This window comes from Lithobates pipiens, unplaced genomic scaffold (genome assembly GCF_037356315.1).
Source record: "Lithobates pipiens isolate NorthernLeopardFrog02 unplaced genomic scaffold, aLitPip1_a1.2 Scaffold_16, whole genome shotgun sequence".
Taxonomy (NCBI): domain Eukaryota; kingdom Metazoa; phylum Chordata; class Amphibia; order Anura; family Ranidae; genus Lithobates; species Lithobates pipiens.
In genome coordinates this window covers 347,585,293-347,657,381 of record NW_027507748.1, presented here as the reverse complement: position 1 = coordinate 347,657,381, position 72,089 = coordinate 347,585,293, and the positions used below count along the sequence as shown (strand labels likewise).

The 72,089-nt window shown below is 41.6% G+C and overlaps 1 protein-coding gene across 1 annotated transcript; it reads right to left on the bottom strand.

The window, feature by feature from the left end:
- Nucleotides 1–44,576: 44,576 nt before the first annotated feature.
- On the bottom strand, nt 44,577–65,406 carry GRHL3 (grainyhead like transcription factor 3). Its single transcript, XM_077481847.1, has 16 exons — nt 65,192–65,406; nt 58,253–58,439; nt 57,857–57,918; nt 57,417–57,750; nt 57,247–57,326; nt 56,815–56,968; nt 55,615–55,726; nt 55,361–55,455; nt 53,765–53,923; nt 53,358–53,433; nt 52,737–52,870; nt 52,171–52,199; nt 50,607–50,686; nt 48,302–48,387; nt 47,812–47,876; nt 44,577–45,937 (listed from the first exon to the last, which is right to left on the bottom strand). The coding sequence occupies exons 1-16, from the start codon at nt 65,206–65,208 to the stop codon at nt 45,823–45,825; spliced, it is 1,785 nt and encodes a 594-aa protein (XP_077337973.1). The 5' UTR covers nt 65,209–65,406; the 3' UTR covers nt 44,577–45,822.
- Between the last annotated feature and the right edge of the window lie 6,683 nt (nt 65,407–72,089).

Sequence of the window (72,089 nt, the reverse complement as noted above, 5' to 3'; positions counted from 1 at the left end):
CTTTAAACATTGCTGGGTTGCAAGTCTACTTCATCAAACAACATATAATTGCAGCCCATATCCGTAAGACACAATACAAGACACAACAAATGCTGTTAGTCCAACCTCTTTCATGTTGCAATGCTGTTATCATAAACACCCTTATGAGTGTCGTGAAACATACTTTCTGTAATTTAAAAGCACCTGTGCTATACTTTCAACAGTCACAAGTTAATTCTGTAATGAGTAAACACGAAAGGCCACTATGTCGGTTATATTACTCATATAAGGAAGCTCCCTTATATCCCTTTTACTCACAGTGTACATCATAATGGCAACACCCCCACCATTTATGTTTCGGCTACTCAACTGCCTGTTATCACTTTTTCTTGGGTTGAGCATAGAATTGTGATTTTTAAAGTGTTTCACTTTACAATTATTTTACATAACTCTAGTAACATACTGGTGAAATACTGAGTGATTATCTCTTTGCAATGTTTTAAGCAGAGATATCTCTGTAGAAGATTAATACAAGAGTGTTTAGGCTACTTTCACACTGAGGTGCTTTACAGGCGATATAAAGCAAAAAATAGCGCCTGCAAAGGGCTTTCACACTGGAGCGGTGTGCTGGCAGGAAGGTAAAAAAAGTCCTGCAAGCCACATCTTTGCAGCGCTGTAAGAGCAGTGTATAAAACACTCCTAAAGCTCGGTACAAAAGGTAAACCGCGCTACTCAAACAACAAAAGAAAGCAACCTATAAGCAGCAACCCTAATCGTAATACTCCGATATCAAACTAAATAGGTGAACAAAATGAGCTGCGCTAAAAACAATGAAACTAGAAAATAATCAAACACCAAAAAACCTAATCAACCTATACCAATAGACGTAAAAACAATATTAAATTGACAGAAAAATGTGATTAGTGAATAGTATACATGAATACTAACGTATCGTCATATAGTGAATAAAATGTATACTAGACCTAAAATGACATTAATGTGAATATTACAAAGAAAACCCCCACAATAATTAATGTAGATTGACACAAAAAAAGGGTTATAATGTGTGCTGGATTTAAACGAATAGTATTAACTAAAATAATATTCAAAAAACCATAAAAAGTTCATATGTGATGAAAAAAATATTTTTATATAGTCCCAAGATTAATATTGGTTCTTCAAACTTGACATAAAGGTGCAAAAATATCCACAAATGCGTGTATATAAAAACAAAAAATTTTTCAAAACAATCCTCCACCAGTGAGAAGAGGGGCCGCTTACCAGAGCTTTAGATCCCAGTGTTAGTGAGATCAGTAAGGCAACAGCACAGAGGTTTCTGGGTGAACCGTCACAGGCATCCCACCATCTCCATCTCCAATATGAAGCCTCCAATCAAGAAACGAAGGTGTCGTAGATTGCTGACACCACGCTGTCTCTATCTCCAATACGAAGCCTCCAGTCCGGGAACGAAGGTATCGTGGATCATATAAAAAATCAAAGACACTCGCATAGCGTAAAACCACTTGGTTTAATAAAGTAAAGTTTAAACGATTTACACTCACAAGCTCCCCTGCCCATTGAAATCAATTTTCAGCGCCGCTGAACTTCAGGCAAAACGCAGCTGAAGCAGTACTTTGTGGGCGGTTTTAACCCTTTTTCGGCCGCTTGCGGGGGTTAAAAGCGCCCCACTATCGGCCGAAAACCTCTGCAAAAACGAGAATAAAGAATATTGACAGAGCAAAGGAATGATTTCCTATTCTTGATGTCACAGAGAAATGCTGCCCAATTTTTGGTGTTGTTGGGAAAAATATTCCCAATCATTGGTGTCAGTGGGACTAGAAAAAAAAAACCCTCCCCCAACATTCATGATCAGGGGTTACTTAAAGTCTTTATTACCACAACATTTTATATTCCTGATATATGCTTGTTGTACTATGTATTTGTGTAAAAAAGTATCCTGTTCTCTTTGCATTGCTTCCTTTATGTGAAATACCTGGTGATCCTGACAGTCTTTCTGCTTTGCTATTTTAAACTGACCACGCCAGGCATGGAAACTCACCCATCCCAGTGTGGTCAGTTTTCTGGCTGTGCTCTGACTAACATAAGACTTACAACATGAAATGGACCTGAAGTGTGCCCATGTCTGATGGACGGTATGCCAAAATAACGGGGCAAAAACATTCAGTTAGGGGTGTCGTTTTATTCGTTTTAGCTTTATTTATTGAGCAAGTTTGGTGAATGCTTGTGCCATTTCCCCATGGGGAGACTGCTTAGTCTCTTAATGATGGGATCTGGGATCCCCTGTTGGGATGCTGCCGAGGTTGCTCCAATACAGAAAAAGTGACTGGAGCACTGACTGGGGTCAAGGTGTAGGCTGCGTAGAAGAACCCCACGTGTTTGACGAACTGGCAGGCACTCAAGGGTTTTATCGGAAAAGGTAGTGGGGGACTAGAGTTTGAGTGTTCCAATAGGAGTGACAGTAGGCGGTCAAGTATGGTTACTGGACCTCAGACGTTGTTTGTTTTATAGAGATGGATGTCTACCCCGAAGCCTGATTGCTGGGTTTTAGACACTGCAAGGTGGAGGATGAAATGGTCTTGACAGCGAGCCAAGTGACATCTATGCAGAACTTGACCTGCGGGGTTGCTGTAGGTTAGGTGAACTTGCTAGGCCGCCAAAACCCTTAGTAGGCTAAGTAAATGGCTGCTTGTATGAGCAGGCTGGTGCGAAGGCCAAATCGCGAACTAGCAAGGATAGTAGACATGTTCTGGAAGAGGGCATTTGTTATAGGCAAACGTTTGGCATTGATCATGGGTTGTCATATTTAGATGCCACGTAGGACAGCTAGAATCGCATGGGATGCAAATAAAGATGTTTTTGGGGGATCTCGCAAGGCCAGAAAGTGCTGGACACTGGCTAAGTACAGTAGGATAGTGTTATGGGATAGGGCCAACTGAATATGGCAATATGAGATAAGCCAGTATGTGCTTGGTGTCTGTTGCTGTTTCCACGGAGCAGGATGTTAGGAATTTGCTGTACAAGTTCCAAGCTGTGTGGTAGGCTTTGAGCGTGTTGTGGGACAGAGACTGGTTGATGAGCTGGGTCGCTCCTTGCAGGTGCTGTACTAATCCAGAGTCAGATGAAACCAAGGAGGGATAAGGGCTGGTACTAGGTCGGCTCTGGGTTTCTGGTAAAAGGGAAGTGTAATTTAAGCGTGACAGTGCATCTGCTGCAAGGTTGTACTAGCCCGGAATGAACCTACAGTTGACATTAACTGGCACTGAAGAGATAATTGTACGAGCCTGCGTAGGAACTACATATTTGAGAGTGACTTGGACCTGCCTTTATTAACAAGATCAGCTGTGGCCTGCTTGTCCGTGGTCTGCTTGTCTGTGGTTTGTCCTGTCCAGATATGACCCCAGAGTTGAGCAGCTGCTACGATCGGGTATAGATCGAAGAGGGAGGAAGTCCAGGTAAACCCAGGGTTTCAGAGTATCTCTGGAGGCCATGTTTCTGTAAACCAATGGTGGCCAAAAATTGCAGCGAAGCATATGGAGGCTATGGCATCTGTCACTACCTGGGATGATAGGGGCAATATTGATGGTATAAACATTGTTATACTGTTCCCTAGGCCGCAGAAAACCATAGAGGGCCAGGTAGATGGCCGCTTGGATGGCTAGACTGGGGAACGTGCAAGGATTTTAGACATGTCCCAAAAGATGGCACTTCTGATGGGCAAGTGTTTGCCATTGGCTATGGGCTGATGCTTCCTGATGGCACATAGAAGGGATCTTACTGTATGGCCCGTGAACACAGACGGCCCTGTAAATGACAAAACGATACCTGGTGCAGGATGGAACCTGAACTCAACTGACCTAAGGTAGATATGACTGACAGAAAATGGTGAGTGGCTCATATTAAAATGCCACTGAAGACAAGTGGCCAATTAAGTGTCACTGAAAAGGATGTGTGGCTGATTGTGTGCCACTGGGAATGTGCTTGCAACGATTGTAAGAAGTTATGCTAAAATGCATGCCTTGCAACGATTGCAAGAGAAAATGTGTGATTGCTACGATTGCAAGGGAGTTTTCCACTGGAGATGTGCTTGTAGTGACTGTGAGAATTGCGTATTCCTGCATGTGCTTGTAATGATTGCAAGATGTTTGTTCTGTTGGAGGCGTGCTTGCAACGATTGCAAGAAAGTAACCTACTGATAGGTGAAAACAAGGATAGCAGAAAATTGAATGTGTAGGAATCAACTGTGACTCTGACCGGTTGTACCCACGCTCGAGAGTGTAATGCCACGTACACACTGTCGGAACTTCGGCCAGCAAAAGACCGATGAGAGCTTTTCATCAGAAAATACGACCGTGTGTAGGCTCCATCAGACTTTTGCTGGCGGAATTTCGGCCAGCAAAAGATTGAGAGCATGTTCTCAATTTTTCAGACGGAAAAAGTTTCTATCGGTTTCTAAACGTCTGTGGCAATTCCGACGCGCAACATTCCTACGCATGCTCGGAAACAATTTGGCGCATGCTCGGAAGCATTGAACTTAATTTTCTCAGCTTGTCATAGTGTTGTATGTCACCGCATTCTTGACTGTCGGAATTTGGTGTGACCGTGTGTAGGCAACAAAAGCTTGTGAGGAATTCCGTCGGAAAAAGCATCCAATGCTTTTCCGATGAGATTTTCCGATCGTGTGTAAATAAAAAAGAAAGTAAATGTAAAGAAAATAAATCCGGCATGAATCATTGTGCCACCGGCATGACTGGACTCGAATCGGACTGTGATGGATATGAAATGGACCCGACACGAATCGTTGTAGAGTGTATGAAATGAATCCGATATGAATCGGTTGTAAAGCATATGAAAAGAATTTGATACAAATTGGTTGTATAAAATGAATCTGATACAAACTGGTTGTGGAGTGTATGAAATCAATCCAATATGAAATCGGACTGTGGAGAGTATGAAATGGATCCGCTATGAATCGTTGTGCCACCGATGCTACTAAATTCGAATTGAGCTGTAGTGTGTATGAAATGAAACCGATACGAATCATTTGTAAATTGTATGCAATGAATCCTGATATGAATCGGTTGTAAAAGTGTATGAAATGAAACCAACATGAATCGGATTGTGTGACTATAATGGGAAGTAGCTGTGAGGCAAAGGTTCTAATGAATTAATCGAGACCATGACTGAACTTCGAAGGAAGACTGGGGGGGGGGGGGGGGGTTTGTGTCGTAGAGGCTTCAGAGGTCAATCATCTATGGAAAATAGAGAATGCAGGAAGGACTGAATATGAAATGACTGCAGGACCTGGGTGGAATGACAGGCAACATGCGAACGATACCTGTAAGGCTGAAATGATGGGTGCGAATCAACGCGTTGTTGGTTTGAGTGGATTCGACTCGAAGTGACAGGTGCATGAAATAAAATGAGTGAAATGTTTATGCCATGATAGAGGCACAAATCGGTGTGCCGCCACTGCGACAAGCAACGAGTTGAACTGTGGAGCACAGAATGAAATCAGGCCAAGCCAACTGGGGCACACCGGGACGAATCACTGTCATGACAAAGGCACGAATTGATCATGCCTTGACTGCGACTGACAACGAACCGGACTATGGAGCATGTACTGAAATTATTCCAAAAAACAACTGTGGCACGCCGGAACGAATCGTTGCATCACAGATTCGACTGCATTAGAATCGAAGCGCAGTACATGACAGTGAAAAGAATGAAATGATTTGCCATGACAGAGGCACGAATCGGTCGTGCCGCGACTGTGACTGACAACGAATTGGACTCTGGAGCATGTACTGAAATGAGGCCAAAAACAACTGGGGCACGCCGTAACGAATCGGTGCATCGCAAATGCGACTGGATTTGAATTGGAGCATGGTACGTGACAGTGAAATTAATGAAATGATTTGCCATGACAGAGGCAAACAGAGTCGCAAACTGCAACTGACAATGAAGCGGACTCTGAAGCATGTACTGAAATGAGGCTGAAAAATACCTGAGGCCCGCCGGAACGAATCGGTGCATCATGGATGCGACTGGATTAGAATCGGAACGTGATATGTGACAGTGAAATGAGTGAAATTATTTATCATGACAGAGGCACGAATCGGGTGCACCGCGACTGCGACTGACATCGACTGGACTCTGGAGCATGTATTGAAATGAGGCCAAGAAACAACTGGGGCACACAGCATGCGACTAGATTTGAATTGAAGCGCGATATGTGACAGTGAATTGAGTGGAATTGCTGAAATGATTAGCTATGACAGAGGCACAAATCGGTGTGCCGCGATTGTGACTGACAACGAACCATGGTATGGACATGAGGCAAAAAACAACTGAGACATGCCTGAATGAGCTGGTGCGATGCGGACTGGATTAGAATCAAAGTGAGGTATGTAAAATTAATGAAATATTTAGGCATGATAGAGGCATGTATCGGTGGCTAAATACTACAGCTACGTGCAGGGTTTCTTTAGCGAATGACTCGTAAGTTCCGTGTCCGGGTTTGGGCGACACCAGATGTCTAGCAAATGAGGATGTATGCAATGAAATGTTTATACAAAATAAATAAAAGAAAAAATCGTGCTACAAATTGAATTATAGAAATTTACACATCCAATACTGCTGCAGTTCTGCTATATACCAAAAGTTATATACATATAAACGTGACCCAAAAAATATATAAAATATGGGAGGCACACACCCTAAGATTAATTCTTAGGACAGCGCGGTTCTTTTTTGGGTCATGTTTATACAAAACCCTACCTGCGACAGCCGAGCCAGTCATACAAAAAACGATGAAAGTAATCGAAAGCCTCAGAAAGTTTCAAACACGCAACTCACAACGCCAACGAGTTGGAAGAGTCGGCCTAGTGATGTAACGTATCGTGCAGGAAACCGACAAAGACCACAGGTGAGCGGGCTGGTTAAATACTCCCATACATTCAGGCCACCATACTGCCCTTCTTACATACACACACACATACACATATATTTATATTGCATTTTTATTTTAAACTGAATAGATATTTTTACAATGTGAAGGTTCATATACACTTTACCTTTCAAAATGCAACATGTCCTGGACTGTTGGTTGACTGGCTGGAAGACCTCATTCCATTCCCAGGTGCTGGAACTCTCTGCTTTACAGCTTTTAGCACTCACTGGCACGGTTCATTTAGGGGTTTCCTTCGGTGTGCAATGAAAAGCTCTGGGCACATTCTTGATTGTAAAGCATGTACAATCTTTGGATGTTTTTCCTTTTTTTTCTGATACCAGATTATTGCAGATTGTATGTGTACAGCTTATACCTTTTTTCACAGAGATCTAATAGTTCTCATTGGTGTTCTATGAAACTATGAGGGAAGCTTAGCCTTAACTGCTCCTGATGCACCTAAACTGAGAAATATAGGCATTTATACTTTCCTGTGATTGCCTCTGGCTTACATTCTGGCCATAACACAGCATGTGAATTACCCCTTAGGCTTATTTTCTGTCACCATGATACAGTTAAGTAACAGTAGAATACTAGAATTCTTGGCTGAAAATCAGAAATATGTTTCATGGTAAATTCAGCCTTTTCTTTGTAATCCTCTTTTCATTAATTCAGACATGTGAAAGACCTCACTGAATTTTTTTTATTCTTTGTTCTTCTGAATTATCAAACTACCATGGCCAAGTCCTGTATGAATTGCTGTATGTTGTGAATGTTTTGAAGTTACTCAGGTATAAAAAGAGATTGTTTGTAGCAATTTAAAGCTGAGGTCCAGATAGATATAGCCACCAATTAAGAAAACTCTGTCACTGGTCATTCAGGGCCACCATCTTTGCATTGATTCTTCATCTTTCTTATCTATGATGCAGCCATAGCCTAAAAAATGCCCTGGGATGACCTCTGCCCAAGATGCAGTATTTAGGCCTAGCAGACAATCAGCAATCCTGTGAAGGTGAGTATAAGTAAACAGATGCTACCTGTTAGGGATAGTCTGCCATGTGGGGAACTGTCCTTCCAGCTCAGGGTATCTCAACTAGAGTTCCGCAAGAGGTCTCCTACTGGTTTCACTGCAGTTGCAGGAGGTAAGAAGGCACAGGCAGGCCTGGTAGGTGAGAAAGGTAAGAGGGGGTAGAGAGGCCTCTTGGGAAATTTAAGGAGTCTTGGGCAAGTGATGCCTCTGGCCTGCAGCCCCATGCTTATCTATTACAAACCAATGAAGTTTTTCTTTAAACACCAATGCAAAGTTAAAGCTTTTCCAAATCAATGTTTTGGTGCACTGAGCACCAATGCCGGGTGAGCTTTGTAATGAGCACAAATTAAAAGTTAGTATTACCACTGTACACTAATGGAAATTCAGTACTTTCTTAAAGCCTGTCAGTCAGGCATTTAGACTGCATTATTGTATATATACAGTATATTTATTGCTATATTTACAACTCATTGATCGCACTAATGTAACACGAGTAGGGATGAGCCGAACACCCCCCTGTTCGGTTCGCACCAGAACCTGCGAACAGACCTAAACTTCGTGTGAACTTTAGAACCCTATTAAAGTCTATGGGACTCGAACGTTCACAATCTAAAGTGCTCATTTTAAAGGGTAATATGCAGGTTACTGTCCTAAAAAGTGTTTTGGGACCTGGGTCCTGCCCCAGGGGACATGGATCAATGCAAAAAAAAGTTTTAAAAACTGCCGTTTTTTCAGGAGCAGTGATTTTAATAATGATTAAAGTGAAACAATAAAAGTGTAATATTCCTTTAAATTTCGTAGCTGGGGGGTATCTATAGTATGCCTGTGAAGGGGCGCATGTTTCTGGTGCTTAGAACTGTCCCTGCACAAAGTGTCATTTGTGCAGGAAAAAAAGTCTTTTAAAATCACTTGCGGCTAAATTGTCGGGTCTCCGTAATACAGAGAACACTCAATGAGTGTTCTCTGTATTAGCCGACAATTCATTCATTCATTGATTAAAAAAAAAAAAAAAAAAAAGCGTGGGGGTTCCCCTAAATTCAATTACCAGGCCCTTCAGGTCTGACATGGATATTAAGGGGAACCCCGTGTCAAATTTTAAAAAAAAATTGACGTGGGGGTCCCCCCAAATATCCATACCAGACCCTTCAGGTCTGATATGGATATTAAGGGAAACCCCGCATCAAATTAAAAAAAAAAATTGACGTGGGGGTCCCCCTAAAAATCCATATCAGACCCTTTATCCGAGCACGCAACCTGGCAGGCCGCAGGAAAAGAGGGGGGGACGAGAGAGCGCCCCCCCCTCCCTCCTGAACCGTACCAGGCCACATACCCTCAACATTGGGAGGATGCTTTGGGGGTCTGTGACCCCTCAAAGCACCTTGTCCCCATGTTGATAAGGACAAGGGCCTCATCCTCACAACCCTGGCCGTTGGTTGTGAGGGTCTGCGGGCGGGGGGCTTATCAGAATCTGGAAGCCCCCTTGAACAAGGGGACCCCCAGATCCCGGCCCCCCCCCCTGTTTGAAATGGTAAGGGGGTACAAAAGTACCCCTACCATTTCACAAAGAAAGTGTCAAAATGGTTAAATAAGACAAACACACTTTTGAAAAATTCCTTTATTAAAAATGAAAAAAATAAAAAAAAGATTCCAGCGGTGCTAATCCACTCTTGCTATCCAGCGACAGGTCTCCGGGGTCCAGCGATGGATGATCATATCCAGCGACGGGGGATCTCTCAGTCCAGCGCTGTCCATACATCCTTCTTCTGTCTCCACTCCGGAGACAATGCAGAGAGCCCAGCGCTGACGTTTCTTATATTAGGAGGGCGGGGCCACCCGTCACCTGACCCCGCCCCTCTGACGCTGGAGAGGGAAGCCAGGGGTTCCCCAGTGACGTGTGGGTGACCCCGCCCCCTCTGATGTAACGCAGGTTTCCGTTACATCAGAGGGGGCGGGGTCACCCACACGTCACTGGGGAACCCCTGGCTCCCTTCACCAGCGTCAGAGGGGGCGGGGTCAGGTGACGGGTGGCCCCGCCCTCCTAATATAAGAAACGTCAGCGCTGGGCTCTCTGCAGTGCCTCCGGAGTGGAGACAGAAGAAAGATGTATGGACAGCGCTGGACTGAGAGATCCCCCGTCGCTGGATATGATCATCCATCGCTGGACCCCGGAGATCCGTCGCTGTATAGCAAGAGTGGATTAGCACCGCTGGAATCTTTTTTTTATTTTTTTCATTTTTAATAAAGGAATTTTTCAAAAGTGTGTTTGTCTTATTTAACCATTTTGACACTTTCTTTGTGAAATGGTAGGGGTACTTTTGTACCCCCTTACCATTTCAAACAGGGGGGGGGGCGGGATCTGGGGGTCCCCTTGTTCAAGGGGGCTTCCAGATTCTGATAAGCCCCCCGCCCGCAGACCCTCATAACCAACGGCCAGGGTTGTGAGGATGAGGCCCTTGTCCTTATCAACATGGGGACAAGGTGCTTTGAGGGGTCACAGACCCCCAAAGCATCCTCCCAATGTTGAGGGTATGTGGCCTGGTACGGTTCAGGAGGGAGGGGGGGCCGCTCTCTCGTCCCCCCCTCTTTTCCTGCGGCCTGCCAGGTTGTGTGCTCGGATAAAGGGTCTGATATGGATTTTTAGGGGGACCCCCACGTCAATTTTTTAAAAAAATTTGATGCAGGGTTCCCCTTAATATCCATATCAGACCTGAAGGGTCTGGTATGGATATTTGGGGGGACCCCCACGTCAATTTTTTTTTTAATTTGACACGGGGTTCCCCTTAATATCCATGTCAGACCTGAAGGGCCTGGTAATTGAATTTAGGGGAACCCCCACGCTTTTTTTTTTTTTTTTTTAATCAATGAATGAATGAATTGAGTGTTCTCTGTATTACGGAGACCCGACAATTTAGCCGCAAGTGATTTTAAAAGACTTTTTTTCCTGCACAAATGACACTTTGTGCAGGGACAGTTCTAAGCACCAGAAACATGCGCCCCTTCACAGGCATACTATAGATACCCCCCAGCTACGAAATTTAAAGGAATATTACACTTTTATTGTTTCACTTTAATCATTATTAAAATCACTGCTCCTGAAAAAACGGCAGTTTTTAAAACTTTTTTTTGCATTGATCCATGTCCCCTGGGGCAGGACCCAGGTCCCCTAACACTTTTTAAGACAGTAACCTGCATATTACCCTTTAAAATGAGCACTTTAGATTTCTCCCTTAGACTTGTATAGGGTGTTCCGGCTTTTCGAATTTGCTGCGAACAGCCCAAATTGTTCACTGTTCGCTGAACAGGCGAACAGGCAATGTTCGAGTCGAACATGAGTTCGACTCGAACTCGAAGCTCATCCCTAAACACGAGCTGTAGATAAGAATTTTTTTTTAGGGGCTCCCCAAGATCAGATCTTGGCATTTTATGGCCCCTGCGCCACAACTGTCCCTTTTGGCTGTCCCTGCCTGGCCCACATAAGGTCAATTGGAAAGTAGAATTTAAAAGTAAATAAGTGTATGCCATGCACGCAATACACATGCATCACTTTTATTTTGAAGGTGACTGCTATTTTTTACAGTTCACATATGTGTGTGCATGTTTACAAACCTTCATAATATGTTGAAGAACAGGTGTCTACAGTGGATGGCGGTGACTGATCTTCAGTGTGACACTGCTCCATGACACTGGGAGAGGAGTGTGGGTTCCCTGGATCAAGTCAGGCCAATCAACAATATGGTGGGGACTGTGCTTTCACCCTCATTGGTCTATTGGTTGCCAAGATGGTGGTGCTCACACTTCTGCGCTTTCCAAGTGACATTTTGTAAGTGGGGAGGACCATGGGAGGTAGACAACAAGGATATGATACTTGTGAGGGCATGTGGGAGATGTTGCTGGGTCCCACTCTCCATCCCACATGTAAAGGGCAGAGCCTAGATCCCGATTGGTCAGCATTAACTTTCGTCCTGCTGCGGAACTAATGTTACATACTGGGGTGTTTATAAGACTAGACCCCTGCCCAAGATCCTAAAATGTTTTAAAAGGTTCCTCAAGAATAAAATTGTTGCTGAGCTAGAGGGAGTTTGCCATAGACAGCAATAAAAGGACCATGTCATGCTTCCCATTCAGAGAATAGTTACATGGGGGTCGATTTAGAAAAGGCAGAAAGACTGTGCAACTGTGCAGTTGCTCCAGAGCTTAGTAAATGAGCAGAACCTCTGCTGACTTCCATCATCCAATCATGTGCAAGCAAAAATGCTGTTTTTTTTAAATATTTCCTTACAAGTGATGGGTATTCTTTGCAAAGTGAAGCCTTGCCTCATTTACTAAGCCCTGGAGCAACTACACTTGCAGAGGGAAACTGCAGTCTGTTTGCCTTTTGTAAATCAATCCCATAATCATTTTAATTTTGTTATATAGCATATAGCAGTCTGTCTCTAAAAGGACAGTTTCCCACTATCCCTGACAGGCAGCATCCAACATTAGGCAGTGTGTATTTTACAGGACAGAATCCCTTAAAAACACTGAAACTCTCTCTAATGCCACGTACACACGTAGCCGACTATCCGACGGACTTAGTCTGGCGGGCTTCCCGCCAGACTGTCCGTTGGACTTTCCGAACGGGCTACTTGCCCACACACGGCACTTTATTAGCGGACTAATACGGCGTACTAAGTCCGCCGTACTATCCGCCCTACTTTTGAAATGAACGGACTCGCCCACACACGCGGAGGAAAGTCCGCTCATTTCGAGCGCGTCTCCAGGTAGGCGGGCCCGCGAAGGAGACGTCGCTGGCCCCGCCACCTGGTATGGACTTAAAGGGGAACCCCAACGTCGAAAAAAATCGGCGTGGGGGTCCCCCCAGGTCCACATCAGACCCTTGTCCGAGCACACTACCCGGCTGGCCAGGAAAGGGGGGACGAGCGAGCGCCCCCCCTCTGAGCCATACCAGGCCGCGTGCCTTCAACATGGGGGTGCCTTGGGGAAGGGGGGCCGCGCGGCCCCCCCACCCCAAAGCACCTTGTCCCTATGTTGATGAGGACAAGGGCCTCTTCCCGACAACCCTGGCCGTTGATTGTCGGGGTCTGCGGGCGGGGGGCTTATCGGAATCCGGGAGCCCCCTTTAATAAGGGGGGCCCGGATACTGGCCCCCCACCCTATGTGAATGAGTATGGGGTACAATGTACCCCTACCCATTCAGCTGTAAAAAAAAGTACAAAAAAACACAACACAGGGTAAAAATAGTTTATTGCACAGCTCCGGGGGTCTTCCGTCTTCGGGGGTCTTCTCACCGGACTCCTCCGCTATCTTCTTCTAGCTCTTTTGCTAACGGAGGAGCCCGGCTTTCTTCCTCGCCGCCGGCCTCTTCTTCCAACTTCGGGGGTCTTGTCCCCCTCTTCGGTTCTTCTGCCGGGCCACTGCGCCTTCTTATAGCTCTTTTACAGGCGGTGGCCCGGTCTTCTGTCACCGCTGCCGCTGCCTTTTGTTCTTCTTCTTCTTCTCCTGGAGATGTTGACTCGACGCTCTCTCTGGCCGCAATGCCAGGGACGCGCTGCGCGGCGACTTATATAGGGACAAGGGGCGGGGTCATCGGTTGATGTCACATGGGTTGATGTCACATGGGTTGATGTCACATGGTGACAGTCCCAGCATCCTCCGGGACTGTGACATCGTCACCATGTGACATCAACCCATGTGACATCAACCGATGACCCCGCCCCTTGTCCCTATATAATTCGCCACGCAGCGCATCCCTGGCATTGCGGCCGGAGAGAGCGTCGAGTCAACATCTCCAGGAGAAGAAGGAGGAGGAGAAGAAGAAGAACGGAAGGTGGTGGCGGCGGCGGCGACAGAAGACCGGGCCACCGCCTGTAAAAGAGCTATAAGAAGGCGCGGTGGCCCGGCAGAAGAACCGAAGAGGGGGACAAGACCCCCAAAGTCGGAAGAAGAGGCCGGCGGCGAGGAAGAAAGCCGGGCTCCTCCGCTAGCAAAAGAGCTAGAAGAAAATAGCGGAGGAGTCCGGCGAGAAGACCCCCGAAGACGGAAGACCCCCGGAGCTGTGCAATAAACTATTTTTATCCTGTGTTGTGTTTTTCTTTGTACTTTTTTCACAGGTGAATGGGTAGGGGTACATTATACCCCATACTCATTCACATAGGGTGGGGGGCCGGTTTCCAGGGGCCCCCTTATTAAAGGGGGCTCCCGGATTCCGATAAGCCCCCCGCCCGCAGACCCTGACAACCAACGGCCAGGGTTGTCGGGAAGAGGCCCTTGTCCTCATCAACATGGGGACAAGGTGCTTTAGGGTGGGGGGGCCGCGCGCCCCCCCCTTCCCCAAGGCACCCCCCATGTTGAGGGCACGTGGCCTGGTACGACTCGGAGGGGGGGGGCGCTCACTCGTCCCCCCTTTCCTGGCCGGCCCGGGTAGCGTGCTCGGACTAGGGTCTGATGTGGACCTGGGGAGACCCCCACGCCGATTTTTTTCGGCGTTGGGGTTCCCCTTTAAGTCCATACCAGGTGGCGGGGCCAGCAACACCTCCTTCACGGGCCCCGCCTACCTGGAGACCCGCTCGAATGAGCGGACTTTTCTCCGGGGCGGGAAAAGTCCATTCATTTCAAAAGTACGGCGGACTGGCACACACACGGCCGGATTGTCCGCCGAAATGCGAGTCCGGCGGGAAGATTGGAGTGCAAAACTACTTTCTAAGTCCGCCGTACTTTCGGGTCAAAAAAGTATGCCGGAGGCTACACACGGGGGGATTATCCGGCGGACTTGAGTTTGCCGGAGTTTTCCACCGGATTGTTTGATCGTGTGTACGCGGCATAACATGACATCAAGACAAGACAGTCTCTTTATAAAAAAAAGGCAACCTTACTAACATGCCAATCTTATCAAACCTGATGAAAGTGGACTATAAATCTTTTAACGGTAACTTAATTTAACTTAGCATCCTAAAAGTTTGCTGTACAGACAATATGGTACCTTCATTCCTTGGTGCTCACACCTCAGAATAGAAAATTCAGTATGCAGGTAATAGGGGTTCAGCAAGAATCTAAAAACGCCATCTTGCTGGAAAACCATAACCCCTCTTATCACAATTGTTTCAGTACGAGAGCTTCTTAAAAGTGTGATGTTATGGCTTGTGCACCCTACGTACACTGTAACTGATGTCTAGTCACAGGAGCTGGCACTAACCAAAAACTGACTAAATGAGCACTGATTGACAAACCATCAATGCCTGCCTCATGTCTCATTATACCTGTTTGCAAGTATTCAGGTATTTCATTCTCTTTTCAGAAAGAAGGACAGCTCTAGGGGTAGCTCTTGGCACTGGAAGCTGCGTGAACCAATGAATAAAGTAACTATGTTTCACATGATAGAAATACTGTGTTTATAAACTTTTGTCAAGACATTTTAATGGTGCAGTTGATAGAAGCCCCAACTAGAAAGGATGCTCTGCTGGACCTGGTAATCGTAAACTATGCAGAGCTTATTATTAATGTTCATAAAAAAGAACATCTAGGTAGCAGAGCATAACAGGATTTCATTTAATGTTAGCTGTAAGCAACAAGCACATACTAGAAAGATAAAAACACTTAACTTTCAGAGAGCAAATTTTCCAAGGCTGAGGACTGCTCTCCAAGACTTATACTGGGAGGGAATTTTGTGATTGAAGAACACAGAACAGAAATGGAGATGCTTCAAAATGACTGTATGTGAACACACTGCAAACTATATTGCCATTGGCAGTGCGTTTAAAAGGCTAAACATAAAACCTATGTGGCTCATAGCCAAAGTTAAAAAGCAATAAAGAATTAAATAAGAGCATTTAAATATATAAACATGAATAAACACCACCCTAATTTCAAAGTTACAAAGAATATAGCAGAATAGGTAAAAAGGAAATCAAGGCTACAAAAATTTAAAATGAATGACAGGTTGAAAAAGAGAATAAAACCAACCCCCCACATTTCTTTAAATATATTAACAGTAAAAAGGCCAGGTCTGAGTATGTAGGCCCTTTACTAGACAATTTAGAGTTGGTGACTGGGACAAATGTATTAAATACTTTCTTTAGCTATGTGTATACAAAGAAACATGAGAGAACTCAAGTCCATAATGGGGATGGTATTAACATAGCCCTATATGAACCAGTAAGCTCAAAATTGATATGGTCCAGAAATATTTAGACAGAATACAGGTGAATAACCCACCTGGACCAGATGGCTTACACCCATATGTCCTAAAAGAGTTGAGCACTTTGTTTCTAATTTTTAGGAAATCTTTAGACACTGGCATAGTACCACTGTATTGGCATAATGTGGTGCTTATGTTTAACCACTTGCCTACTGGCCAGTTAAACAACCCTCCAGACCAATTTTCAGCTTTCGGTGCTCTCACACTTTGAATGACAATTACTCAGTCATGCAACACTGTACCCAAATTGATTTTTTGTCCTTTTTTTCCCAAAAATAGAGCTTTCTTTTGGTGGTATTTGATCACCTCTGGGTTTTTTATTTTTTGTGCAATAAATGATAAAAGACCGAAAATTGTGAAAAAAAAACAAATTTTTCTTTGTTTCTGTGATAACATTTTGAAAATTATTAATTTTTCTTCATAAATTTTGGCCACAATTTATACTGCTACATATCTTTGGTAAAAATAATCCAAATTAGTGGATATTATTTAGTCTTTGTGAAAGTTAGAGAGTCTACAAGCTGTGGTGCAAATCACACAAAATTGATCACATCTGATGTACTGGTGGCCGATCTAATTTCTTGCCACCCGAACAAGCCAGGAAAGTACAAATACCCCCCAAATTACCCCTTTTTTGAAAGTAGACATTCCAAGATATTTAGTAAGAGGAATGGCGAGCTTTTTGATGTTGTCATTTTTTCCCACAATTCTATGCCAAATGAAGATTTATTTTATTTTAATTTTTTCCACAAAATTGTCATTGTAATAGGTTATTTCTCTCACGTGGCATGTGTATACCACAAATAATGCCCCAAAAATAAATTCTGCTACTCCTCCTGAGTATTACGATACCACATGTGTGGGACTTTTCCACAGACTGGCCACATAAAGAGGCCCAACATGCAGGGAGCGCCGTCACGTGTTCTAGGAGCATAAATTACACATCTAACTTGTTGATTACCTATTACACTTTTGAAGGCCCTGGAGCACCAGGACAGTGACACGTGACACCAACATGGCACTGATACGTGGCACTGATGACAGATGCCACTAATACGTGGCACCAATGACACGTGACACTGACAGATGACACTAATATGTGTCACTGATGACAGATGGCACTTATACATGGCATTGATAACACGTGACACTGATGACATATGGCACTAATAGGTGGAACTGATGACAGATGGCACTAATACGTGGCACTGATGACACGTGACACTGATGACAGATGGCACTAATACGTGGCACTGTTGAAACCTGGCATTGATGGCACGTGACACTGATACCTGGCATTGATGGCACGTGACACTGACAGGTGGCACTGATGACAGATGGCACTGATACGTGGCACTGATGACAGACAGCACTAATATGTGGCACTGATGACACGTGACACTGATATGGCACTGATGACAGGTGGCACTATGTGGCACTGATGACATGTGGCACTGATGTGGCACTGATGGCAGATGGCATGATGTGGCACTGATGACACGGGGCACTGATGACATGTGGCACTGATGACAGATGGCACTTATATGTGGTACTGGGGACAGATGGCACTGAGGACAGGTGGCACTGGGGACAGATGGCACTGATGACAGATGGCACTGGGGACAGATGGCACTGATGACAGGTGGCACTGGGGACAGATGGCACTGATAACAGGTGGCAGTGGGGGCAGATGGCACTGACAGGTGGCAGTGGGGGCAGATGGCAGTGGGGACAGGTGGCAAGGGGGACAGATGGGCACTTTATTTCCGTTTTATTTATTTTTACACTAACCGCTGCATCTCTGCAGCAGTTCATCTCTCCCTCCTCACACGCTGTCTGTGTGAGGAGGGAGAGCCGGCGATGAGAGATGATCTCATATGTTTACATATGAGATCATCTCTCATTGGGCACGCTAATCGCGCTGTAAACGGCCGCTGTGATTGGCCGTTTACAGCGATCTGTGACTGGCTGTGTCCGGGGGACACGGCCAGCACAGAACTTCCCCGATGCACGCCCACGGCGGCACGCAGAGGGGAAGTTAAAGGGAGGATGTCCAGGGACGCCCTCCCGGCAGATAGCGTCCACGCTGTAGCTGTCTTTTGGCTATAGTGCGGGCGTGAAGTTGTTAAAAAGGGATTAAAGTCTTTACCAAGTAACTACAGACTGGTTAGTTTAACGTCTATAGTTGGAAAGATACTGACGAGTTTAATAAAAGAAAAAATAAATATTTTAAGCAATAGACAGCATAGATGTACAAAGAAAAGAAGTTGTCAAACAAATGTAATTTCTTCTTATGAGGATGTAAGCAAAAACATTTGACACATTTCCCCGCAGGTGTAAGGTGAAGTTCACAGGCTTGGAAAAATCACTTTGTAAATGGATAGAAAACTGGCTAATAGACTGTATTCAGAGATTAGTGATTAATGATTCATACACTATGTCTAAGGTAGTTGATAAGAGGCATGAGAAGAGGAGATTAAGGGGGGATATGATTAACATGTATAAATACAAATATGGTTCATACAGTAAACTTGGTGTAGTTATTCACGTTCAGGTCATCAAAAGGAGAACTCTTTACTTTGGGAGGAAACCTCCAAATATGAAATGGTTTCTTCACAGTAAAAGTTGTGAAAATGTCGAATAGACTCCCTCAAAAACTAGTTCTGACCAGCTCAGTCGATTTAAAAAAAAAAAACGCCTGGATTCTTTCCTAAATATACAAAATATAACTGGCAGCAGCCTCCATAAAAGACAACTTTTTTGCTTCATAGTACCCTATAAAATAGGTGGTCACCCTTCTTGTGGGGGTCCCCCATCGTATTTACTGTATGTGATCGACCCAAAAACTAGTTATGGCACTCCCAGTGCCTTGACTACAAATATATGTTCACTCTCTGAGCTTGCTTTTCTTCTGAATGTCTACGTCAGTGATTCTCAAGCAGGGTTCCGTGGAACCCTAGGGTTCCTCCAGAGGTTGCTAGGGGTTCCTTCAGCATTGGGCAATTTCTGCCTCTCAGATAAGTTCCCACTCATGCCATTAATCATTTTAGCTATCTGTAAGGAGGTAATTCTTCCCAATGACGACAAGTGTAAGGGCCATTCCTCTCACTGACCATCACACTAATGTATCATGAGTTGTAGAGTTCTAATTTTTAGCAGGGCTTCCTCGAGACCGGAGAACTATTTCAAGGGTTCCTCTGTGTTGAACAGGTTGAATAAGGCCAGTCTACGTGTATGCACACCACTGTTGTAGACTTTTATTTATCTTATTTATTTTCAAACAAAAATGCGGTTGTATGTTTTGGCTCACAAAATGTATGTGTTTGTACATGTAGCAACACTGGGATAATGACAAATTTGTAACAGGTGACATCATTTTATATTAACCTAAATCTGTGATGGACACACTAGACACACAAGTACAATCAAAAATAAAAAGACAACCACAATTTCTGGTGGGTCCCAGACTTTGCCCTGCCCAAATTAATTTAAACCAAATAAGATGTTTTTGGAAATTTTTAAGATCTCACTTATCTCTAGGGAATCACTTGTTCACTGGTTAAGTCTCGATCACTAGCGGTTGGAACAATACCTCCCTGGATCAGATAGAATAGAAGAGATTCTTAGTGGACCCGATGGTGGTGATTGTCACCAACTTCCAAACTGCCTGTGTGACATCATTATTCATTTATTCAAAAGACATAAGGGTTGTGAAAATTGGAGAGTGCTGAATCTGGTGCAGCCCTGCATAGAAATTAAACAGTTTCCAGGTTTTTTTTTTTTGTTAAAGCTTAATTGAACAAGCTAAAGTTTAGAAGCACAACTGCACCAGATTTTGCACTTTCCAGTTTTAATAAATCCATGCCATAATATTTTTACAACACAGGACAATTCTTTTTGTCTTACTCTCTTTTAAACAGTTGTTTTTACATATATAAAACTACAGACAAAAATCAATACATCCCCATCAAGCTATATACCAATGTATTAATATTATCTTCATGACCCTCAAAACTTCACAACTCACTGCCTGGCTATTCCGACTGTGTGTGGTCTCCATCGGACTGTTTCCGTCGGAGTATCTGACGGACCAAGTTTTCCAACTTGTTGGTAAAATTTTCTGACAAAATACTCCGATTGGACATACTCGGATCATGTGTAGAGAATTCCGATCGGACAAAGTGCCATGCATGCTCAGATCAAATTCCTACATCAAAGCTATTGGCTACTAGCCTGAACGTAGTCCCGTCTTAACGAAATAACATCATCACGTTCTGAACGATCGGATTTTCCGACAACTTTGTCCGACCGTGTGTATGCAACAGTTTCAGACAAAATCCGTTGGACAAAATCCGACGGACAAAATCCGACGGATTTGGTTGTCGGAATGTCCGACCGTGTGTACAAGGGGTAAGAATCAATTGAATTTTAATAAGTGTACTTTTCAGATTTTTTAAATCAATTCATGCAGTGGGATGAGGATAATTAAACCTCTATGTGTTTCCCAGATTTTAAATCTGTTTCATCAAGAGATCAGTCCAGTAAAATGCAAAGAAATCCAAAGACTAGGGCCCATACTCACAATTTAGAAATGTATCACCCAGGTTAAGGATCTTTTTCTTGATATATTTCTGTAGATGCACTAGCATCTGTTTGTACTAATAAACTTTGGTCCAGCAGTGAGCAGGCTGGAACCAGGGGAGGATCCGGGGGGGGGGGGGGCAATGGGGCAATTGCCCCCCCATAGAAATTAGATGCAGGTGAGAGAACAGGCGGGTCAGAGAGCGGGCAGCCCGGTGTTGTGCCGAGATCAGTTTCCTCAACAAGATCTGTTTCCCTTGGCTCTCGGCCTTGGCTGAGAATGGAACTCCGCCCCTCCAGCCCTCTGCACCACTGCTCCTCCTACTCTCCCCGAATGCTAATCATCCTTCTACTGCCCCCCGCCCCTGTGCATCCGGCGGAGAGTAGGAGGAGCAGCGGTGCAGAGGGCTGGAGGGGTGAAGTTCCAATTTCAGCCAAGAGCCAGGGGAAACAGATTTTGTAGGGGAAACAGACATCATCTCTCACCGCCTGCCCTCACTGTGCAGGCAGCTGTGGGCAGCAGAGAGATTACATCCTCTCTCTGCTGCCTGACACAGCAAAAGACAATCCCCACCTTAGCAGCAAGTGACAGGCCGCAACATGTTGCAAGTGACAGTCCGCAACGTGTGGCAGGCGACGGTGGTAAGTGACAATCTGCATCTGGTCGCAGACAAGTGACAACCAGCAACTTGTGGCAGGTGACGTGGCAAGTGACAATCTGCAACCTGTGGCTGGTGACGTGGAAAGTGGCAATGCGCAATATGTGGCAGGCGACGGTTGCAAGTGACAATCTGCATCTGGCAGCAGGCAAGTGACAACCAGCAATGTGTGACAGATGACCTGGCAAGTGACAATCTGCAACCTGTGGTAGGTGAGTGGCAAGTGACAATCCTCAACATGTGACAGGTGACGTGGCAAGTGACAATCTGCATCTGGCGGCAGGCAAGTGACAACCAGCAATGTGCGGCAGGTGACGTGGCAAGTGACAATCCGCAACATGTGGCAAGTTACAATCCGCATCTGATGGCAGGCGATGGTGGCCAGTGACACGCTCAGGGCTCCCACTGATTCTGCATTATGGTGAGTTGAACTATTTCATTTTATATAACAATGTAATAATAAAATAATGCGCTTCAATCACACTGACACCATATCAACCATGGTGCCGGGATCAATGGAGCACCAACACCAGCCATTTCCCTGATAAACTGCCCACAAAAAAATATATTTTTCTGGCAGTGCCCCTCCTGAGACTACTCTGGACCCACCCCTGGGAAAACCTTCTTTTGGATTTCTTTACACAGGTACATGACTTTAAAATGCTTCAGATGGAACTTTTGTGTTCATTCTCTTAATAAAAAAGGTATATTTTGTATCGATAATATAATTGGTGTGTGCATTAGAAGCAGTTTTACTAAAGTTATTATTTTTGGTTTAATACAGTTCACACTAACCTATGCTCAAAAAGCAATCCACGAGGGATCACTTAACAGAGTGCAGCTATGCAGCCACTGTCAGGTGTTTGGGAGGCAATTCTGCCACCTTCTGAATTCCTGTTTATTTTTTTTGCCAAACTGTAATTTATAATCACTTGGGTTGCAGTGCAGCCCCAAATTGCTGAAATGGCCACGTTTTTAATATGGCACAGAAACATTTAGACCGAATAAAGGAGAATAAAGAACTTGGACCAGATGGCTTACATCCACATGTCCTCAAAAAATTGAGCTCTGTCATTTCAAAGCCATTGTTTCTAATTTTAAGGGACTCTTTAATGACTGGCATAGTACCACTGGATACAAAGCAAAGCTGTGACATGTGAACAGTCTTATCCGGCTGCATTTTACACTATTAGGTTAGGGCTTCTTTCACACTGGCTTTAAATCAGGTCCTCCGGGCCTAAACATAACAGATTGGAGGTAGCCTGATGTAAATGGACACAAGTGTGTTTACATCTGTCCACCTATAGACCCATCATTGGTTCACCCTAATCTGCTGTCAAAATGTTGACAAAAACTGAATAAGCACAGATGTCACAAAAGTGACATAGGTCCTGTTCTGCTATGATTCAGTGGAGATCTGCCCATAGTTCCCCTGCTGAACAGAGCAGAGCAGAGCGCCACCACGTGAAATAACCCTAAAGAAGTATATGTATAAAGCAGTAAATTCACTGCAAGTGAATCAGTAACTGATATTTAAACATATGTAACTAGGAAGATGCACCTCCAGTGAATGTTCAGTGTATGTCACATTCTCTGAATATAGGAGAATAGGAGAATATACCCCTAAGATTTATTTATTGAACGGAGGAAACATAGACAAACAGAAGGCAAAACTAAAACAAAAAAAATTGAGGTTAAAGCCTCAAGACATCTTCTACCCTGAAAAGATTTTTTTGATTTTTCAATAAACTGTAAATTCTCTGTGCTATAATAAACAGATCCAGCTGCCTGAAGCAGTCATTATCTTAAGCTGCAGATGATAAATGGCCCAATAATTGCTAGTAATTCTTAAAGATAAACTCTAGCCAAAATATTTAAGTATGAATTGAGTAGAAAGGGGTTAGAGCCTCTGTCAGGTTTTATTGCTATGTTCCTGTCAAATGAGCAGACAGAGAGTAAATGTAACTTGCAATTTTCTAACTAGGTTCAAAGTTAAAATAAATAATGCAAAGCAGGTTCAGGAAGACAAAGAGCATGTGTGCACTGCAGAATAATACAAAGAAGATTATAAAAGCTGCACAAACATGGATTCTTCACGGTATCGTCTCTGTGATTCAGTCAGTGCAACATGTAGCTGCATAGAAAAGTCTGTGTAAGACTATATAGCAACAGTGTGTAAGCAGGTGCTGACAGGATGCCTTTGAGTATTTTAGTGCTGCATGCACTGCATTGTTATTTATGCAGAAACTGCTAGTAAAGCCTATCATAGTTGGTAAAAATCTCAGCCAGTTCAGCAGATTTAAAACATGTATGAGCAGGCTGAATGTACAAAAGTTGATCAAGCGATCAGCTTGAGTACAACCAGCCTGCTGGATTTTAAATGCGATTATTGCTAGCGGCTGTTATAGCTGCTAGCAATAATGGCTCCACAGGAGGGAATCCCCCATCAACACTGACATGGCCATGGGAACACGGACAACTGTCAGCACCACAGGAAAAAGGACAACTGTCTTCTTTAAAGATGTAGATTTCAATGTAGTTAACTCAAATCATACACAAGGTGAGCCATGTAAAATCATTAGGTGCTGGCATACACAGCAAAAATGAATCACAATTGTAAATTGTAAATTCAACAAATGTATGCTGAAGTCCCTGCAAAATTGTGTAGATCTTATCTCAGTCGCATAGTACAATTTGTAAGGATTTGCTTATCCAAGAATTGATACGCCTGCATATGTGCATAACATTTAGCAAATCATGTGCAATGTCTTTCTGAATGGAACTTTGTATGGGAGCTGTACAAGGTCTCTTGCACATGGACATCTAGTGGCTTCAAAGTCCTCTAAAATCCCTGTCTCTTTCCAGTGCCTGGGGAGCTGCAGATGCCTTGTACAGATACCCATACAAGTCAATGGCAGCCAAACTCATGTAACCTCTGGCTTCAGCATCTGTGTTTACACCTACATGAATGTATGGCTTATTTACCCCAAATGCACCACTTTCACATTTGGAGAAATGTGCTGTACACACAAGCTTGGGTAGCTGGCAATGCAAAAGCCAGCAGTGTTTTATTTGTCCATTGATTGTAGGGGGGTCTGAGAGCTGGCAATCACATTTTTAACCCAGGATTACTATTTGGAACAAGTAGGAATCAAAGTTGAGTATTTTTTCCATTTATCATTACCAATGTATTCTTCTTTTACATTTTATTTCAGCTTTAACCATTTCTGCAGTAATCAATAAAAGACTTTGAACCACTGGAGCTTTCCGTTTTTGCACCCATGTGTATCATTGATGATTGCCTGTGCAAATTTCAATGTAAAAGACCAAGCACTGAGTTTGTGAGAGGCAAGTCATAATCACAATGGATCTGTATCATAGTACTATCAAAGTGAGAGAGACAGCTGCAAGGAATACTCTGATAGACTGGGCTGTTTATGATCTATCAATAGTTTAATGGTCACACATGTGTGGTAAGTGCCATTTCAGTAGATCATATGGTTATAATGCTGGACATTTCAAATGAGAAACATTTATGACGATAAATCTAAGTTTTTGAGACTGCTATTATCAAAACATACTTCAATATACTGTATTCAACAACATACTATTTTACGGTAAATAATATAAAGGTTTTGCAATCATGTTCTAATTATAGCCTAACTTTAGTCTCAAGGAAAAATGTCACAGAAGATTCCTCTGTTCCCTAGTCACTGGCTCACTTCCTACAGACATGATCACATCAATGCTTACACCTGATATATTACTGTATTACCCCCACCATGAATCTCTTATCCTGACTTGTACAGCTAAACCATTTTTACAGTTGCATATGTCACAGTTGTAAAAAGAACAAAATGTTTTTTATTTTCTACACAAGTGGTATTCAACTTTGAAATTATGGAGAGCCTCAAGTGCAGCCCCAAGCATATCCAGCATGCTGCACATTGGCAGCATTTTTGTGCATTGAAGTGCATTGTTTTGAGTTTGGGAACATACAATATAGGTGGATTGTCTGTTCTCTTTTATACATTTTGCAAAACCAATAAACATATTGAAATGAAAAAAACTAATGGATTATAATGCATCCTGATGCCCAGAATATTTGGTTCTGCTGCATTTGTTGCAGTGGATCTCAACTCATGCTGGCAGTAATAGTAACTCGTAGCACAGGTGCCAGTGGCTGCAATAGTACCCCCAGCATTGATGTTAGCAGAAGCCATAATGATTCTCAGCATTAGTTTCAGTGGGCACAATAATAACCTTCATTATTGAGGTCAGTGACCACAGTAAACCATCCAGCATTGGTGTCAGGGGCAGTATTATTAACAGTGTATGACAGTACCACCACCTGAAATATAATAGAGGAAGCTGACTGGACCTTCAATACTTGCATATCACGCCTGTCTAGACTCTTATAATTTGGAGTCTAGACCTCTGGCAAGGAGGTATTTTATATCAATATTGGTGGAAGTGCACTTGGGTGATCAAAGCACACATCAATTATACTCATTGTTACTGGATGTTTATCAAGGAATTCATAGTTTCATAGTTTCATAGTTTCATAATTAGTAAGGTTGAATAAAGACACCAGTCCATCCAGTTCAACCTGAGTGAGTGTCTACCCCTATCCCTGTACATTGCACACTCACATTGGTCCCTACCCTCAAGGAGCTCACAATCTAAGGTCCCCATTCATATACTATACTTCATAATTCATCTGCACTATTTAGAACAGCACCAGTTGTGCACACGTTATGGACACTTGTTTATTCAATATCTTTGTTTAGCGTGGTAACATTCTTTAATGTTTCACGTTTATCATGATTGGTCCTGTTCTGCTGTTGCCAGCAGCTTGCACTTTTATATTTAGTTACTCTGCATACATGCGCAATAATTTTTTTTGTTGATTAAGTAATATTAATTCTCTATATACTGGTGATCGCTGGAAGTGCCGTAAACCCCCCAGTTTCCACTAGTGGCCATTGGTAATGCTATTGTACCTCACCCATTGTTGATCAGTAGTAGCATTATTTAACCCCTTACTTTGCATTGGTTTATAGAAGTTTTATTTTTTTAGTAGTAACTGACAGTCAAATTGGACACCCACAACAATGGTGGTCAACTTGATCACATGATCTGTTAGAAGTTTAGCCAAGCTAAATGGACAAATTTGGAGGCAAGGAGTTCCTAAAAATGTCAGAGGCATCAATGTGCAGTTGACTGAAAAGACTGAACTTCGCATAATGCAGCTGAAAGTTCCAGATGAGGGTCCAACAAGCTCCAGACAAGCAAAGGGGTTTGAAGAAGTAGCCCCCTCCTCGGCACCCCTAGCCATGATTGGGCCAGAGTTCTTTACAGCCATGGGAGACTTCGTATCCAAATGCCAGAAAGGCAATTCAGTATGTCATGGGGCTGACTATCGAGAGCTACAATTCTTCTCGGGGAGAATTCACATCCCCTCTGGAGAGGATGATTTTGACACTTGGTTCCATCAAGCTATCCAGGTGGTTGAAGAATGGGAGGTAGCCGATACAGTAAAAAGGCAGGGATTGATTGAAAGCCTGCGAGCTCCTGCTTCTGATGTGATTCAGAACCTGAGAAGAGCCAAGCCCAGCTGTGTCGCTTCTGAGTGCCTAGAAGCACTTTGAGAGAACTAAAGCAATTAAAGGACTAAAGGGAATTGAAGACTGCACAGAGTTACTCTATCTTTTTTCTAACACCTATCAAAAGGAGGATGAGAAGCTATCAGACTATGTCAAGGGACTAGATCAGTTCCTACACCAAATCATAATGAAGGGTGGAATGGAATGCAAAGTCGCAACCAAAAACTTAGTTGGGACCTGAAATAGATACCAGCCCAGAGGAAGGGATCTACAACCCCATTGATACTTTGGCACAAGCCGTAGCTCAACTGGCATAAGTGCAGACTGTTTTACACAAAACCTTCAGTGAGATTCAGCAGACAATTGGGCAAGTGATGAAAACCCAAGCTGATATGTAAAAGTCACTCTCAGAAATGAAACATGCTGGGCCCACCTCTACAGTTGGAAGAAGAAATGTGACCCCTTCCACAGTTTCCAAATAGGGATGAGCTTCGTGTTCGAGTCGAACGCATGTTCGACTCGAACATCGGTCGTTCGTGCGTTCGCCGAATTCCGAACGTTTGGGCCGTTCGCGTCAAAATTCGTGTGGCCCACAATGCATTGCGATGGCGCAATGCATTGCTGTCTCACGATTGGCCAAGCATGCACTGTGACCCCCGCATGCTTGGCCAATCGCAGCGCCAGTAGCGAGGAGAGCAATGGTTGGCCACAGGCATCCTGCCTGTGGCCAATCATAGCTCAGGCTGTGTAGTGCACGCCCCACACTATATAAAGCTGCCTTTCAGGCGGCCTCGTGTAGTGTTTGTTAGCATCTGAAGCAGTGGGTGTTCTGTGTACCTTCAACACAGTTACACACCAATCGTTTTTGGCTGATTTACTATTTTGCTCTTGTGTAGTGGTTACTGTCTGTGCCCTGACCGCAGTATACACCACTATATTCACCTCACCTATATAGCTAGTGATCTAGCTTTAATAATAGAGCTTGCAGTCAGTAGTGTTAGTGCGTGCTGTCTGCGTGCTCTGTACCCAGTACATACCACTATATACACCTACATAGCTGTTCTCTATTTGAGCCCGATTGTCATTTGCTGGAGTTATTGGAAGTTGTGTGTGCCTCCAGCACAGCACAGTATACATCTGTATATACCCCTTTAACTCTGCTGTTTTCTGGTTATTGTCTGCGTGCCCTGACCGCAGTATACACCGTGATATTCACCTCACCTATATAGCTAGTGGTCCATCTTTAACAATAGAGCTTGCAGTCAGTAGTGTCACTCAGGAGATAGTGCGTGCTGTGTGCCTGCTCTGTACCCAGTACATACCGCTATTATCCACCTACATAGCTGTTCTCTATTTGGGCCCGATTGGCATCTGCGGGAGTTATTGGAAGTTGTGTGTGCCTCCAGCACAGCACAGTATACATCTGTATATACCCCTTTAACTCTGCTGTTTTCTTGTTATTGTCTGCGTGCCCTGACCACAGTATACACCGTGATATTCACCTCACCTATATAGCTAGTGGTCCATCTTTAACAATAGAGCTTGCAGTCAGTAGTGTCACTCAGGAGATAGTGCGTGCTGTGTGCCTGCTCTGTACCCAGTACATACCGCTATTATCCACCTACATAGCTGTTCTCTATTTGGGCCCGATTGGCATCTGCGGGAGTTATTGGAAGTTGTGTGTGCTTCCAGCACAGCACAGTATACATCTGTATATACCCCTTTAACTCTGCTGTTTTCTTGTTATTGTCTGCGTGCCCTGACCGCAGTATACACCGTGATATTCACCTCACCTATATAGCTAGTGGTCCATCTTTAACAATAGAGCTTGCAGTCAGTAGTGTCACTCAGGAGATAGTGCGTGCTGTGCGCCTGCTCTGTACCCAGTACATACCGCTATTATCCACCTACATAGCTGTTCTCTATTTGGGCCCGATTGGCATCTGCGGGAGTTATTGGAAGTTGTGTGTGCCTCCAGCACAGCACAGTATACATCTGTATATACCCCTTTAACTCTGCTGTTCTATAAAAAAGGCATCTGCAGGAGTTAGTGGGTGTTGTGTGCCTCCAGCACAATATAAACTACCCAACTACTGTTTTACCCAACTCCCTTCAGGCCATTACCATGTCTGGAAGGCCAGCAAGGAGAGGCAGACAGGCGCGAGCCGATAAAAGAGGGCAAACAGGCTCTGTGTCTAGAGACAACAGTGCTGGTCATGGACGCGGTGCATTGTCATCAGCACGTGGCCATGGGACATGCTTGTCCTTCTTTTCTGCAGCTGGACATGTTGAACCGCAACATGCCAACGACTTGGTAGAGTGGATGACCAAGCCCTCTTCATCCTCCTCATCCTCTCTCACCCAGTCTCAGGGTAGTAGAAAAGCAGCTGCCAACACATCGTCGTCCCTCCTCTCAATGTCATCATCAGTGACTCCTTCCCTAGACCCACCACGTCCTCCTGAGGAGTCTCCTGAACTCTTTGAGCACAGTGTTGGGTACATGCTCCAGGAGGATGCCCAGTGTTTGGTGGGCTCTGATGATGACACTCAGCTAGAGGAAGGCAGTAGCGTGAGCACAGAGAGAGGGGATGCTCAAGAAGGACAGCAATCTGGCAGTCATGTTCCACAAGCTGCAGCATACTGCCAGGTTTGCTACAGCGATGGAGAGGGAGGGGATGATGAGGGCACTGACTCCACGTGGGTGCCTGGAAGGAGGGAGGAGGAGGAGGAGGAGGCACATGTCCAACGAGGCAGGATGCCCTCCGGGGGCCAGCTTAGGGGCAGCACACCGACTGAATCACACCGCAGAGCTCCGCCTGCGCAGAGCGCTTCCTCTGCGCGTTATTCTAAAAGTTCTTTGGTGTGGGCCTTTTTTGAGACGAGTGCATCAGATCGCACCGCTGCTATTTGCAACATATGTCTCAAGCGTATCTCACGTGGCCAAAACATCAGCCGCTTGGGCACCACATGCTTGACCAGACATATGTTGACCTGCCATGCAGCTCGTTGGCAAGCATACCTCAAAGACCCACACCAAAGAACAAAGCGGACCTCTCCTTGCTCCTCATCAGCTGGCATCTCCAACCCCACTAGACCTTCAGTCCTCTCTGAAACCTGCTCTGAGAGGAATGAAGGTGTAGAATTAGGTGTGTCACAGCCAAGTGCTTCCGGGAACTCTGCTAGTGGTACATCCACGTCCGATTATAGCAGACAAATGTCCCTGCCCCAGCTGCTGGACCGGCGGAAGAAATTTACTCCCAGCCATCCACATGCCCAGCGGTTGAATGCTAGCTTGGCTAAATTGCTAGCACTTCAACTGCTGCCTTTTCAGTTGGTAGACTCGGCCCCCTTCCGTGAGTTTGTACAATGTGCGGTTCCTCAGTGGCAGGTCCCCAAACGCCACTTTTTCTCACGGAAGGCGATTCTGGCTCTCTACCGGCATGTGGAAGGCAATGTCCTTGCCTCGCTGGACAGGGCGGTCAGCGGTAAGGTGCATATTACCGCTGACTCATGGTCCAGCAGGCATGGACAGGGACGTTACCTGTCTTTCACGGCCCATTGGGTCACTCTCCTGGCTGCTGGGAAGGATGCAGGACAAGGTGCAGTAGTGTTGGAGGTTGTTCCGCCACCACGCCTCCAAAATGCTACTATTGGTTGTGACACACCTCTCTCCTCCACCCCCTCCTCTTCTTCTTCCTCCATGGCCTCTTCCAGTGCTCTGTCCTCAGAACCAGCGGTGCTCCGTAGGCGTTGCAGGGGCTACGCAAGTACGCAGGCAAAACGATGCCATGCCGTGCTTGCGCTGGTTTGTTTGGGGGACAGGAGCCACACTGGGGCGGATGTTTTGTCAGCTCTGCAGGGGCAGGCCGAGAGGTGGTTGACGCCACGCCAGCTTAAGCCAGGAATGGTGGTTTGCGACAATGGCACCAACCTCCTCTCCGCCCTCCGACAGGGACAACTGACCCATGTGCCCTGTGTAGCTCACGTCCTTAACCTGGTGGTGCAGCGGTTCTTGGGCAGGTACCCCGGCTTACAGGATGTCCTGAAACAGGCCAGGAGAGTCTGTGTGCATTTCCGCCGATCATTTAATGCCTGTGCTCGGCTGGCTGAGCTCCAAAAGGAGTTGAACCTGCCCAAGAACCGCCTTATATGTGACATGCCCACCAGATGGAACTCAACATTGGCCATGCTGCAGCGGCTGCACACGCAGCAGAGGGCCATCAATGAGTACCTGTGCGACTACGGCACCAGGACAGGGTCAGGGGAGCTTGGTTTTTTCTCACCACGCCAGTGGGGCATGATCAGGGATGCATGCACTGTCCTGTCACCGTTTGAGGAGGCCACAAGGATGGTGAGCAGTGACAGTGCATGCATCAGTGACACTATACCTCTTGTCCACCTCTTGGAGCATACGCTGCGTGGAATAATGGACAGGGCACTTGAGGCAGAACAGAGGCAGGAAGAGGAGGACTTCCTTGCCTCTCAAGGCCCCCTTTATCCAGACAGTGTTCCTGCTGTGCCACCCATCACACAGGAAGAGGGTGAGGAGGAGGAAGAGGAGGAGGAGGATGATTGTGTCAGCATGGAGGTGGAGGCTGGCACTCAGCATCAGCAGTCTTATAGGGATGATTTACAGTCCCAAGAAACACGTGGACTTGTACGTGGCTGGGAGGAGGTAGCTGTGGATCATGTTGTCCTTAGTGACCCAGAGGACTCCGGACCGAATGCCTCAGCTAACCTACGCTGCATGGCCTCCCTGATCCTGCAAAGCCTGCGGAAGGATCCTCGTATTCTTCGGATCAAGGAGAGGGACCATTACTGGCTGGCCACTCTCCTTGATCCACGGTACAAGGGTAAGGTTGCCGACCTTATCTTGCCATCGCAGAGGGAGCAGAGGATGAGACATCTCCGGGAGGCCTTGCAGAAAGCTCTGTGCAACGCGTTCCCAGAGACTGGGAGGTCACAAACTCCTGGTCCTGGACAACGTGTTGCTGAGGCATCAGTCAGAAGGAGCGGTGGAGAAGGTGGCCGTCTGACTGATGCTTTCAGACAATTTTTTAGTCCGCAGCCCCAAGGTATGATTGGTTCCAGCACCCATCGCCAGCGTCTAATTTACATGGTGCAGGAATACCTAGGGGCAAGGTCAGACTTGGACACCTTTCCCACTGAAAATCCTCTGGCTTACTGGGTCTTGAGGATGGATCACTGGCCAGAGCTTGCACAGTATGCAATTGAGCTACTGGCCTGTCCTGCATCCAGCGTTCTTTCGGAACGCACCTTCAGTGCTGCTGGTGGCTTCGTTACCGATCACAGGGTGCGCCTGTCCACCGAATCAGTTGATCGACTGACCTTCATCAAGATGAATCAGTCTTGGATCACCCACAGCTACCAAGCACCTGAAGCTGATGTAACCGAATAATTTTTTTTGAAATACCACATCCCTTCAAGACTGCCTATGCTGATGCTGAGTGACTGTCCTGTTATGTTGATTGTCTATCCTCTTCCTCCTCCGCTGATATGTTGGAAGAACATTTTTGGTTCTGGGTGATGCCAGCAGCCCAATTTTTCTGCCCCTGTTTAACAGGGGCGTTTAAGTACAATTTTTGATACAATGCTTTGCAGCAGGGCTAATTCCTGCAAAAAAACTAGAGTGTATGGCAGAGGTTGCAGTGTGATGGCACCAGTGCCTAAGGCCCAATTTTTCTGCCCCTGTTTAACAGGGGCGTTTAAGTACAATTTTTGATGCAATGCTTTGCAGCAGGGCTAATTCCTGCAAAAAAACTAGAGTGTATGGCAGAGGTTGCAGTGTGATGGCACCAGTGCCTAAGGCCCAATTTTTCTGCCCCTGTTTAACAGGGGCGTTTAAGTACAATTTTTGATGCAATGCTTTGCAGCAGGGCTAATTCCTGCAAAAAAACTAGAGTGTATGGCAGAGGTTGCAGTGTGATGGCACCAGTGCCTAAGGCCCAATTTTTCTGCCCCTGTTTAACAGGGGCGTTTAAGTACAATTTTTGATGCAATGCTTTGCAGCAGGGCTAATTCCTGCAATAAAACTAGAGTGTATGGCAGAGGTTGCAGTGTGATGGCACCAGTGCCTAAGGCCCAATTTTTCTGCCCCTGTTTAACAGGGACATGTAATTACAATTCTTGATATAATATTTCACAGGAGGGCCCCTTCCTGTGCCCACCCAGAGTAACTGTGAGGACTTATAGTGTTGTGGCACCAGCACCACAACCACCAAAGGTCAATTTTTCTACCACTGTTCAACAATGGCATGTAATTACAATTCTTGATATAATCGTTCACAGCAGGGCGCTCCAGCGCCCACCAAGAGTCACTTTGAGGGCTTACAATGTTGTTGCAAAACCAACACCTTGTTCCGCCATTTCTGCAGCGCATATAGGGCAGGCCCCTACTTTCAAACATCCAATTTACAAACATCTCCTACTTGCAAACGGAAGGAGACAACAGCAAGTGAGATGAAAAAAGATGGACGACAAAACAAATTATACATGGGTGATAACCCTTCCCTATGTTTTCCAAAAAGCTTAAAAATATTTTTTTTGACTGGAGCTACACTTTAAAAATGTACCAGTTGAAAATTACAAACAGATTCAACTTAACACAACAAACCTACACAGTCCCAGTCTTGTTTGCACCGCCTGTATACTGCTGTTCTGAGTATATAGGGCCTGGGGGCCACACGCATTTCCTTTTTTTAATATGGGTACAGGGTTCCCCTTAATATGCGTACAAGACCCAAATAGGCTGGTAATGGGCAGGGAGGGCTACCCATGCCATTTTTCTGAATGATTTTCAACCATATTGCAGGAACCAGATATAACATTAAAACCGCAAGCAGTTTTAAATGGTGTTATTTCCGCTTAATGTCATTTTGTGCAGGGACTGTTCTAAACACGGGAAACACGTGGCACTTCACAGGCATACTACAGACACCCACCAGGCACCATATTTAAAGGAATATTTCACTTTTTTTTTTTCACTTTAATCGTCATTAAAATCAGTGCTCCCACCAAAACGGTAGTTTTTAAAACTTTTTTTTGCAGTGACCCATGTCCCCTGAGGCAGGAGGCAGGTCGCCAAACCCTTTTTAGGACACTATCTTGCATATTAGCCGTTAAAATTAGCACTTTCCAATTCGAACGTTCGAGTCCCATAGACTTCAATGGGGTTCTAACGTTCGTACCGAACGCGGGGGTCGTTCGCAAGTTCTGGTGCGAACCGAACCGGGGGGTGTTCGGCTCATCCCTATTCCCAAATATTATCAATGTGGGGAGGTAGGACATTTCATTGCGCAGTGCCCAAATGGAGAAGTCTTGGCAGATATTGCAGTGGAAGTTGCCAAAGCATTGAAGAAAATATCCACCAAGAAGCCAGCGGAAAAATCCTGGGGCCCCCGGTGAAAGAGTCAACCGAGTGCCCATCTACAGTGGCACGCCCCAAAAAATGACAACGCAATTAGACAGCCGCGGAAGTCGAAATCCTTACAGAGAGCTTGCATTGTTGCCTCTGAGTGACCTAATAACCCACTCCTTTTGACACATACAGCCCGGCGTCGGGAAGTCAGTGCACACCAGACTCCCCAAGGAAACTCAAGCAGAATCAGACTTGGCTAGGAAAAGAATGCAGATACAAGCCACCGAACAGGCCCAGCCTGCCACTTCTCACAAATTCCCTCCCAAGTTAGTGGGACCTTCTCCAGTTGTCTCAGTCCAAGTGGAAGGAATGTACACCAAGGCCCTCCATGATACTGGAGCTCAAGTGACCCTCCTCTACAGGGACTTTTATGACAAGCACCTTAAACACATGCCATTACAGAAGTTGGAAGAGCTGGAGATATGGGGTATTGGGACTCAGAATTACCCCTATGATGGCGATCTACCAGTCAAACTGACCTATGACCCCTTCATAGCTTGGAAGACTGAGACTTTTGATACTTTGACAATGGTCTGTGCTCATTCACCAGGGGCTAGTAAATGTTCCCTCATCATCGGGACTAACACTGACCTTGTCAGAAGACTGTTAAAGAGGAAGTAAACCCTGATGGGTTTACTTCCTCTTTCATTCCCTGCAAAGGCAAAGCATAATGGACTACTATGCATCGCATAGTAGTCCATTATGTGTCACTTACCTGACACAGGAGCCAGCGAAGTCACCGCTGTCCCCTGTAGTCCGGCGCATCCATCTTCTCGTGGGGTCTCGGGGGGTCTCGCAGCTCCACCGCTGTCATTCGGCGAAGCCGCGATGACGTCACTCCCGCGCATGCGCACGGGAGCCGACACGCGCGGCATCTTCGTCGTTGACGATGCCGTGCTCAGTGCGCCTGCATGCGCCGTAGACAGCGGTGCCTGTCTTCGGGCAAATATCTCCTAAACCATATAGGTTTAGGAGATATTTCTTGGACCTACATGTAAGCCTTAATCTAGGCTTACCTGTAGGTCAAAGTGTGTTGTAAGGGTTTACAACCACTTTAAAGCCTCTTGTCCAAGAGCAGGGCACTTCAACTACAAGTGTGCACCCCATGTTGAGACAAGCCTATCAGCACCTGGTGCAAGAACAAAAGGCCCCAGCTGAAGGAGTGGGAAAGATCTGATGCTTGAACCGGAATAAGAAAGTCTTATATCCCAGTGAGGTAGCTTGTTTGAGAGCATCCGTCAAGCTGAGTTGAGAGTAACCAGGCCCTTTCATTGTCCTTGAAGCGAGCAGTCAGAAAGAAGACAGGGGGTTGGAAATAATTCCTGAAGTGGTCCCAACTAAGGCATTACAGAGAAGTCACGGGAAGATCTCAGTTAGTGTTCGTAACACAACAGCCTCACCTGTGAAGATGCCAGCTCGGATGTTGTTGGGGCAAGTAAACCCTGCCACCTGGTCTCACTATGGGATTTGGTGAGAGTAGGAAAAGATGAAAATCCTGTAGAGGAGTTCTCTCCAAATAATACTCCTGCCCTGAGCTGCATTCTCGAAGAGCGAGTTTGACGTGGGATGTGCAAAAAGTGGCCAACAGCAGATCTGTCTTCAAGAGGATAAGCCATTCCGAGAAAGAGTCAGACAGGTTCCTTTAGGGGACTTGGAAGACCTGCGTGAACAGCTGGCAGAATTGAAGAGAGTAGGTGTCATCTGAGAGTCTCGGAGTCCATACGCTTCCCAATAGCGGTAGTGCGGAAGAAGAATGGGTCACTGCGGTTGTGTATCGACTACAGGACGCATAACTGAAGGACAATTCCTGATCAATATACCACCCCAAGGATAGAAGACGCCTTACAGAGCCTGTAAAGGGTGAAATGGTTTAGCGTACACACAATCTGAATTTTGGTCAGAAAAAGCTCTGATGGTTTTCCGGATGGAATTCCATCGGGATTTTGCTCAAGCTGTCTTGCATACACACAGTCACACCAAATTCTGACCATCAAGAACACGGTGACATACAACACGTACGACGAGGCTAGAAAAAGGAAGTTCAATACCCAGTAGCCAATAGCTTCTCGTAGTTGAATCTGAGCATGCATGATTTTTTGTGCATCGGAATTGCATACAAATGATCTGAATTTCCGATAGAAAGTTTTTCCATTGGAAAAATTGAGAACATGCTCTCAAATTTTTGCAGGCGGGAATTCGGCCAGCTAAATTCGGATGGAGCATGCACACGGTCCCATTTTTTGAGGAAAAGCTCTCATTGGTCTTTTGCTGGCCGAAATTCCGATCATGTGTACGCGGCATTAGATTTGAAGAGGAGGTACTACCAAATCCCGATACACCCTGAAGATCAGTAGAAGACCACTTTCATTACCCCAGTGGGATTCTTTTAATTTAATCACATGCCTCAAGGCCTGTCTGGCGCCCTGGAGCTCTCCATGGAGAAGTGCCAGTTTTATCAACTTTAGGTCAACTACCTTGGCCATGTCGTGTCTGCTGATGGAGTGGCCACAGATCCTCAGAAGCTAGAAGCCATCACCTCTTGGCCGAGACCCACTAATGGGACCAAGCTTAGGTAATTTCTGGGATTCTGCTCTTATTACCGGAGATTCGTCGAGGGATTTGCTAAAATAGCTTGCCAAATCAACGAGCTATCGAAAAGTAAGAAGAAGACAATGATCTAGATTCAGTTAAGCCTGTAAGACCAGCTGGAGTTCCCAGAAAACCCAAAGAGTCCATTCAGGAAGAGGCTTTTAGACAACTGAAGTGGGGCCTTACAACTGCTCCAGTCTTGGCCTACGCAGATCCAGCTAAGCCGTACAAACTACATGTAGATGCCAGCTTAGAATGGTTAGGCGGGGTGCTGTATCAAGAACATGATGGGCACCACGGCCTGTTGCCTATGTGATGCAAAGATCGGCACCCGCTGAGAAGAATTAGCCCACACACAAACTCGAGTTCCTGGCCTTGAAGTGGGCAATAGTGGATAAACTGTGGGATTAGCTATATGGAGCAGAGTTTGTAATTAATACCAAAAATAATCCCCTCACATACCTACTCACTACCGCCAAGTTGGATGCCACGGGTCACAGATGGTTGGCTGTCCTATCAGGTTTTACCTTCAGCCTAAAGTACCGGCCAGGGATCGGGAACAAGGATGCAGATGCTCTGTCAAGAAGACCCCACTGTTCCCGAGACTCCCCAGAAGAATGGACTCACCCTGAGGGGGTGAGAGCCCTTTGTCAAGGAGTGGAACAGCAAGTTAGAGGTGGAGCCAGGGCTGAGGAAGTTGGAGTGTCAGCTGCTGGGGTGCCCAGATGCCATTGCAACATCACTCAAGTCACGGATGAAGGCCTGCCAAAGCTTTGCAAGAAGGACCTGCAAAGGGACCAGTTGGGAGATCCCCTCTGTAACCTGGCATTAAAGGCTTTGAAGAGCCAGTGCCCTGACCCGCTCCTCACTAACTCTCCAAAGGAAGCTCGCTTGCTGCAAAAGGCGTGGGATTGGTTGCAGCTGCAACAAGGGGTGGTCTACCAAAGGGGCCCCTCTGATGATCCTGAAGAAAAATGGCAGTTATTCCAACCAGAAAAGCATCAGAAGACAGTGTTAATTGCTCGATATTACCATCATGGCCATCTAGGGTCTGAGAGGACTTTCCCACTGGTGACGGACCGATTCTATTGGCCCCACATGCAGGCTGAAGTCGAGGGCTACTGCCACTCTTGAATTAGATGTATCCAATGGAAGACTTTGCCTCACTGAGCCGCCCAAATGGGCCGCCTTCAGAGCCAGGGACCACTGGAGCTGGTGTGCATTGACTTCCTGTGCTTGGAGTCTGATCTGAGTGGGCAAGGAAATAACCTGGTGATAACCGACCATTTCACCCACTATGCCCGGCATTTCCCAAAAAGGATCAGGCATCCACAGTGGCCAAGATCTTAGTAGAGAAGTTCTTTGTAAATTATGGCCTGCCCCAGTGTATTCACTCCGATCAAGGGAGAGACTTTGAGAGCAGCCTCATTAAGAGACTTTTAGACTTGCTGGGCATCAAGAAATTTAGAACCACCCCATACCATACTCAGAGAGATCCTCAACCACAGAGATTCAACAGAACTATTTTGAATATGCTCGGAACTCTAACTTCAGAGCAAAAGCAATACTGGAGCAAGCACATAGCAGCTATTGTACACGCTTACAACAGCACTGGAAATTATGCCACAGGATACTCTCCTTATCGCTTGATGTTTGGGCGGGAGGCCCGACTACCAGTAGATCTAGCCTTCAGCACATTCCAGGACCATACCTCAGCAACACAGAGGGTGGAGAAGCCTGAAGACTGCCTATGATAAGACTCGAGCTGCTTCAGATACCCAAGGACAGAGGAAAAAAAGAAATTTCGACCTCAGGGGGCGAGTACAGGACTTACAACCAGGCGATAGAGTAATGCTCAGGAATCTAGGCATACCTGGGAAACACAAGTTGGCTGATTGCTGGAAGTCACAGCCCTATGTTATTTACAAACAACTCCAAGGACTGCCAGTATATCAGATTCTGCCAGAGGGATGCACAGGCCTACTAAAGACCTGGCATTGCAATCATCTTTTGCCTCTGTCGGAGGCAGTTCGTGTACCATCGCAGCAAGATTCACCGTCCACATCCACTATCTCTCAGAGATCCCGACCAGTGGCTAGATCTCAGTCTGTGTCTCTTGCTGTAGATGAGGACAGTGAAGATGAAACGTTGGGAATAGACTGGTTGTGGCCATCTCAACCACCAGAGATTACTACCACCCCTTTTCCTCATCCCACTGTGACAGACAGTGGAGTTCTCCGACCAGAGGCCCCCAAGTTTGTGCCTCAAGATAGATCTTCGGAAGATCTGGAAGACCCCCAATCCTCCTTGATAGAAACAGACTCTGAGGGTTCTTCCTTCATTGAAGCGGAAAGGCAGGAAGCTGAAATGCAAGAAACCGAAATGCAGGAAGCTGAAGTGGATGTGCAGGAGCAAGAAGTGGCCGTGGATGAAGACGATACCAGTGTGCCTGTAACACCAGAACCTAAAGAACAGAGAGCGAAGAGAATTATTCACCCACCCAAGAGACTAATCTATGACACCCTGGGTGAATGCTCTGAGGAGATTTGTCTTACTGCAAAAAGGACTCCTGAAATGCCTGGTCCTTCCACTGCTGATTTGGTGGAGGACAACCCCATCTCACCCACTGGCACATCTATACAGGACACTTCAGTGTCAGTGTCAAGAAGACAGAACAGCCTCCCTTCTTATGACAATTGGTGGGAGGCTCCTCTGTCAGCTCTGTGTCATGATATAAGCTGTTTGAGTTTGAACTCTTCTTATGAAAATGCAACTTGTCTGTTGTCATGTGTGCATTAACCTATTTCTCCGCTTGTGTATAAAAGCATGTAACAGGTCACAAACTTTTACTGTCTTTGAGGACCAAAGATTTCAAATGGGGGGAGTGTGTAGCACAGGGGTTTGCTATAAAAAGTTATCATGTTAAGTAATGTGTTGTTTCTTAAGTAAGGATTTGGCTACCTCAAGTGACCGCTGAAACTTTACCAGGATCTTTCTTTCTTTTAAGAAGCAAACAACTATACATTGTGGGCAATGTGGTTTGATGAGGAAGTGACTCATGTTGTTAAATCAGTCTGGGAACTACTGACCCACAATGCCAATTCACAGACCCATAATGCCAAGTCACAGAACAGCCTGCTGGGTAAACAGATAAAAGGACAGGCGTGACCTGCTTTTTGGCTCTCCAGACGCCATTCAACAACCAGAAGGGAGGTCTGTGTGTGTGTGACCAAATGTCTTAACCCTTGAATATCAATATATGTTATGAATACAAATGATGCAGTAACTAGCGCATTTACCCACCAAAAATATGTCCGCAGCTATTAATATAACATAGGATTAAATCTGTTTTCGAACTGAGCAAAAATGGCCACGCTCACGTTGGAGACAAAACTCCAACAAAATGGCCAATAATACACTTCCTGTTACTTAAGATAAATTGACTCGGCTGAGAACCAATCCGGTCCCCTGATGAAGACACGTGGGGTGTCATAATGCATAGGGATTGACAGGAAGCCTGTGAGAACCTGAAGTGATGTAAGAGGTGCCTGTAACGCCGTTAAAATTACAGATATGCCGATTTTTTCATTGCATTATTGTAAGTGCCCATTTGGCCTTATTTTAATTAATAAATACCTTGTTCACACAATATTGCGCTATGGGAAACTTTCTTTTATCCCTTATATGAACTCGCTGTATATGAACATTCGCGCTGTTATACTGGAAGCCATTATCTGGAATATAGGACTGGGAGAGGCACTTTACAGGCATACTATAGACACCCCCCAGGTACAAAATTTAAAGAAATATTTCACTTTTATTGTTTCACTTTAAGCATTATTAAAATCACTGCTCCAGAAAAAACAGCCCTTTTTAAAACATGTTTTGCATTGATACAGGTCCCCAAACACTTTTTATGACAATACCATTTATATAAGCCTTTAAAATGAGCAATTTTGATTTCTCCCATAGACTTTTAAAGGGTGTTCCGAGGCTTTTGAATTTCCTGCGAACACCCCAAATTGTTCGCTATTCGGTGAACAGGCAAACACTCGAAGTTCAAATCAAACTTTCGTTCGACTTGAACATCGGGCTCATCCTTACAGACTACCTTACTGTCATGATCATGTAGCACTACTCCCAGAGGATCCACTGAATTGTTTTGTGATTTCTCTACACACCTAAAAATTACATACCTTGCTCACCCATCAATAAGACAACAAAGTTATTCTGACAGATATGGTTAAACACCTATTCTGAATACACCTATTCTGAATAACAATAATTAACAGAACTGAACTGCATTTAACTAGCAACAGTATATAAAGTCCTAATTTGCTATGCCAGTCCCAGTTTTGTCACACTGGCCAGTGAATAATGAATACTAAAAGTTGGCCTGCAGTTGGGGCACTTGAACAAAGCAGTACAGTTCACATCAGACAACAGATTAACATGTATGATGTTAGTATCCTATCAGACCCAGGGCACCCTCCTTTGGGTCCCCAAACACTTGCTTTGATCCAATAAAAAAATCAAGTTCAAGTCAGACAAGGATATAAGTCACTTTGTTTCTTTCAATCCTGCTCAGACAGTCCTTCATTTTCTTCCTACCAGCAGTCCAATCTTTTTCCACATTTCTCCAACTGCCAATATACATTCCCTTACTTTGTTGCATTAGCCACTCACTGTCCTTTATTCAATCCAGACCAAGTCAAGATGGCTGCCCCTTGAACTGGAGAGACTCCATAGATGAACATTGCAAAGTGGTCTCATTAAAGATGACAGCTACACTTCTGCATTAATGAATATTTAGTTTAGCCCTGTCCATGCTGAAAAAGAATAATACAGCACCAACAAAGGAAAAGATGGTCCAGAGCAGTTTTCAGCTACAGTCCTGGTTCCAATCAGTTTTGCGTGTGTATTTTTTTTATTTCCCCCATTTCCATAATGTCAAAAAAAAATTTATACCTAAGTAAATTGGTGCAAGTTTTCGCAGGTCAGCAAGTATTTCTCATTTTAAAAGTCCTATGGTAAGATTCCAGATATGGCTTGTGGGTTGTACATTGTTTAAAAATCAACAGAGGCTGAGAACTGGAAAATTTGAATGCAGAACCACTGGCCCTGGTTACTGCATTCCACCCTCACCCAGGTTGTGTACAAAGTGTCCTTTTCGCACACCAAATGTGAGAGCAATACGAATAACTGTTTTTACTCTGAATAAAGTGTCTTATACTGTACCAGGTCTGTGCATTTTTTCTCTTTTTATTTGTATTTAAGGTCTTATAGAAAACATTGTCTGTGCTTTTATGAGAGAGCCACAATGTGCTCCTATCGCTGATGACATCTCTGGTTTGGATAAAGCAGCTAAACTTTGCCTATATGGACTGACTCAGTGTAGATCAATAAGTGATTATTTTATTTATTTTTTTAAAATGGCTTCACTGGACCTATAAATATCTGGTACCCAACGGCATGAAACCCACATGTACAACTTGAAATATAAAGTGGTTAGGGGTTGCCATGTTCCCACACCCTGTGTTATCATATTGAGGGTTATTTATGAAAGGCAAATCCACTTTGCACTTGGAAGCGCAGTCGCCCTAAATCTACGGAGTGGATCTGAAATGAGGGAAAGCTCTGCTGATTTTATCATCCAATCATGTGCAAGCTAAAATGCTGTTTTTTATTTTCCTTGCATGTCCCCCTCGGATCTACAGCGACTTGACTTCCAAGAGCACTGAAAGTGTGCTTGCAGTGCAAAGTGGATTTTCCTTTAGTAAGTAACCCCCATTGTGTCAGATAAAGGGTTTTGTCATTGGCACAGGTGAAGTCTTTCATGAACTAGCGTAATGGAATATTCTGACTGCACCATCTTCTGAAATACCAATGTTTCCTGATACTGCAGAAAGAGGCTCACAGTTGTTTTCATATCTTTTTCATCATTCAATGAATAGTCACGCATTCACATATAGTAAATAAATATATCCTGTCATAATCTTGTATATTGCTATAATAAGAATTTCCAGTCTCCTTAGTGTCCGCTAAAGTTAATGTGAGGTCATCTCTCCTGGAAAAAAGTAAAAGAAACCTTGGGGAGCTGGAAGCAACTAAAGCCTCTGGTGGGATAAAGATCTGAGTCAGTCAACAGTAAGTGGATTCTAATATGCATGGGACACACATAGATCTATAACCAGACAAAAAAGTCCCCCATCCCAAAAAAAAAAAAAAAAATTACAAAACCTGTATACAAAAATGGACAGACTCGATGGACCACTTGGTCTTTTTTCTGCTGCCACTTTTTTATGTTTCTATCTGTGACTGTATGCGTGGAGATTAATGATGTCATTCATGTGCATTGATTGTAAGATTCTCTGGAAACTGTATTGCATGCAAAATTCTGTCCATAAGATAGCAAAGGCGCAATTGTTCCATTTATTATGCAGATGTTATTACCAATGTCAATATGGCAATTTAAAAGAAACTAATTACAGAGGTTGGAGCAACCCTTCTAAAACAGGGTTCCTGTCTGCTAGGAGCTCCTCGAGAAGGGAGCAATGGTTGATTGATTTACCACTTCATGTTTCCTGTATGTTGCGCCACCAATGTCATTTGGCAGAGCCAGTGGCATGGGACCAGTGGGGTCTCTCCTCTCTTCTCTGTTAAGTAAACACAGACACCAAGGATCTTTTTTGGCACTGGATTCACAGCAATTACCACTAGGGCACAAAGAAAATAATAGTTTTTTTATGTGCTCCATCCACACTGCAACGTAGCCTGGAAATGCAGTGCACTGAACTGTGATAAAATGTAGACATGTTGCATTTTATCGCAGCACACAGGTTGGTATCGCATGTCATCATGCAGCACCACTCTCCTTTGCATAGACATGAATGAAGTAATGAAGTGTCACTTTGTGCACTTCAACAAAGTTAAGTAAAGAAAAGGAAAGTGAGTGATGCGCTAAAATGTGCATCACACCACCCCCTACTGCGCCTCACTGCAGCCCAAAACTGACAGCTAAAACAAGGCATTTAGTGTGGGGGCAGTGCAAATGGACCCCAATGGGTATTCTTTATAATGACATTCAGAGGGTATTCCTTAACTGATCACTAAAAGAAGATACTATAAATTGTACAGTCTATGTTTCTATGTTGGCCATTATTATTCATTGAACTTCATGATTATTACAGATGATCATATACAGCATATAGAGCAAGTTGTTTTGTTTTTTTATTATCTTTTTTTTGGCTTTGAAATGCTCTAGGTATTCCACATTCCTTATTCTTTATTTAATTATTTTCTAGATTTACAACTTTATACCAGTTTACTCTGCAACTGTAGATATAAAAGCTGTAGATAAAATCTTCTTTAGCAGTAATTCCTCCATAACTCCATAAGAAATGCTGGACTGGAGTGAGAGAATGTGGAATAAAAAGGTTCACATCTACTTTTTATAGTTGGGAAGAACAGCTTCTGCTAGTGACCCTTTAATAATCTACACAAGCAACATAATTAATTTAAACAACTCTATAAAGCTTTTCAGGCATTTTATTAGCCTTTTTCTATATTTATGCAATATAAAAAAATTGGAACAAAAATTGTACAAAGACTGAGAAATGTGATAAGACGTTGTTGAAATGGCAAAATGCATTTTGTGCACAATAAAATACATACAACATAAAACAAACAATATATATATATATACACACACATATATATTTAGTAACAACAAAAGCTACAAACCAGCAACAGGAAATGTTTGTATGGGTAACATTTTTTCTTTAAAAATTGAGGGGTGGGAAGGGATGGGGGGTTTAAAATTGGCAGCAGTTTTTGATTAAAAAAAGTGTTTGTTAAAAAGGTAATTAGAATATTCAGCAGCTAGACAAAAATGTATTACTTTTTTGTAAGAAGTCTTGATAGATGTTTGGACACAAGAAACCAATAAGACGTGCCTGTGTACCCACATTCACCAGGATTTGGCATTCTTAATTGGACTTGTTTCCAATCCCCAGTAATTGAATGACTGATGGTTTCCGGTCATAATTTAGATTGTGTGTGCTCATTAAAATGCACATACAGTACACGGTACATACTTCATTATATCTTATATATTTAAAAGAGGCAAAGGTTTAAAGACCTCATTGTTATCTAATCATGTCTAGGGTGAACACTCCAAGTCCACATTTTGGGTTTTATGTAATACTGCAAAGAGCAATGATATGTAGTAATCAATAACAACAATGGATAGTTTCAGCAGTGTAGTGCAATCAGACTAATGCAAGTGGATTTCTGATTGTTTACTGTGGTTAGGATATACTGCTGGACTTTGGTACTATTTTGTCTCAAGCACTATACTGCACTTTATACCTGCATATTATAGTACTTGTGTCATTTGCCCTTCCATTTTCCCATTTGCCCTTGGCAGTTATCTAAGAGCAAATTATTCCATGCAATATCAGCTGTGTGGTCATAACATCCTTGGTGACCATGCAAAGAGGTAATCTTCAAGCCACTCATCCTCACAAGCTTTAAATTCTCCAGTTATGGATACCATAAAAATAAATCCAAATTCTACAGAGTCTCTGATGTGATGGTCTCCCGTGACACAGAAGGCCCATATCAGCTTTCCCAAGAAGCATAGTCTTCTCAATACTTGATGATATTATGCTCTGCTCAACTGGGACAAGTGCAAGCATTGAGCAATGTTCTGAGGTCTGTCATACTGAGGGTCTCATCCCTTAGTCTTATGAGTCTTTTCTGTTCATCCAAAGTAACATTATAATTCTTTTAGTGTAACTTGAATTATTCCATCTAGATCTGTGAGGTCCAGAAGAAAAGCCATATGGTTGCTGTAATGTTGAATGATATTATTGTCCATATTGACCAAAATCCTAAAGGAAAATTAAAACAGAATGATTTTCAGAACTTAGATACTGTTAGTCTCCCATGGCATCCTTTTTGGGTTACAACTAAACCTACCATCACAATATAGATTTATACCAACTAAAGACATTTGCACCAGAAAAAGAGCCACAGAATATATTTTATATAAATATATTTTAGATAAATATAAGAATCTAGATGGTATATCCAAAATAAGTTTAAAATACAATGTAAGGAACAACATATGTATGACGTTGGTGCAATTTGAAAGCATGAAATGGATTTACCAAATCAGTAGACAAGTTTGCAAAAAAAAAGTAAGATATTAACTTAACTTAGTGAATAAGATAAAGCTATGGTCACATAAATCCCCCAATCATGTGCAAAGCAAAATACATATTCTTTAATTTAGTTTCCACATGATCAAAAATAAACAAAGTTTAACTTCACTGAGCTACTTCAATATTTACTACTCTTTCAGTAAATCAACCCCAGAGGCATTAAAAGAATTGTAAGCTTAATGTATTACCATACAACATAGTTTTATGTTTTTATTCAATGAGACCTCATCTAAAATATTTTATGATAATGTAATTTTTGGGCTTAGCTGTTCATTTTAGCTTATAAATGAAGGAAATGCAAGTTTCATGTGATGAATATGCAGTTCAGATGCGTGACTTTTATTGTGGAGCCTATTGTGCAATACAATGACCCAACTACTAGTTTCATTCTTTGGTTTCAACTTAAAAGGAGGGAGATCTCTGGCTAGCGGCCAGTAACAACATTGCCTCAACAGTTCTTACAGTCATTGAGGGTTCAGAACTGATTTTATCTGTCTTCATCAGATTTTTATATATTTTTTGCCAAATGTTTATCTGCTGAAATTGCTGTTTTATTCAGTTAACCTTTGAGTTACTTAGTTCTTTTATCCCTGAGTACTAAAGTGACAAGAATCATATAAACTCAAAACATGCTGCAGTTTTATTTAGCTAGTGAACACTGAAACAGCGCAGTTGCTAGGTCGAAGTTAATATATTCCAGAATGTGAGTGATTCCCTTAGTTAGGGTACTTTTATGCGTGATAATTTCTTTATATGGGTTAAACATTCTTAAGCTTTGACTTGGCACAAACATAACCATGGATTTTCAAAACAGAGATCATACATTTGGCAAAAAATTTAAGTCATAGCAAATCTGCATTTTCTATAAATTGCTCTTGATAATTTAGACTTGTTCCTACTTGCCATGCTGTGTATTTAAAATACCTTTGCCTAGTGAAGCTGTGTGCTTATATTATTAGGAAAATAATGTTTAACATTACTGTACAAACCATTAAGATCTGTAAGATTGTCAAAGGCAGAAGTAAAAAATAAGACCCCAAAAGAAATAAATTGCATGACTGAGGCTCCGTTCACACCAGTGTGATCTCAGTAAAACAGAATCACATAACAATGAAAATCACATCATTTTAAATGGTGTCCATTCATATCAATGTAACTTAGCGCTTTGCCATTTTGGAAAAGGTTCCTTACTGTGGTGCGAATCCAGCATGATTATGGCCCCATGGAATATGCAAACCACATCCAAGTTGCACGTAATCACGCTGAAAATCGGATCAAAATCATATTGCAGCAGAGTGAACCTAGCCTTATGTAGACTTTTTTTTTTACTTCCCTCTGTATTTGTACGGTGCTATGTTACCTTCAAATACTTATTCAAAATAATCATATTCATAATTGTAAGTGGACACTCAATTACATTAGACTTAGAATTTTTATAAATCCCCTCCCCTATTCTTTTTTGCATTCATACTAAAAGAACAAAATATTATAACCGATGTGATAAAAGAGCATATGAACAGATAAACATTTAGAAAACGTACCCTCTCTTGCATTTTTTGTAGACCCTGGATATGCTTTCTTCTAATAAACCATATTTTTCTGAGATCTGTGGAATGTTTAAAACACAATAATTTACTTGATATGACACAATAGTAGCTTGACAGAATGTTTTGTATGTACAAGATGTTTTTATTGAAAGGTTTTTAGTGTAATGCTTCAAGCTAATTTTCACTTGAAAAATCACAAACCATACAGGAAGAAAGTACATAGGGAAATGGATATTTCACAATATGGGTGACATGAAACTGTGATTGTAAGATAATGACATTATATGTGACACAACTGGGCTGGGTTATTTTACACTACTAATGGATAACACTGACGTAGATGTCATTATATGGCCTGGTATACTATCACCTATCTGATAGACATGTACGGTGAAATATGGACTTTTAAAAACAAACTTTAGAAAGGGAATGGTAGCTGACAGGATAAAGTTCAGGGGCTATGAATCTATACAATTTTACTTACAGCTTTCTTTAATCCAACAAGATCTGGTGTTTTCAGCATGAGTGCATCAAAAACCTCTTCTGATTCTCTCCGTACATATAATAATACTGAAATAAACCAAACACAATAAACTTGTAGTAAATACCACATAAACAGGACTTATAGATTGAGCTATCAATTCTAGAGTTAACTGTCTATATACTAAAGCCATAGGTCCAAATACACTATGCTCAGAAGCTCACTGGCAGGCTTTGGCAATCAATAGAAATATAGCAGTGCATTTGCTCCAATTTATTTAACATGAACAGTGATAAGCATGAATGTGTGTAAGTCCTCTGGTGCAGCTCTGCATAGAAACCAATCAGCTTCCAGGTTGTATTGTGAAAGCTTAACCCCCCTGGTGGTATTCCCGAGTCTGGCTCGTGGTGGAGATTTTGTACCAAAAGCAGTAACCCCGAGCCAGACTCGGGACCGCATCACTGAATGCAGGGAGAGGTTTACTTACCTTGTCCCCTGGATCCAGCAATGTCCCCCCGCTGTACAAGCAGCTCGTCCTCCGCTCGATGTATCACGGAGACAATCTCTGTTCCCTGCGAGCGTTGCGACGCACGGGGACGGAGAACGGCACCAAATTCAAAAAAGTAAAACACACAGTATACATACAGTATAATGTAATCTTACAGATTACATTGCTGTATGTAATTATTTCACATCCCCTTTGTCCCTAGTGTTCTGTCCAGTGTCCTGCATGCAGTTTTATCTTGTAAAAACTGTTCTTTATGCCTGGAAACTGGAGATTGTCCATAGCAACCAAAACTGTCCCTTTACATCAAAAAATGGTTTTATACCAGCTAGAAAACAGTGATAATACATTAGAATCACTCCCAGAATTAAGCGATAGCGATTTGTGGGGAGATCCATCATCAAATATTGAAAAGTAATGACAGTGACAATTCTACAACTGTGCAAATTTCTGTGTTTTTTATTTGATTACATTATTGAATCATTTTTATTATTGTTATATTTTAATTTGGTATAATTATTTATAGTTATTTATTATATTATAATTGATTTTATTTTTCAAACTTTATTATACCCGGGATGTCTGCTAGACTCTGATTTGGACAGATTTAAGTGAGTTATTCCTAAGCCCCTGTACACACAGTCGGAGATTTCCACAACCAAATCCGTCGGATTTTGCCCGTCGGATTTTGTCCGTCGGATCTTGTCCGAAACTGTTGCATGCACACGGTCAGACAAAGTTGGCGAAAAATCTGATCTTTCAGAACGTGATGACGTAATTTCGTTATGATGGGACTACATTCAGGCTAGTAGCCAATAGCTTTGATGTAGGAATTTGATCTGAGCATGCGTGGTACTTGGTCCGATCAAAATACTCTACACATGATCGGAGTATGTCCGATCGGCCCAGTTGGTCGGGAAATATTTCCAACATGTTGGAAAATTGGGTCCGACGGATATTCCGACGGAATCAGTCCGATGCATACCACACACAGTCGGATTATCCGACGACACGGTCCGATAGGACACATTCCGACGGATTCTCCGACCAAGAATTACAGGACTACAATATAAAACTAAAAAAACAAAAACAAATTTTCATGCAAAATAATTGTACCGCTTTCAGCACCTAAAATCTGAAATAATCATACCGCCAGGGAGGTTAAGTGAGCAAGTTGAAGTCAGAAGCTGATTGGCTACCATGCACAGCTGAAACAGATTCTCAGTGCACCAGTTTTAGTAAATCTCCTCCTGTGTAACTAGTGATGAACAGCATGGTGGCTAAGTGGTTAGCACTTCCACCTGACAGCACTACTGTCACCAGTTTGAATCCCAATCACGACAATCATGACACTACCTGCCTGGAGATTGCATGTTCTCCCTGTGCCTGTGTGCGTTTCCTCCCACACCATGACACTACCTGACTGGAGTTTGCATGTTCTTCCTCTACCTATGTGAGTTTCCTCCGGGCACATCAGTTTCCTCCCACACTCCAAAGACATGCTGGTAGGTTAACTGGATCCTGTTTAAATTGGCCCTAGTATGTGTATGTATGAATGTGAGTTAGTGACCTTAGATTGCAAGCTTTTTGGGGGCAGGGACGGATGTGAATGTACAATATATATGTGAAACGCTGCTAAATTGACAGTGCTATGTACATGAGTACATACATTTTCAACACTTTCACAAAACTAAAATGAAAAATTCCTTTGCAAAGTTAACAACATATATGCTTCAGTAAATCAACCCCACTGATTTGACATGAAGCATTTCTTCATAGCATACTAACTGTATCAACATATACCTCTTTGAGGGTCTTCAGTAGACTTTTGCTTAGATGGAGGGACGTCTGTGAAGGACGGACAACTTCTTTTTAGTGCTAGCCTGTAAACATGAACAGAAGGAGATGTGAGACTAAATCCTGTTTTTGTTCTACATACATAATTGAATTGCATTCATTGTTTTACTAGAAAGAAGAGATACCAACAACATCTACCATCCCATGAAGATGCATTATCTTTTGTTTCTATGTTTTGGGGACTTAGACTTTCAAATTGTATATATTACCAGTAAGATAACAAAATTAGTAGTTCCACCCACTTTTGAGACGTAGTCTTAAATGAAAGACCACCGCTCCACCTTTAGTTTTTGACTAGTTAAAAAAAAAAATCTTCTAACTTATCTTTTTATGAAGTACAGCCTGTACTTCTGATCCACCTGGTCCGAGGCGCAGGAAGTCATATCCTCTTCTTCGACGAGCCCCCCCATGTCTTCTGGGACATGTGTGTGTCCCAGAAGACAGCCGGCCATTCACAAAGTGCCGCGTGACTTGTGCATGCACAATAGGAAACAGGCAGTGAAGCCGCAAGGCTCCACTGCCTGTTTCCCTTAAAGCGGTTTTGTACAGAAAATTGCAAGTTCATCTTATTCAAATGGCTTTGGAACATAGATGCAGTTATGACCATTGAAATAAAATAATATGCAGTATTTACCTTTTATTTTTAATGTTTATGCTGACTTCTGGGCTCTCCTCCCGTGGGAGTAGGCATGTTTATCGGCTTTGCAATGGTCCCTGGGAACTTTTTTAGCTATTTCCCAGGAATCAGTGGGGGACACAGTCATGCCGAAATCTCGTGAGATTTCGGAAGGAGGACGCCGGTCACGTGACGAGGGCATGTCCGAAATTGCCATTTTGAAAGTGGGCAGGCAGCTCTATCTGCTATTACCACTATAGCACAGGAGGCAAGAGGAAGGAAAACAAAGAGGACACTCAATGGGCATGTGCGAGATGGAGCGGTGGATGCTGGGAGCTCAGCATCATCGCATCCAGGAAGTAAATGCCTGTGGGCTTCAAACGCCCACAGTGAAAATGGAAACCGCCGGACTGCTTTTTTAAAAGTTTTCCTTAGCAATGAAATCGTCACACCGGGGGTTAAAAAGACGCCGATCGTGACTGCAAAGACACCGTAGGAATCGCCCACCAGTGACACAGGTAAAAAAAAAAAAAAACGGCAGCGGAATCCCGCTTTAATTAGAATGGTGGCACTTGCACCCGATCCAATAAAAAGATCGGCCCCGGGGGGGGGGGGGGCAACATTGGAGAGGTAAGTGTCCTTATTAAAAGTCAGCAGCTACAGTGTTTGTAGCTGCTGAATTAAAAACAAATTGGGTGTGAAACACCACTTTAACAAAGGAATAATAATATCCATTGGTAATTTTGTCAAATTATACTTACATATGTTTGATACTCAAGTTTCTTTTGTTACTTTGAAAAAAACATAGATGCAGTTGCCTATGGTTATTTAATTATTAACAGGAATAATGCAGAACCCTAGACACATTTTGGAATAGAAGGAAAATGTTCCTACCTGTCATTATCTGTAACAGCAGGAAGTACCTGGGATAGAAAAAGAAAAAGTGTTAGATCATAGTTGAGGCAGTGCTGAAACAACTTGAAGTTTACAACACATTCTCTAGTGCTTCCACAATGTCTATGTCTAAAGGGTAGCCATTGTATCTTGTTCATAGCACTGCTAGCTAAATCCCACACCGAAAGATGTGTTTATCTTGTTAAAATTCCAATGCCTACTATTTACTCAGCAGATGGTTTAACACAAGTGGTCAACATTTAAAACACAATATAGAAAGACAAAAAGACTTTAGAGTGACCTAGTTGACACAAAATTCCAAAATTAACAATAACATCAATGTGCCATGTCAAATCTCACCCCAGAACTATTTTTTTATGCATGTGTTAAACTGCAGCTTTTTATGTTGCTGTAAATCAATTTGGTCTGCCTTTTCTAATGTAATATAAGGGAGGGTATGCAATAAAACAAAAGATCAGACTATACAATACAAAGTAGCATATGTGATGGAATAAAAGATCAGCTATTATCTTTTTATTTTTATAGCATTGTCACAAGATACTCACCACGCCACATCTTTGGAGATTTGAAAAATGAACGTTAGGGATGAACAAAACTGGTTGAGTTTCCATATCTGTCATTGGCCTCAGATATGTGATGTCAGATCCTCTGTATCCTGGGAGTGCAGCTGATTTTATGTCTGTAAGGCAAGACACTTTAATTAAATTCTATTTGTGTAACTGATACAACAGAATAAAAGAGTTAAACCATTGATCAGTTTTAAGAATTTTATGTATCAAACTCATCCCCAAATTACATATTTGTAGATAATAAAACAAAGCCAATTGATGTAGTGCTAGATAACAACCTCAGTTCCCTCCCCCCCCCAGCTTTGGGTATATTCACTTGGCTTTTGGTAACTATAACATTCTACAATGCACCTAAAAGTGCCTTGCACAATATTTTTAGAAGGTATATGTTTTGATAAAGGGTTAAAATGTGATCAGACAGTCATGTAAAGGCTTTTTTTTAAGTTCCACTGCACGTCTGGGTTTTTCAAATTAAAAATTACTTTACTTTATTTACTTTTGTAACTGAACATTCTACTTTAGTAAATCGAATCCCAGTGTAGTTTGCTGGATAATGCTTTCTATAGATCCTAAGCACAAGTTGGTTTACCAACTTACCTTTGTTGGTATCTGGCCCCTTTCCTTTCCTTCTAAACTGCTTGCGCTCTTCATCTCGCATCTTGCGCTCAGCACCCTATTTAAATAAGAGAAAGGTGTATTTACTATTGCATGCAGGGATCAACAGCCTGATGTATGAAAATTTGCCATAGGGAGAAATTTTTTTTGCCTTTAGCAACCAATCAGTTTACATCCATTATTCCCATAGCCGAGGTTTCACAAGGAACAATTCTGATTGCTATGTAAAATATACATTTTTTTCCCCCATAGATTGTTTTTTATTCATCACCATCACACTGTTTTAATAAGGCCGTGTGAATTAGACTGCAAGTTATCGTCTGTCTAACTATTTGCTTATCATACTGCATGTAATGACAGTTACATGCTTAGTTTGTAGCTAATCATACCTTGTCACAGAATATTTTGATCTGGCAGACAGCCCGATGAATGAGTCTCTTCACCCCAGTGTCATAGTCATAAGTGTCAATCTGGAGATTTAGAGGCACACCCTTTACACCCTTCTGAGATGAGAAATCTGTGCTCAGGCAGTTAATACTAATAAAGACCTGAAACCAATCAGAGAAGTACATGTTAAGGCAATGTTTGATGTTAACATTTTAGTCCACATTTCCCACATTAATAAAAAACTACAACATATATTTTGTGAGCTTTGATAAAGTGAACAATATTATTAAAATACCACAATTTCATCACATGAATTTACAGATGGAGAACTTAACCACTTGTCCAGTCTTGTTTCTAAATGGAGCTGAATTTGGAACACTAACATATTGTCACTATATTCACCTGTCTCCCTGCCAATGCTTCCAACTGTTTCCTCCCTTGGAGATAATCCCCAGAGATCCTAACAATTTATTTTTCCCTCAGGCTCAAAACCCACCCAGAAAGTATCTCTGTTTTACGTGGGAACCAAGATTGTATCAAAAACCGTTTTTACTCATATTTCTCTTTGCCAAGCAACTGTTTACTTTTTTGTGTGCACCTGCCTTACTTTCATTGAAGACACTCTTTTATTTTTGTACGTTACAAGCCTATAACACACTACTTAAGTATATTCTAAGTTCTTACAGAAATACACATTTCTGGACAGGAAGCATGTAGTGTAGGGAAAATGTTTAGTGGTAGATTTATCTAAGGATAGTAGAGCTTTGTATTACACATTTGTGATCACTTGTGAGGTCTCTTTATCTACAGTTGATCAGGTACTTGTTTCATATCTGATAATGCTTTTTCAACTGTCTTAAAAGAGGAAAAATACCCAGAGTACATTTTTCATATCTATAAAATCACAAGTATGGGTATGTTGAGTATGAGAATAGAAAAAACAAATCAGCAGAAAATAATAGGAGCTGCCATTTGTCTTCCTGGCTGCCTCTGGCTTTAGTTCAATACTTTCAGAGATAGTGACCTAGAGCCAATGTGCACATGATAACAGACAACCCTTGGGGTTGATTTATTACATTTAAATAGACTGTGCACTATGCAAATGCAGCTGCACTCTGCAAGGGAATATGCTCCAGAGCTTAGTAAATGTGGCGATGTTCATTTTGCAAAGAATATCCAATCACATGCAAGGAAAATTAAACAAAAACAATTTTTAATAAATAAAAAAATGTTTTGCTTGCACATGAGTGGATGATGGATGTCAGCAGTGCTTCTCTTTATTTACTAAGCTCTGGAACAAACTCCCTTGCAGTTTACAACTTCACTTGCAAAGTGCATAGTCTATTTCCCTTTAGTAAATCAACTCCCATATCTACATTATGTTCTTAGCTATTAACCCAATCTGTTAAAGCAAGAGAGTCAGCATAACAGCCAAGCAACTAGCATTTTCAGCAGCGGTCAGAACTCATGTACTTGTAGATAACTAAATAAACATTTTTTTTTTAAATAAGCATTTATAATTGCTGCTTGTGTTTAACATTCCTGCAGACAGTTTATTCACTAATATGAGCATGTCACGTGCTGGATAACTCCTTTACCTTGGCCTCCTCATTGATATTCCATACAAATGACAAAGCATTATAGGCAACTTCTTCAATGCTCTCCACAGTGTTGCAGTTTTCCTTGTAGTCAGCTGGAAGACAAGAAGACATTGATATCCATTACATGCATATTCAGTAGAAATGCAAAAGTGATATAAATGCTAGCACGACTCAAAGTACTATATGATTTCATAAGATTTCGAAGTCTTTATGTTAAATCGGTTGTGCTAGAGAAATTTAAATCGACATACCAACATCAATAACTCTTTGCTTTGCAGTTGGCTGTCTGGAATGCCAGTGTTTCCAGCGTTTTAATTGCTCTTCAGGATTCTTCTCATTATCAAAAACGACCATTACAACACTCTGCATAAAAAAGTAAAAAAATAAAAAAATATATATATAAATAAAAATATATATAACTAGACATATGGCATGTTAAATTAGTTCAATAAAAACATAAATTAAAGCATTATGGACTGTATAATAACTTAATGCAAACAAGTTTTACTAGCAATTTAACTTTTTCCCCTAAATTTCCCCTAATTTTTCACCCAAATTTTTTACTGTGGAAATATAAGATGCAAATATTTTCCCAATTTTAAAGAGCTACATCATGCTTGTGATACACAGTATATATATATTTTTTTCATCTGTATTGTTTTGGATACATTTTTTGTTCACGGGTCCACAAGGTATTCAGTCAGCTGGAAAGTGATTCTGACTCAAAGCCTACTATATAAACAATTGTTAAATTATAAAAGTATATTATATCTTTTCATTTTACTAATATTAGTGTGTATTCTTTTCAAGAATTATATTGTATTCTACATACTTCCAGGCCCTGTTGGAGGCCCTAAAACACTAGTAATGGGCTCTCCCTTTTCCATGGGCTCGTTAGTGTGAAAATACATTTAATGGGAGACTACATTTGTTGTGAGCTGTATCCCACTTGGAAAATATGACCAGCCTGCTCAGTACACATTAAATCTATAGATATTCATCAGTCTTTTATAAATGAGTTCAACATTTAAATGGGGCTTTTACAAAGTCTGAAAAGAAGGCAGTTTGTCAGGGGAGACATGGCACTATATGTAAACGCCACTTATAGACTCGTTCTGTTTGCGCTGGAGAAAAAGCCTTGTGTTCTCAGTGACTCATGTCATTTTACTAGACTTTCAGAAATAGATGCATTTGTTCCAATTCATGAGGTCTTTTTGTCTTTGAGTTTGTTTATTGTGTGGTCCAATATATCAATGTCTACTATGTTCCCAGCTGGCTCTGATTCCTTCACTTTATTGTAGATATATATATATATATCTTTAACACTTTAAAAGTCCTGTTTTGGTACTGCTATATCAACCTATAGTCTGCTTCATTATATTCAGGATTATGTCCAAAATTTCCCAATCTGTAAAACCCTATGTTATGCCACTGGTCATTGTTGAACATACCTTGACTTTGTTGGAAGACAGTTGCAAACATTTCCTGTTATCTGCCATTCGAAGATTTACTGGATAAAATTGACTTTTGTTGAGATATGCCATCGGAGAGTCACCGGTTTTAACGTGAATGGCTTTGGGGGATTCCAGCGTGTATTCAAAGTCACTGTAGAATTTATAAATAATTTAAACAATACTTTTGGAATATTTGACAAATATTGAAACAAATGAAGGCTTCGTTCGAAAGATAGACAGTTATAGTGCATCTTACCCTCAAGTAAACTTGTGTAGACTATTTTATGTTGACTTTAATACAGTTATACATGGCTCACAATGTGATTATTGAATGGTTAGGCTATTTTATTAAAAATATCTATCTATCTGTCAGCACTGTTTTTAAAGCAATACTACAATTTAAACTCTGGTTGTATTCAAAATACTTACCAATTGGCTTCAGCAGGTAGGTAATCTGTGGAGCAGGTGGATTCTGCCTGACCTCTAAGAATATCATTGAATATGAGGGGCTGTAGAAAAAAAAGATATAATAGATATAAACATGACTAATATATTAAATAAGATTGATCATGCATACTATATAGTGGATTATAGTTTACCTCTGGATTGTCTTCTTTAAATGTACTGTCTGGTTGCCAACGCTGTTGTTGCTGGGCTACATGTAGTGGTTCAAAGAGATTGTTTAGAGAATTCTTCTCAAACACATCACATGGTGTGGCCATGAAATCCTCATGTGTATCACTGGTTAATTTGTTGGTATTTGCTGGTAAAGTCAGTTTACTTGGATTTATCAGACAGTCCAGTGTTAAATAACTGTTCTTTTTATGTGAATCTGCATAATCTTGAGTGGAAGAGGGATTATCATTTAGAAATTTCATGAGATGAGTTGAGCTTTCATAAGATGAAATGTCTGAGTCGTATTCACTGCAGTGTCTAAAAGACAACATACAAACAGGTTTAATAATTACATAAATACATTCAATTCAAATATATATACACACACACATCAACATTTCTAAATGTTTTTTTCTAAAATTACCTTTTCACTTGTTCACACCGGTCTGTTGACCCTGGTGGAATTATTCTTTTTTCTTTTGGAACCTAAGACAAGATAAAGGATAGTATTAAAATCAAGTATGAACATCATGCAAGTTTAAAAAAAGCCACAATTGTAACTTGTCAAAGGAATGGTGCAAAACCTCATAGTACAAAAATACTGTCTAGTTTATTAAGGAGTTATCTGGTATTAGTGTGTAAAGAAGATAACAAAAAGAGTCAGGAACATCACCAGACAAGAGGTAGAATAGAAATGTCTGATACTTAAATAGCAAACAATGCCACATATACTATGTTTTCTCAATCATTGGTGTCCTTTCGTCTGCCCTGGACTTAAAAGTCATTGTTGTCAAATATAGGTAACAATGAATGTACTTGCCCTATAGTAATCATAAAGAAAGCTCAATGCGGTAACACCATCATCATCCCCATTTGCCCTCATCATAGCTTTGGTAGCTGCGGTCATAGGGTTATCCAGATATTTGGACCATGTCTCCTCATCAGTGCTGTAAGAATATTTCTGGAAATTGATGCTGTCATTCTGAAGAAGCATGACTGGCCTGTAACTAAAAAGAAAAACAGTTATTTATAATTATATATTATATGCTCAGAAATCCAAGAAAAGAAATCTGTAATGTACATGCCTGATATTTAATGTATTCAGCTAGAATAGTATAGTAGTAATTGCTTCATTTTTTTTACCTGGTCAGAGTCATATCTACTAACATTTGATTTTTATTCATAAGACTACATGGGCGGAGACATTTATATTAATACATTTTATTGTATTTATGTACACCATTATATCATCTTAATCTATGTATACCAGTTTTAGACTTTATCTGGTATTTTTTCTATCTTCTGATAAGTTATATGTGGCAAATGGTTGCTGCTGGTAAGTGTTCATACCATACAACATATATAAGGCCTTTACACAAATGTGTATGGCTATATCCAGAAAATAGTGGGTCTTTGACTGTCATGGCTTTATGCCTTAGTTAAACATGATACCTAAGAAGGGAGTGCAGTTACCACACACCTTCAAGTCAGACAATTGCTGATGTGGGTGACAGGCTGTATAGTTACTAATTCTCTTCCTATTAGACCACAAGCCATGCTTTCATAGCAAAGCAAACACATGTTGCTCAAGGAAGGTTACAGGTTCAACCAACTGGAAAGGCACCTGCCTGTGTTATTTTAATACCTAGGCTTCTATCTTCAATCATTTCTTTTCATATGTTCTGTATAGGTTACTCTGAGCTGTCATTTCTTTACTTTTGGCCGCTCCTAACTAGCAGCTTTTGTTCTCCAGGAAAACTCTATTTTTCAGTCCCTCCAGCACAGTACAATGTATAACTGTGTACCCTGTACACATACCAAGGTTTTAAATGGAAGCTGTGGTCTCTTTACAGTTTTTTTTAAAGATATGTATCTGAATGTGAGAGGCTTAATAGAATGAATCTTTTCAATATGAGTTAAATATTTAAAAATGTGCATTTAAATGGCATAAATACATAAGTGCAGCCAAATAAGCAGACATTTAGAAAAGGTGCAAATTATATAGGAATGAATATCCAATATTACTTTCAGTGAATTTAGTCCAATTTTCTGTTCTTATGTGGGAAAAGAGGCACATGGCAATATAGGAAAGTAAGAAAATAAATATGCAGCCGTCACATCATCAAATTGCTTCATGACAATCCAAATTGGTATAGAAATTGGTATTTGTTCTGCCTGTAGAAGCTTCCCAGTGTTATCCTATGTATTCATGCACATTACTACGTTAAGAGGCATATTTTGAGTTTAACGTTTAGAGGCAGAAAAAAAAAAACCTTCTGGTTCGCATTTCTGATTGGAGCTTGGAGGGAGAATAAAAAGGTAAAACTCCCCTAAACTCATCTAAACTTTGTACAAAAATGCTCTAAATGAGCGTTTTTTACTCCTGAGAGAATATACTTTTTTTTAAGTCCAGTGTGCATGGAGCCTTATGTTATGCACACACAATAGGATTTTCCGACAACAAAACTGTGGATTTTTTTCCAAAGGATGTTGGCTTAAACTTGTCTTGCATACACACGGTCACACAAATGTTGTTGGAAATTCTGAACGCCAAGAACACAGTGATGTACAAAACGTACAACGAGCCGAGAAACATTATGTTCGATAGCCAGTGTGGTTCTTCTGCTTGATTCCTGAAAAAATTCCGAGCATGCGTGGACTTTTGTGTGTCGAAATTGTGTACCCACGCTCGAAATTTCTTGTTGTCGGAAAATTTGAGAACCTGCTCTCAAACATTTGTTGGCGGAAATTCCGACAACAAATGTTCTATGGAACATACACACGGTCGGACTTTCTGACACAAGCTCACATCCAACATTTGTTGCCATAAAATCCTATCGCGTGTACGGCCCATTAGGACTTCATGTACAGGACTGTTCATAAGCTGTGCCCATCTGGGCTATGACATTCTACCATATTCAGCTTTTTAAAATTTTGTATATTTATTTGGCCCATATAGAAAATGTTGTGAAAAGCAGTTTACTGCTAAAAGAGAACACTGTACAACTGCAAGCTGTAAAAAAAGATATATTTTTTTCGCTATGAAATGGTTCTTTAATTCAAAAGCTGTGAAACTGGAGAATAGTCTTATATAAAAATGAAAAGAATTCTAGTAGATACAGACTATTATAGAGTACATACATTTTTTATTATGATAGAGTAAATCACGTGGAATGTTTCTTGTACATGGTATCAACAAAAGAAATGTAATGAAGTCACGGAATGTTTGATGGACTAGCTCCAGGCCTGAAAAGGGTGTGTTACCTGTAGCACAGTGTGTAGGTGGGTTAGCAGAAATTATAGTTTTATGCCTTGTTGGATTAGGTGTATTGCCTTTTGTCTTAGTTGATGAGCCAATCTATTCTTGGCATACATAACTATTATATTATGCCAGTCCGCAAATTTATTTTGCATAACACACTACTAACATTTACTAGTGCACGTATTTGTATTTACAGAAAGTTAAGCAATACTTTGGAACTATTACTCACTTTAAAATTATATATATATATATATATATATATATATATATATATATATATTACTGCTTATGTCCACAACTTACACCTCTGAGTAGCAGGTAAATAGTAGAAAACATATTATAAATTGATTCTTAAAAAGGTCAACTTGATGAAAACCACAGCCAAAAAAAAACTATACAGAAAGAATGGCCCATGTTGACTTTACTATTTTAGGAGTAGGCTTCCCTGCCTACTAGCATGTGTAGGGAAAAATACTTACATCATTATTTTTCTCTTACACTTCTTACCTTTTTCAGAGGCTGTTTTTTAAGTGGAATGAGAAATGACCCAGATTGCATAATAATAATAATACAAGCATGCTTTGCTTGAATTTCATTTTGGAGCCTGTGTGACCGTTCTCAAGAAATGGTAGTTCCATCTATGTGTGTGCCTGCATTCTTACAATATTTGTGACATAGTTTCCCTTATCTGTCTTAGTACAGGTTCAGCACAACATGAACTAATATCGGCCAGCAGTCAGAGGAATAGGTGCTGCCTATATATTGTAATGTGATGTGGATGTACAGATCTAAAATGAAGACAAGGAAAGATAGTAAATAACAACTGCAATGTTTTTTCCCTTTTGAAGTGATTACAAAGTTTCTGTTCCTAAAACTTATAGTAGAACACAGTCCAGGTCAGTGGTATTGTTCATAGATTTTTGTGAAGAAAATAAGATTTCACACATCATAATTTAACAGTAAAATAGATTTAAACCACCAAAAAAATTTAAGCAGCAGTGCTTGCAATGGCAAGCAGTTCCTTTTGATGCCTTCTGAATATTACAGATCCCAGGAAAACAATGGGCACTGCAAAAGGATCATGCATTTATTTTTACTATGGACAATTCTTTTTGAAAGCCAAATGCTCTGTCAAAGGTCTAAAGCAGGGGTAAGCAACCTTGGCACTCCAGCTGTGGTGGAACTATAAATCCCATTATGCCTCTACCTCTAGGAGTCATGCCTGTGACTGTCAAGGTCTTGCAATGTCTCATGGGACTTGTTGTTTCACCATAGCTGGAGGGCCGAGGTTGCCTGCCCCTGGTCTAAAGTATGAAGAGTAACAAAATACAACATTGCAGAAAAAAATTGTGATTGCCTAAATGATAGTGATACTTTAAAAACTCTGCCTTTCATTTTGACCTGTCCATTTGGGTAATCAAGGTTTTATTTCTGATGTTAAAAATGGTATTGGGGTTGATTTACTAAAACTAGAGGGTGCAAAATCTGGTGCAGCTGTGCATAGAAAACAAATGAGCTTCCATATTTTATTGTCAAAGCTTAATTGAACAAGCTGAAGTTAGAAGCTGATTGGCTACCATGCAGAGACAGATTTTGCACTCTCCAGTTTTCGTAAATTGCCCCTATTGTGACTTAAGGTAATAATCTATGAGCCCATAAATTAGATCAGAAGTAGGGTGCTACTACCCAATATGATCAGAAGATTGTTTAGAGCTACCTGGGTGCGGAAAGGCAATCACACAGCTGCAGTAGCATTTATGAGAAAAGATGGTCTGCAACTCCTTGCTTGCTCTTTAAAATCCTCAAAATGTATAGATTCTCCATAAAAGACACAGACAGCAGATGCAAAGGTGTTTCAGTCGTGCAAACCTTTTTCACTAAGACTTGAAACACATTTACATCTGCTGTCTGTGTATTTTATAAGAAAAGCAATACATTTTGAAGATTTCAAAGTGCAAGCAAGGAGTTGCGGACCATCTTTTCTCAATAATCTATGAGCACCAATCATTTTTTATGCCATTTCAAAATACATAGTTTTGATAAATAAAAGACAAGAGAAGGATCCCTTTGAATCCCAATCATGTGCAAGTAAAAAAAGCCACACAATTTTTGTTAGAATATGATTGGCTGATTTAAAATTCTTGACTCCCTTGGTAAATCAACCCCACTGAGTTCCAGAAACAGAGCCAAGTTTCCAGTTCAGTAGTGGCTGGAGAATGGCACTCTTTCACAGTATGATTCAGACATACTACATTTAAAAGCCAATTAGAAGCCTCTTGCTCTCTTAAAACCATTGTACAGTTCCCTGAAATTACTAAGTAGAACTGAAATCTTCTGTTATGGGGTGTGAGGTACATTATACCACCACTAATAAGGGTAACAAAAGAATAATTATATGCACTGAGTATTAAAGGACCTTACAAAGTGGCCCCAGACATGTAAAGCACTTTGAATAATTAGCATACGACCACAAGACAGCTCTCTTTCAGTTAACTTTGGCTATGCAAATAATTACAACTCCTATGCTAATAAGCAGACAGCATATTCTCTAAGAAGTTTTGAGTGAAACTGCTGTACAGCAAGAGCGAAACTCGAAAATCAAAGACACCCAACTTTTGTATTCTTGGTGCCAAGTTGTCTCAAGCAAATGAAACTGTTCTACACTGTTTTGTATTAAAATGGCTTTTCATTGAACTTGCTAAACTCTTTGGAAAGATATGAGTTAATACCTTTCTAAAAGTGCCACACCAAAGAGTTTAATAGATGCATGCATGTTTTTAAGAGACTCCAATTAGATGGATTATACAGTCTTTATTTTACAGGGATTTGCTTTATTGCTGGAATTCAAATAAATGTCCAGTTTAGTGCATGCAGCTCCACATAAAAATTCTTTGAAACCAAAGTCATTTATTGAGCAATAAGAGTTATCTGACATGTACTTCACTTCAATCAGTCTCTCCTATGTTTTAGACAGGCACCTTCTATTAATTTTAAATACAACTAGTACCATACTTTTAGGGTCCATGCACACCGACTTAAAAAAACACTGCATTTTGCCTGTAGGAGCAACTAATGTTATCCTATATGTCCATGCCCATTCTGTCTTTCAGAGACATATTTTAAGCTCAGCGTTCAGAGGCAAAAAAAATTCCCTTCTGGTTTTAATTTTTGAGTGTGGTTTTCAGGCAGAAAAAATGCTAAATGCTGATAAACGCTTCTAAATGCTAGTACAAAGAGCCAAGAGCACTGCCATTTTTTAACCCCATTGTGAATGGACCCTAACATTCTGAGCACTACCATAGGTAATGCGAGCTAAGCATTGCTGGGTAAGCTAAAATCATTGGCACTAGACAAAGGCAAATTTATAAGATCCTGAAAAAATGAATTCAGCTCAGACCAAGTACAAACTACAGAAAACACGCACTAAAACTTTGCAAGAACTATTTTTTTTTTTCATCAAAATAATCATGGGTCTTAAAATGCAAGTGTTATTTCTATAGCTATTGACGTCTCTAAAATTGCTTAGGTGGCTGTTTTAATGTTTACTTTCCCTTAAAAATGAATTCAGTCTAAAGAATTTCAAAATGTATAGATTAAGGATAAAAAAAATAAGAATAAAAATGTATCTTAAATCTTCTATACAGATCTGCATTATTTACATATGTAAGTACTAAGGATGTAAAGATGGAAAATGTATATTCTATGTTTTGCATATAGATTGACTGAAGTTACAATGTTAGTGATAAGGGTAAAAAAAAATACATTTACTATATAAGTACGTATTGCCAGGTAATGAAAACGTTACAGTATACTGGTAAATAATTATGTATATTTTATAGTAAAAATGTTGATAGAGAGATAGATGGATAGCGAGAGATAGATAGATAGATAGATAGATAGATAGATAGATAGATAGATAGATAGATAGATAGATAGATACAAACATGCATACTTACAAAATACAAACAGATAACTACTACATGCATACATACATACATACATACATACATACAAATATACACAAAAAAAATAAACACTTAAAAATACAGACAACTACTAGATAGACAGACAGGCAGGCAGGCAGGCAGACAAACATGAACACAAACACACACACACTTAAAAATACAAACAGATGACTACTATATACATATGTACAGTACATACATACACACAAATATGCACAAATAAATAAACACACACACTTAAAAAATATAGAGATATATCAGATAGATAGATAGATAGATAGATAGATAGATAGATAGATAGATAGATAGATAGATACATAGATACATAGATACATAGATACATAGATAAATAGAAAAATACACAAAATGAAACAAAAACAAAACCAAAAAAACAAAAAAAAAAACTAAAAAATAACCTAAAAAAAGCTAAAAATAAACAATAACTACTGTATAGTAGCACAGTACAGCTTCCACAAATTGGATTCTAGTACAGCATTGAAATAAAGCTGTGTACGTAATGCTGAGTACTTACTCTAGTTCATTAGACATTTTCCCTTAAAGTTGTATAAATGGCTCTTCTCCAAAATGTGTCGTTGCTCTAATTCTTGTTAAGCACAGGCATCCCCTGGAGAATGATGTTTTAGATTTGTGTGTGAGGATTTGTGTACAGGTATCTTTTCTGACAGGTGGGTTCTTTGTATAACTCCAGAGTTGATTGGCCGATGGAACAGGTGCCTTAAGACATGCACACCTCAGCAGGTGCAGCACTTAACCCTATGTGAGCCAGATCAGACATATGAATGAACCATAGCAGAGCAAACACCTCCCCCAAACAGGTACGAAAAAAAAAAAAAAAAAACCTTAAAGAAACTCAGACTTCAGGTGAAACTTAGCCAAAACTAAAAACGTGTCTTTGCTTGTTGAAGGCTTGTGGATGAATGATAAAAGATTAAGCAACCTCTTGAGTTATGAATATGACATCTATGCATGCATTTAATTAAATAGGGTGTATAGAATTTCACTATATCTAGGTTTAATAAATGAAATGTATATATAGCAACTTTATTTATTTAGCATATTTAGTATAACAGGTAAGATTTGGATTAAATCGCTTTAAAAGGGTCTGTGCCGTGAACCAATTTGTTCTATAAAGTCATACAGTTTAACTTGTTTTATCTTACCATATGCTTAACTGTCATATACATTTTATTTTTTTAATATAAATTGTTTCTTTGTAATGAAAACCTAATGAGTTGGCCAGGTAAACTACTGCTATTGATGAAATTTGCATTTATTTTACTTGATAAAACAATTTAAGATTAATGTCATGATATAATACACCAAATTATTATTTAGAATTTTTATTTAAGTATCTATCAATATACATCCCATAAACCCTGAAGGCATGTGTTATAAACCTGAATGGGTGGAACTGGGTCATAGCCAGGATGTCTAGGGGTACAACAAACCCTAAGATAAGGCTAGGTTAAGTTGCATTTCTTTTTTTAGTTCTCTGTTCCTCCAAGATGAGTGTGATACTGGGATGCACTTACCTATGCATGCCCGTAGATTACAGGTGTTTATACCAATTCCACGGACAACAAAATATGATCGTTCAATGGTCGGACCATATGCGAAAAGGCAACATTCATTAACTGTCCATGCCATCTTAGCAGATAACATGTCACCCATAAATAAAAAAAATATGTATCCAGAATAGAGCATCATTTTCTCACAAGTTATACCTGCACATCAGCCTTTTTTTCTGACCAATATCCTTATGGAATGCATTCCTAACACTAAAACAATGGTCACAACATCTGACTTGAGTTAGATTGGTTAAAATGTCATGATTTAGATAAGAGAAAAGTGTATAGCTACCTTTGCATCATAGACATAGCTCATGCAGTATGCATAATACAGTACTGTATGCAAGTGATAAATAACATTTTGTTAAATAAACGTCAAATGTTTATACATTGGATTTGCTGGGATTCGCCACATATATGCAATGCTTGCATTCAATATATCCATAGTACAGCAAATGGATAGGCAAATAGGACAAATGTGACAAACTCTAAATGTCCGGCTAATGCTCTAAATGTCCGGCTAATGCAATATACATTTACGTTATGTTACTCATTCACTCAGTACGGTACCTGCTCCTCCCAAAGAAATGTAATATGCTAAATGTAGTAGAGGGGGAGGACATAAAGCAGAAATTCCCCTTTAGGGTGAATTTCTGCTTTAGGTCCTGTAAGTGGCATGATGGACCTCTATGGATCAGACTTGCTTTTTCAGCACATACCACAGATGCTCAATTGGATTGAAGTCTGAAGAATTTGGAGGCCAAGTCAACTTCTCTTACTCTGTGCTGTGTTCCACATGATTCTTGAATTCATCAGACCAGGCCACCATCTTCCATTGTTCCATGGTCCAGTTCTGATGCTCATGACATTTTAGTCACCTTTGGCTGTGGACATGGATCAGCATAGGCTACGCAGCCCATACACAACAAACTGTTACGTACTGTAAGTTCACACACCTTTCTATTGAAATCAGCGTTAACTTTTTCAGCAATTTGAGCTACCATAGCTTTTCTATTGGATAAGATTACAAGGGTCAGGCTTTGCTCCCCAAGTGCATCAATGCCCCTTGACCGCAAATGACCCTGTCACCAGTTTTCCTTCCTTGGGCCACTTTTGGCAGCTCCTGACCACTGCAGCCCGGGAACATCCCACAAGAGCTGCAGCTTTGGAGATGCTTTGACCATTACAATTTGGACCCTGTCAAAGTTGCTCAAATCCTTATGCATGCCCATTTTTTCTGCTTTCAAAACATCAACTTCAGGGAAAACATGTTCACGTGATGTCTAATATATCCCCCCCCCCCCCCTTTCCAGGCTCCATTAGAAAGAAATAGTCAATGACATTCATTTTACCTGTCAGTGGTCATAATGTTATGGCTGGTCGGTGGTATAAACAGTACTGTACAGAAGTTGTAGGCAGGTGTGAAGAAATGCTGTAAAGTAAGAATGCTTTTAAAAATATATACGTAATTGTTTATTTTTAGCAATTTACAAAATACAAAGTGAGCTAGCAGAAGAAAAATCTAAATTAAATCAATATTTGGTGTTACTACCTATTGGCTTCAAACCAGTATCAACTCTTAGCCCTTGCACACACGGTCGGACATTCCAACGGAAAATGTCAGATTGGACCGTGTTGTCAGATAATCCGACTATGTTTGGGCTCCATCGGACTGTTTCTGTCTAAATATCCGGCGGACAAAGTTTTAGAGCAGGGCTATAAAACTTTCCGACAACATGATCCGATCGGACTTTGTCTGATTGTGTGTAGAGAATTCCGATCGGACAAAGTGCCACGCATGCTCAGATAAAATTCCTAGACCAAAGCTATTGGCTACTAGCCTGAACGTAGTCCCGTTGTAACGAAATAATGTGATCACGTTACGTACGATCGTATTTTCCAACAACTTTGTCCGACCGTGTGTATGCAACACAAGTTTCGGACAAAATCCATCAGACAAAATCCGACGGATTTTGTTGTCCGAATGTCCGACCGTGTGTACAAGGGCTTACACTTACACACTTTGTACAGTTGCACAAAAGTCAGGGATTTTACAGGATTAGAGTCATGTGTATGGTTAACCAATTACACCAAGCAGGTGCTAATGATCATCAATTTCATATGTAGGTTGAAACACAATCATTAACTGAAACAGCTGCGTAAGAGGCTTAAAATTGGGTGAGGAACAGCCAAACTCTACTAAGGTGAGGTACACCATCGCAAGACTGAGCAGAGTAACAAGATACAAGGTAGTTATACTGCATCAACAAGGTCTCTCCCAGGCAAAGATGTCAAAGACTGGGGTTTCAAAATGTGCTTTTCAAGTTCTTTTAAGAAGCAAAAAGAAAAGGGCAATGTTGCAGATCGTAGATGCAGTATGCAGTAGTTGGCCAAAAAAACTTAATGCAGCAGATAAAAGACACCTCATGCTTACTTGTCTTCGACATCTGAAGATGTCCAGCAGTGCCATCAGCACAGAACTGTCAGAAACCAGTGGGGCCCTAGTACACCCATCTACTATCCAGAGAAGTCTGGCCAGAAGTGGTCCTCATAGAAGATTTGCAGCCAAAAAGCCATTCCCCTGATATGGAAACAAAGCTAAGAGACTCAACTATGCACAAAGAAATATGAAACGGGGTGAAAAAAAATGGGAGCAGGTGCTCTGGACTGATGAATCATAATTTTAAATATATATGTAAATGTTCTTTTTCTACCAGAAAAAATGCAAACATTACACACATATAATGCCAACATGGGGTAAACTGATACAACTAGAGGAGAGTTATAGAACTAGGTCCGGTCATTGACTTACACTAAGCAATATAGCTGAAAAACTCCTGTTTGTGATCACAATTCAAATAGCATTCATATACCTAACATATAAAGACCTACGAGAGGTATCAGCACATGTGCAAAGTGTATTAGTGGCTAATTCTATAAAAAATTGGGTTCACTAAGCAGCACATACATCCTCTAAATCTAGGGCAAATTAGTGATGCCATACATAGAATCAAAATGTCATATCTGGGGTTATCTTGTGTTGGACAGCCACATAGCATGCATTTTTTCTGTAGGAAAATATGGCATGATGTGTGCATAATATCACTAACAGTCACTAATCCTAACTGTCAAAAATCACTGAAAGTATAAAAAAACACAGTTTATGCTTTGTTAAGGGTAACACAATGTGCAAGTGCATACATCCACACTTTGGTCATGACAAGCACACAATTGTATCTGCTATTACTTGTGAATGCACTTGTATCTTACTAAGCAATCATGATACTTATCACATTATAGTTTTGTGTGTTTATTTTCTTTCAGACAGAATGTTAATTTCCATTAAAAGAAAAAAAAAAGGAACCCCACAGTGTTGTTGCCCTTCTCTTTTTGCCTCCATCTGGAAGTATGGGTGTTCATGCTGACGCATTGGGGTTGATTTATTAAAGGCAAATAGACTCTGCAAGTGCAGTTGCTCCAGAGCTTGGTAAATGAGGTAAACCTTCACTTTGCAAAGAGTACCCAATCATGTGCTAGGAAAATTTTTGCTTGCACATGATTGGATGATGGAAGTCAGCAGAGCTTCTGCTCATTTACTAAGCTCTGGAGCAACATTTGCCTTTAGTAAATCCACCCTATTGTGTGAAAACATCTACAGCCTTCTTTTCAGGCCTGTGCAAGTCATAAAGTGTGGGAGGCATCAAGGAACTTATAGTCCCAAGTATGTAGTACACATGACTACAATGGTGCATGGATTGCTCAGCTGCCCAAACTTGAACTTACGTAATAAGAATAAGGGAAGTAAACTCTATTGATGTTTTAAAAAAAAAGTTTTTTTTTTACCAAGGGCTTATGGTTGTCCCTTAACCCACATATGGTAAGAAAAGGATACACCTAGATGTGAAAGATTCCTAAGTATGGCCAGGATCCTGACATCTGATATCTGATTACTGCTTTACGTTACCACTTGTGTCTGTACCATTTTATTGATAAGATAATTAAAAATCATCATATATCAAAAAGTACTTAAGGAAAAAACCATAAGACAGTTTGATTTTCTTCAAACAACCCATCAGATTTTTCAATGCTGCAGTATATGAAAAAAAGGAAACATTTATTGTGGCTCCAAATACATTATTGAATGGGCTCCATCTGAAAAAAAAAATCTGATTTTTTTCTGAACTTTTTTTTACCTCCCTAACACAGTTTTGTGTTGGGAAATTAAATAAAAGTGAATTGACTTTAAGGGGTTGTAAAGTCTTGTATTTTTTTTTTTAAATGACAAACTTACCTCATCTGTACAAGTGTTTTGCACAGAGGGGCACCAATTCTCCTCTTCTGGGGTCCCACAGTGCTCCTGGCTCCTCCTTTTCTTGAGTACCCCAACAGAAAAGCGTTTTCCCTGGGGGCACTTGTGTCCTGCTGCTGCATCCATTGACACAGACAGCAGGACCCAGTCCCACCCCCTGACTCTTGCGTCATTGGATTTGGTTGACAGCAGCAGGAGTCAATGGCTCCTGCTGCTATCAATCTATCCAATGAGGACCTGAGACACCAGCTGGAGCTGCTGTGCTCGTCCCCGTCGCTGGAACGATCGGCTTAAGGTAAGTAAAAAAGGGCCGCTGAAGAACAGGAGGTTTTTCACCTTAAAGAGGAAGTAAACCCTGATGGGTTTACTTCCTCTTTGACTCCTTGCAAAGGTAAAGCATAATGGGCTACTATGCATCGCAAAGTAGCCCATTATGTGTCACTTACCTGACACAGGAGCCAGCGATGTCACCGCTGTCCCCTGTAGCACGGAGCATCCACCTTCTTCCGGGTATCGCAGCTCCGGCCACTAACAGCGCCGGAGCAGCGATGACGTCACTCCTGCACATGCGCATAGGAGCCGCCGCTAATGGCATATCACTGTTAGCAGCGGCATGCCCAGTGCGCCTGTGCGCCGCTGTCTACGGCGCATGCGCCGTAGACAGCGGTGCCTGTCTTTTTGTAAATATCTCCTAAACCGTGTAGGTTTAGGAGATATTTCTTGTACCTACAGGTAAGCCTTAATCAAGGCTTACCTGTAGGTCAAAGTGGTTTGTAAGGGTTTACAACCACTTTAATGCATAGAATGTATTAAGGTGAAAAACCTTGAGTGTTTACAACTCCTTTAATTTAATAATTTATTACATATACTGAAACAGTACAACACAGTGATGAAGCTGGATACCTGGTCTGTGTGCAATGTGGGGATGGAATGACATTAGGCAGCACAGTATCAGGACATGAAGGCTGTACTTTATGCAACAGAGAAGGGCAGAGTCTCTGAGTCAACATGCAGATGGGTTATCTTGGGGAGGATGAGTTTCTGTGCGACATACAAGCACAGGCATGCTGCAAAAACTTCATATTAGCTATTCAACCCACAAGTTCTCAGTGGGATTTACAAACACAGTCTTTTTCAAACAACCTGATACACACGTTGACAGCTACACACAAAACCGATCTACCTATACAAGTCTATAGGTACCATTACATCAATTTGTGTTTCTAAGTATATTTTCCACACCTATCATCTTTCAAGCATTCAGACGGGTTCCAGAAACATATAACAGATTAAATATTGGATTTATAATATCTTTAATGATTTTTGGATAAATTTGATAAATTTGATGGTCTGATATGGCCTAAGTTTACACAAAGTGTAGATGATTTTTATACTGTATGTTGATTTTTTCCGAACCACATTTGAGAATAGCACCTATTTTACTATATATACATGGATGGTGTGCATAGAATAAAGAAGGACTTTTTATATGGACAGTCTGGATCCCTTAGTGCTCCATTTCTTTGAGGGGC

Bases quoted from the DNA above. Each gene is read 5' to 3' on its own strand.
- GRHL3 (XM_077481847.1), bottom strand. The intron at 57,919-58,252 runs GCAAGTACATTC...ATCTTGTCTTAG, and splicing joins TTCTTTATGATTACTATAGG to GTTCCAAAAGAAAAAAGAAT. The intron at 53,434-53,764 runs GTATGATTAGCT...TTATTTAAATAG, and splicing joins TCAAAATATTCTGTGACAAG to GGTGCTGAGCGCAAGATGCG.